The sequence below is a fragment of the Nicotiana sylvestris genome, chromosome 1 (genome assembly GCF_000393655.2).
Source record: "Nicotiana sylvestris chromosome 1, ASM39365v2, whole genome shotgun sequence".
Lineage (NCBI taxonomy): Eukaryota > Viridiplantae > Streptophyta > Magnoliopsida > Solanales > Solanaceae > Nicotiana > Nicotiana sylvestris.
In genome coordinates this window covers 120,050,426-120,122,514 of record NC_091057.1, presented here as the reverse complement: position 1 = coordinate 120,122,514, position 72,089 = coordinate 120,050,426, and the positions used below count along the sequence as shown (strand labels likewise).

Sequence of the window (72,089 nt, the reverse complement as noted above, 5' to 3'; positions counted from 1 at the left end):
AAATTCTGGACAGTATCACTGTTCCGAGTTATGACTCAGTTTCGAATATCTAAACGGACAAACTAGACTTTATGGTCTTCACAAAAGTTGTAGATCTATGTTTTACCATTTCAGAACATCTTGAATCACCTCCATATCAATTTTGAACAAAAGGTTATGCTAAAATTACTAACAGCAGTACATGGAGTATTTCTAAAACTGGAAATCTGGACAGCACCTGCCCTGTACTTTCTGATCCTTTTTCAGGTAAATACCAACAAAAATAGATTTTGGTTCCTCCATAAGAGTTATAGATTTATGAAATACCTTTCAAGAAAGTCCTGGATCACTTAAATCAGAGCTCTGTACAAAAAGATATGTAGAAAATTCTAGTAGGTGTCTAGTATAAAAACGAGTTTAGAAACTTACCAAGAGGAGCAACTTGATCTTCACCAAAAACGAAATTTGCTTGTTGATTTAGTAGAAATCCATGGTTTTTTTTTCATGAAACTTCAGATTTTCTAGTTTCTACGGAGGAGAGAGAGATAGAGAGATAGAGATAGAGAGAAAGAGAGATAGATAGAAAGAGAGAGATGAATAGCTATTCTTCTTTGTCTTGAAGAATAGAAAAAAATGGGGAGTTTATGGATAGATATAAAATAAAATGGTTACCCAACTACTAAATATTCTTAGATAAATACAAAAGGTTGGAAATCCAAAACCTTAATTATATATTATATTTAATAACAACTAATAAAAATAATATTAAGTGTTACATATAGCAACATCATGGAACTTCATTGCCAATATTAACACAACCTAAAGTAAGAAATTTTCATATATTGACCATTTCACATTTAGGAAGTGCAAAGTAAAATATTTCCTCGTTATAAAAATGCTCAATCAAGAATGCAAATATTATAAAAAATTTGGGGTGTTACAACTCTCTCTCCCTAAAAAAAATTTTGTCTCGAAATTTACCTTGTACTAGTCCCGAAACAAATGTAGATATTGAACTCGCATATCCTCTTCTCGCTCCCAGGTAGCTTCTTCGCCTGAATGATTTCTCCAAAGAACCTTCACTAATGGTATTCTCTTATTAGTAAGCTCTTTTATCTAATGCGCTAAGATTTGGATTGGTTCTTCTTCATATGTCAAATCAGGATTAACCTCAATAGACTCAATAGGAAGAATATGAGATAGAACTGAGCGGTATTTTCGAAGCATAGAAACATGAAAGACATTGTGGATCTTACCTAATTCAGGTGGCAAAGCTAGCTTATATGCAACTGGACCAATTCTCTCAAGTATTTCATAAGGTCCAATGAATCGAGGACTAAATTTACCTTTTTGGCCAAATCTCATAAGTCTTCTTCCATGGAGAAACCTTTAAAAATACCTTATCGCCCACCTGATGCTCAATTTCACGCCTTTTAAGATCCGCATCGGACTTTTGTCTGTCTGAAGAAATTTTCAAACGATCCTTGATGATTTTTACCTTATCTTCAGTTTGTTGCACAATCTCAGGATCCACAAATTTTCTTTCACCAACCTCATTCCAACAAAGAGGCGTTCTACATTTTCTCCCATATAAAGCTTCATAAGGAGGCATGCCTATACTTGATTGGTAGCTATTATTGTAAGCAAATTCTATTAGGGCTAAGTGTTTGTCCCAATTACCCTTAAACTCAATAATGCAGGCTCGAAGCATATCCTCCAAGATTTGTATTACCCTTTCAGACTGGCCGTCCGTTTGTGGATGGAACGCGGTACTAAAATTCAACCTGGAACCCAAAGCTTCTTGCAAGCTAGACCAAAATCTGGATGTAAACCTCGGATCTCTATCAGACACAATAGAAACAGGGATTCCATGCAGCTTCACAATCTCATTAATGTACAATTCTGCTAAACGTTCAAGTAAGTAGTCCATTCTGATTGCCAAGAAATGAGCACTCTTAGTTAGTCTATCTACAATGACCCAAATTGCATTATGATTTCTTTGAGTGCGTGGAAGTCCAGAAACAAAGTCCATCGTTATCCTTTCCCATTTCCATTCAGGTATTGACAAAGGTTGCAGGAGACCAGCTGGGACTTGATGTTCAGCCTTTATTTGTTGATATACCAAGCATTTAGAAATGAACTCTGCAATGTCTTTCTTCATACCACTCCACCAATAGTGCTCCTTAATGGTCCAATACATTTTAGTACCTCCAGGATGCATTGCATAAGGTGAACTATGTGCTTCAATCAAGATCTGCTTTCTCAATTCATCATCATTAGGAACACACAACCTATTTTTATAAAATAAGGTACCATCTTTCCTTAATGAAAAATCTGATTCTCTTCCATTTTGGACTTTTTCAACCCGTTTCACAAGCTTCTTATCTAACTTCTGTGCTTCTTGGACTTGCTCAAGTAAGACTGGCTTGACTTGCAAATTAGCAATGATAGAACCATTAGAATTAAATGAAAGGCAAACATTCATGGCTCTTAATTCAAGAAGCAAAGACAAAGGACTTAGAGTTAAACTTGCAAGGGAATTGCGACTCAATGCATCTGCAACCACATTGGCTTTACCAGGATGATAATCAATTGTGCAATCATAATCTTTGATGAGTTCAAGCCATCTACGTTGTCGCAAGTTTAACTCTTTTTGTGTACCCAAGTACTTCAAACTCTTGTGATCAGTAAATATGTGACACTTCTCTCCGTATAAGTAATGCCTCCAAATTTTTAAGGCAAAAACAATGGCAGCAAGTTCAAGATCGTGAGTGGGATAATTCAACTCATGCAATTTCAACTTTCGAGAGGCGTAAGCAATTACTTTCCCTTCTTGCATCAAAACACAACCCAAGCCACGATGAGATGCATCACTGTATCCCACATAATCTTTTCCTTCAGCTGGCAAAGAAAGTATTTGAGCTTGTGTCAACAAGGATTTAAGCTTTTCAAAGCTCTCTTGACACTTGTCATCCCATACAAATTTGGCGTTTTCCCCCAAAAGTTTGGTCAAGGGAGAAGCTATAATAGAGAAGCCCTTCACAAACCTTTTGTAGTATCCTGCTAAAACCCAAGAAACTTCTTATCTCAGTTGGAGTTTTAGTTAGTTTCCAATCAACAATAGCTTGAATCTTACTAGGATCAACCTTCACACCTTCAGATGAAATGTGCCCTAAAAAAGCCACTTCATTCAGCCAAAATTCACATTTGGAAAGCTTCGTGTAGAGTTGTCTCTCTTTCACAATTTGCATGACAATTCGGATATGCTTATCATGATCTTCTCTATTTTTGGAATAGACTAAAATGTCATCAATAAACACCACCACAAATTGATCGAGATAAGGCTTGAATACACGGTTCATTAGATCCATAAATGCAGCAGGAGCATTTGTCAAACCAAATGGCATTACCAAAAATTCATAATGGCCATACCTGGTCCTAAAAGCAGTTTTAGGAACATCTTTCTCCCTCACACGCAACTGATAATATCCAGACCTCAAGTCAATTTTTGAGAATAACATGGCACCCTTCAGTTGGTCAAACAAGTCATCGATTCTAGGCAGTGGGTATTTGTTCTTGATTATTACCTTGTTCAGCTGTCGGTAATCAATACAAAGACTAAGAGTGCCATCTTTCTTTTTCACAAATAAAACAGGAGCTCCCCAAGGTGAAATACTGGGATGGATAAAACCTTTCTCAAGAAGTTCTTGCAATTGAGCCTTTAACTCTTTTAATTTAGTCGGAGCCATTCTATAGGGAGCGATAGAAATAGGAGTAGTTCAAGAGACAAGATCTATAGGAAATTCAATCTCCCTTTCTGGAGGCAACCCAGGAAGATCATCAGGAAATACATCAGGAAAGTCGCACACAGTTGGTATGTCCTTAAGACTTGGACTCCCCAATCGTGTATCAACTATATGAGCAAGATAGACATCACAACCTTGACAAATCATCTTCCTTGCCAAGACCGCAGAAATAATATTAGATGTCAATGATCTTTCTCCTTGAACTACCATGTGTGAATAAGCAGGAGTTCTAAATGTCACTTGCTTTAACCTACAATCAACCAATGCATGGTGCCAATCCATGCCAACAATAACACATAGTCTCGGAAGGGCATTTCAAGCAAGTCGACAGGGAAGACCAGATTTTGAATCATGAATGGACAATCTCGGTAAATCCTGTTAACAACAGCCTGATGACCTAATGGACTCGTGACCAGCACATCAAAGTCAAGTCTCACAGATTTAACAGTATCGGGAAATGCAAGTGATGAGCAAACATAAGAATGCGAAGATCCAGGTTCAAATAATGTAATAACAGATATGCCAAATAAGTGAAATTTACCAGCAACCACGTCCGGACCATCCTGGTCATTCTTCTGTCTCATAGCATAAACTCGTGCAGCAGCTCTCGACCCACCGGCCTGATTAGCTACACTCGAACCCGCTACTTGCATATTTTGAGGTCTAGCACTACTATTAGCTTGAGAAGAGTAGTGACAGGCTTTTGAACGGATCCTTCTGTATGCGTATAAGAAAGAGGATTAGGATTACGACAATCCTTCACTTTATGATCCATACTTCCACAATTAAAACAAGCACCAGAAGCTCGTTTACATGCACCAAAATGATTCTTCCCGCACTGTGCACAAGTAGGTGTATGAGTTTTGCCTTGGCCATAACTTGGAGTACTGGCATTAGAAAAATTTGACTTATTCTGCTTATGATGTAATGATTTATGTGTACTCTCGGTCTTGGAATAGTCAAACTTTCCCTTTTTGGATGGACCGCCATAATCTGAATTACCTTTCCTAAACCTGTTTTCTCTCCTACTAGCTTCTTCCTTGTCAATTCTTTCCCAAGTAAGTGCCGCTGAAATCAGCTTGGAAAAATCCTCAAGTTGTAAGATTGCCACTGATTTTCGAATGTAACCATTCAAACCTTCTTCAAATCTTCTGCACTTGTCTCTTTCACCATCAATAATACCTTTAGCATAGCGAGAAAGCCTGAGAAAGTTTTGTTGATACTCTGCAATAATCATACTCCCTTGTCTTGAATTCAGAAACTCTTTCTTTTTAGCATCACAATAGACAGGGGGAACATATTTTGCCCGAAATGATTTCATAAAGTCATCCCAAGTCAGCACCGGAGGTTTTGCTTTTGCATTTGGCACACTTACCCACCAATCATAGGCATCTTTTTGTAAAGGGAGATAGCATACTTAAATTTGGCAGCATTAGTATACTCCAGTTGTTCAAAGACCCTCTCAATGCGCTCGAGCCATTGTTCAGCTATCGTGGGATCTGTAGTGCCTTCAAATTCAACTCTGCCCATTTTTCTCATCTTCTCAAAATTCATTTCACTAGGTTCTGATATTGTCCCAGCTAAGTGACGAAAGAATTCAGCCATCTGCTGGAATGGAGGAGTCATAAATGGAGTATTATGACTCATTGCTCTTGGATTACTGCCCATTTCATTTCCACTAACACGAGGAGGACTTAGGTCAGGCAAGGGTTCCTCATTTCCTCCTTGAAGGTGAGGCATGGCATTATACTAGGCTTGACTTTCATCAACGGATTCAATAGCTCTATTCGAAGAAGAGGCCATACTAAAATTCCTATAAAAGATAAGATCACACTGCATTAGGGACATGTACATGATGCATATGCACACATAATACAATAAATTAAATTAAACAAGTATGCAAAAATTTAAAAACTCCAAGTCATTTTCAAGAAAGGAAATAACAACAATTACTAGGTACTATCACAACAAAACATATCCTAGAATTACAAACCGTGGCTCTGATACCAAAACTTGTAGCAACCCCTTTGGGAGGGTACTACTTAGGAAACAAATCTAATTTTCTACTTACAAAATATTAAAAGAGATATTAATTAAAAAAAAATATTCAGAATAATTTTAGTAGCAGAAGTAGGCCCATGCGAAAAGGTTCAAAGTGCAATATATATATTTTTTTTAAAATACACCATAATTTTATTTTAAATGAAATACAATGTCAAAATATTAACAGATTAAAGCAACTTCCTAACTGATTTATACAATCATTCAAAATCACTGCAAGTTTATATTGTACATAAATTTCAAACTATCGAGTATAAAAAAAGAAACTAGTTTTCTCCTTTTCTACATATTTACAAGACAAAGTGTAAATTCAGCATATTACAAGACTTGAGTTATTAAAACACCCTAATACAATAAAATAGGTTACAAATTCAAGTTACAAGATTTTGGTCTTTAAAATCCAACAAGCCTCCAAATAACATAAGTGTGACATATATATATATATATATATATATATATATATATATATATATATATATATATATATCCTGTATATCATGTACATGTCCCAAAACTATGCAAACCAAGGTGCATATGCAAATGTGATCTCCATAAATTCTCCCAAAAAGACTACTTCACCCTGACCATCTTCAGATTTCATCCCGAACATTTCCTACGATAGAAAACAACTATCGCTAAGCATGAAGCTTAGTGGCGTATAAACTTTAGGCTTGAAGTCATTAAATTCTCCAATTCCCCTTTTCAGTCATAGTTAGCTCAATTTAACATAATTTAAAACAAGTGAACAAATATATCAAACATATCCATATCAAACTTTGAAGTGTTTCCAAATATCAATAACAATGTTCAAGAGTCTAGAAAGTGTATACTATCAATTTAAGAGAGTATACCAAATATCCATTTTTCACCCAATATGTACGTCATGCCATCTCACTAAGCATAATCAAATATCAAGATGGACCGAAGCCCCAAATCAAGTAGGGTCAAAACCCAATAGACCAGAGAATCACGAACCATATTAAAAATGGCTTCCTAGTTCGTACTTAACACGAACAAGTTCCATAATTCAAGACGAACTACAAATCCAAAGTCAAGATGGCAAAAGATCCAAATCAAGAGGCATGCCAAGATGAGTGACAAAGTCACTGCCACAAGAAGGACAAAGTTCCAACAAGAATGCAAAATGATCAAACAATCCGTACGAATGGGCGATTTAGCAAATATTTTATAATACTTGATATAATACGAATATAACAATATAAATTGAAGCCAAGAAAAATAAAATATCAAGTTATTTCAACATATTACATCAAGCAAAAAGAGTACAAGTTTATACACAAACCTTGGTGTTTTACCACGAAACAGTTCAATCACAACCTGGGAACGTTCGAATCGTCTACGCCGTAAACAAACCAAATCTGTCCACTTCCTCAAACACTTCCCCTTTGATTTTTTTTCAAGAGTTTATATACATGAAATACATAATCAAGTATCTAAATAAGTTCAGTGATTTATCAAGTCAAACTAAATATGATATTGGTGAAAATTACCCAATAACATTTGAAACAGAAATTTTGGACAGTATCACTCTTCCAAGTTATGACTCGGTTTTGAAGATATACACGGACAAACTTGACTTTATGGTCTTCACAAAAGTTGTAGATATATGTATTACCATTTCAGAAAATCTTGAATCACCTCCATATCAATTTTGAACAAAAAGTTATGCTAAAATTACAAACAGCAGTACATGGAGTATTTCTAAAACTGGAAATCTGGACAGCACCTGCCCTGTACTTTCTGATCCTTTTTCAGGTAAATACCAACAAAACTAAATTTTATTTCCTTCATAAGAGTTATAGATTTACGAAATACCTTTTCAGAAAGTCCTAGATCACTTAAATTGGAGCTCTGTACAAAAAGATATGTAGAAAATGCTAGTAGGTATCTAGTATAAAAACGAGTTTAGAAACTTACCAAGAGGAGCAACTTGATCTTCACCAAAAACGAAATTTGCTTGTTGATTTAGTAGAAATCCATGATTTTTTTTCGTGAAACTTCAGATTTTCTAGTTTCTACGGAGGAGAGAGAGAGATAGAGTGAGAGAGAGAGAGAGAGATAGAGAGAGAGATAGAGAGAAAGAGAGATAGATAGAAAGAGAGAGATGAATAGCTATTCTTCTTTGTCTTGAAGAGTAGAAAAAATGGGGAGTTTATGAATAGATATGCAATAAAATGGTTACCCAACTACTAAATATTCTTAGATAAATACAAAAGGTTGGAAACCCAAAAACCTAATTATATATTATATTTAATAACAACTAGTCAAAATAATATTAAGTGTTACATATAGCAACATCATGGAACTTCATTGCCAATATTAACACAACCTAAAGTAAGAAATTTTTATATATTGACCATTTCATATTTAGGAAGTGCAAAGTAAAATATTTCCTCGTTATAAAAATGCTCAATCAAGAATGCAATTATTATAAAAAATTTGGGGCGTTACACGCCACGAATAGGAAACCCTGATAAAAAGATGAGTTAAATAAATTCTAATTAAAGAATGAATAAAAAAAGAAGGGAAAGAATAAAAATTATACTGTGAGTCTTAACCTTCCAACCAAACCTATTTGAGAGGTACATCCGAAATCTAACTTCTATCAGAGCAATGGTCAACAATTTTTCTACCCAACCACGGCAATTGGGAATCTCTTCAACAATTTCCATGGTTGCTGAAAAAGGAAAAGTGAAACAATCAAGGGAAGTACAAACTCTTAAAAAAAGAGAAGAGAGAAAGTTGTAAACAAAACTTACGTGCGAAATTCCACTTTTCAGGAAAGGGCATATTTTCTTCACCACCTATCCCTATCGTAGGAGCAACAACAAATCGGGCGTACCAGCCACGATCTTTATCATCTTCAGAACTAACTAAAACTCTCTTACTTCTTGCCACCAAAGTAAAAATCTCATGACGGAATAACCTAGGGGAGTAGAGATGGATTAACTGAAAAAGGTGAAAGGCAATTGAGCCAAATTAGCAAAATATCTTAAATATGCAACAACCCTACATAAAATAGGGCCAATTTGTCCTAAACACACATTGAAGAAGTGGCAGAATTCAATAATAACTGGATCAATAGGGGGTCTAAAGTCCAATGTAAAGGGGTACGTATACACAAAAGAAAAGCCAGCTTTGAATGAAGTGATCCTTTTATTTGCATTAGAGATTAGAATTGGGAAATCGAACTTCCAATGACAATATCTACGAACAACAGAGATCAAACCTTCAATAATCTATGAAGGATAAACATCGGCACGATCATGAGAGGATATAGAAGAAACCTGGTTTCTAATCGATTCTCTATTAGTATAAAAAGAAAGTTCAGAAGGGATAATTTCATCTACTGTAGGTTTACGGACTTGCTCATTGGAATCTCTACTTCTAGCACAAGACCTATGTGGAAGAGAAACCCTAGTTCTAGAATATGAAGGAGGAGTGGAACTAGGTTGAGAAGAAGAAGAACCTCGAATGGAAACTGACCCTAAACTACACATCCTGCCCCCTCTCCTGCTTCTAGTAGGAACAAGGGGAAGTTCATTTACAATAAGAACTTTTTGAGGGTCAGGGTTTGAAGAAGACATAGCTATATGAAGAAGAAGAGAAGATTGAATAGTCAATGATGGAAAAAAATTCTATGAAAGAAAAGACAAAGAATATATTTATACTCAGAAGCAATTGTCAAACAAAAAGGTAATGATGGAAACGTCATAATGAAAATTGTCACTTCGTAATTGATGTAGCTGTAAAAACCCCTAAAAGACGCTGGAGGACTGCAAAACCAATCAAAAGCCACCATGTGTTACATGCATTAAATGGAAGTGACATGCGAAGCGTCAGTTCTGGAAAAAGGTATAATGATATGTGAGAATTGCGGCAAAAATTCTCGCTTTAATGAGATCTACTTGCCAAATATTCAATTGCTGAATAAATGGCAAGTGGGGAGACTATCTGTATTGGGAAAATCGAGTTAGTATTTGGAATTACTTATGTGGTTGACATGTCAAGACACATGGATTAATAAGAGAGTGACAACTGGCAAAGGGTATACAAAGAGACACGAGCCTTAATAGGTACGGGCAAAGGTTCACGAAAACAAGAAGGAACGGTTACTCGGATCTCTTGATAATTTGAAGAGACATCAGTGGAATGAACCAAGATAGCAAAAAGTACAGATACATATTATATGCAATTAATGAGCATAAATGATGGAGAACGTTATAGAATCTTCACGAAATAGTTACGATTGCCAACTATAATGTTTCATTAATGTCATTAATTGCTCATAATTGCTCTATTATGAGAGGAAAGAAACGTAGTGCTTAGAAATAGCTATAAAAGGAGAGAAGTAATATTTTGTATGGACACACTGATTATTATTGGAATATACTTATTTATATTGCTTTATTTTGCTTACTCGGCTACTTCTCAGTTCAATTTTCCTTTTTTCATTACATAATTATTTTGTTATTTGGTTATGAGTAACCCGAGTTCTTCTAAAATTAAGCTTTGACCGAAATTCTTATTTTCTGGTTAAACACAAACCGATTACTAAGTTTTTCTTAATAAGATCATAGGTTCAATATAAATCTACGATCAGACGGAATAATTAAGATAGTTTTTTATTTTTAAATAAAATTAAAAAAATACATAACTGAACCGAATAAATTTATATGTATATATTATATGTATTAAACTTAAAAATAACAAAGCTTTAATGTAATATTAATATATTGCAATCATCTTTTCTAAAATTTTAAACTTGGAAATTTATTAATATATTGACCATTAAACTCTTTCTTATTTGAACTAGATAAGAACATCAAATTTAGAATTTAAAATCGAATAAGATTTTTATTTTATCTATAATAATTTTTCCCAAATATTTAGAATTTAAAATAAGCTAAGACTTTATCGTCAATATATAATGGAATGTAATTAAAATTCCATTTTAGAAAAACAAGTTCTTTTAATTAAATAAACTCAAAATAAATAGATATATATCAACAACAACAACTACCCAGTAAAATTCCACAAAAGTGGGGTCTAGGAAAGGTAATGTATACGCAAACCTTACCTCTATCCCGATAGGGCAAAGAGATTGTTTCTGATAGACCCTCAGCTCAGGAAGACGGAAATAAACATATGAAAAGACAATTTATAAGTAACTTCAGCAGAAACCGTAGAAATAGTAACTGAAGCATAAAAACCAAAAGATAAATGACATGCAACAATAGTAACCAGTATCTAAGGCCCGGGGCTAAGATAAACAACAAGGATAGTATGGACTCAACATAAACCGCAAGCCATCTAAGATCAACCCTATGCAACCCCGCCTCACTTTGGGTATGAAGTAGGGAAAACTCTACTACTCTCTAGCCTACAACCCTAATGCTTGAACTCCAGACCTTTCTATCAAGGGTTATATCCTCGGAAATCTGCAGTCGTGTCATATCCTGCCTGATCACCTCTTCTCAATACTTCTTAGACTGCCCTCTACCTCTTCTTGTACCCACCAAGCCAACCACTCACACCTCCTCACCGGAGCATCAAGGCTTCTCCTCCGCACGTGCCCAAACCATCTGAGCCTCGCTTTTCGAATATTGTCATCCACAGGGGCCACACCCACGTTCTCCCGAATATATTCATTCCTAATCTTGTCTATCCTAGTGTGCCCGCACATCCACCTCAACATCCTCATCTCTGCTACCTTCATCCTCTAGATATGGGAGTTCTTAACCGGCCAACACTTTTCCCCATACAACATGGCCGGTCTAACCACAACTCTATAAAACTTACCTTTGAGTATCGGTGGCACTTTCTTGTCACACAAGACTCCAGATGCAAGCCTTCTTTTCATACAGCCCACCCCTATATGGTGAATGACGTCCTCGTCAATCTCTCCGTCCCCCTGAATCACCGGCCCAAGGTACTTAAAGCTACCTCTCTTGGGGATGACCTGTGATCCGAGCCATACGTCTCTGCCTACTTCCCTAGACTCAGCGCTAATCGTGCACTCCAGGTACTCTGTCTTAGACCTACTTAATTTGAAACACTTATACTCTAGGGTATGTCTCCAAACCTCCAACCTCGTTAACCCCGTCCCTCATCTCTTCAGTTAGAACTATGTCATCAGCAAATAACATACATCATGGCACATTCCTTTGAATATGGTGTGTCAATGCATCCATCACTAAGGCAAATAAGAAAAGGCTAAGCGCAGAGCCTTGGTGTAATCCCATAACAAGTGGAAAATGCTCTGAGTCATCTCCCACAGTCCTAACCTTAGTCTTAGCTCCATCATACATGTCCTTGATCTCTCTGATGTAAGCTACCGGCACGCTCTTTTCCTCAAGACATCTTCAGAGCACCTCCCTAGGGACCTTGTCATACGGTTTCTCCAAGTCAATAAACACCATGTGCAGATCCTTCTTTTTATCCCTGTACTGTTCCACCAACCTCCTAATAAGGTGGATAGCTTCCGTAGTGGAGCGACCCAGCATGAACTCAAACTGATTGTCGGATATAGACGTCTTCTTCCTCACCTCACCTCAACCACCCCTTCCCAAACTTTCATGGTTTGACTTAGTAACTTGATACCCCTATAATTGTTACAACACTGGATATCACCTTTGTTCTTGTACAACGGTACCACTGTACTCCACCTTTACTCATCTGGCATCCTCTTCTCCTAAAAATCACATTGAACAACCCAGTCAGCCACTCCAATCCTTCTATACCCACACACTTCCAAAACTCAACCGGAATTTTGTTTGGCCCGCTCGCTCTGCCCTACTCATCTTATGCAAAACCCTCATGACCTCCTTCACCTTAATGCATCTGCAATACCTAAAATCCCGAATACTCTCTGAATGCCCCAAATCCCCTAGCACTATATCCCGATCCCCCTATTTGTTTAGAAGACCATGGAAGTACGTCTGCAATCTCTCCTTAATCTGGGACTCTCCCATCAATACTCTACCATCCTCGTCTTTGATGCAACTTACTTGGTACAGATCCCGTTCCTTCCTCTCCCTTGCTTTAGCCAGCCAAAACAACTTCTTGTCCTTGCCTTTTTCCCTCAATTCCTTGTACAGATGACCAAATGCTGCATTCTTAGCCTCCGTGACCGCCAGCTTTGCCTCCTTCCTCGCCACCTTGTACCTCTCTCTATTCGCTCTACTCTCCTCCTTGCTTGTGCTCCCTGCCAACTTCACATACGCTACCTTCTGTCTCGCCTCCTTTTTCTCGCGAAATTGGGTTTATGACATTTGGAGGGACAACTCGTTCCTTTTGGGAACTGGGTTTTTGTATTTGAAGAGTCGCCACCTAATAAGTTAAGGTGCATTAGGACACCAATAGAGATTCAATTCTAAGTTTGTTTGGGTAACCAGAGATTGGGTAAGTGCTTGAAATTATCCTAAGGGGAAGGTGTTAGGCACCCCTCAGGATCTACTAATGTGGTTCCTGGCCAGACAGTTGTTGTGAATTTGGGATGCAATTGACATATCAGCAGATAAGGATCAAATAAGAGGGGATTTCAATACACAATAGTTTGAAAGTAAACAAAGTTTGAAAGAGCAATTAAAAAGAGCTGATTTTAAATAAGAAGTTACAATGCTAAAAAAGAGAAAGGGGAAGTAAAAAAAGGGGGTCCTAGGTTTATAAAAAATATGTATCACATCAATGCAATACCCGGTAATCACTACTCAAAAGAGAGGTTACACGTGGTATTAGTGCACCGGTCATCATATCCATATCTACCCTTTCCCACCCCATTTAAGGTACTAAAGCGCGGATTGGTTTCGAACACCATTACATGCTATTACCCGTCCTGTTGCTATCAGTCCCGGAGGCACTTAGGACTACTAATCCTAAAGGGGAGGGGTATTAGGTTGACGTGAAGTTTCAAAGGTAAAAATCTAAGGCGGCATACAAAACATATAAAAGACTGCACATTACAGGGGAAACACATAAACACATAAGGCTCAAGTATACCTCCTCAAACAAAAGTACATAACTAGCATGACTTGCACATACTTTTTAGGTCTGATTAAAGCATATAAAGACGAAGGAAGTTAATTATTGAGGCAGATTAGTTTATTACATAACTCAGATAAGAAGTCCAAATCAGGCCTGCCTGCTGGTTGTAGCAATTAATAAAATGGATCCAGTTTACAATTATTACTCTAAGGCTTGCCTAAGTGTTTAGACGGGGTCCTATAGGCATGATATCTACTTAATTCAGAAGGTGGTGAGACAGTGATAACTCAAAACGTACTGCTTGAAATCCTATAGCCATGCTTGCTAAACCTTGTTGAAAATAAGGGAATTATTAAACGGAGGTTCAGAATAGACGAATTTAAATTAGACCAGTTCCAGATTCTGCAGGTGATGTTATCTACTATTATTGATTTTAATCCCTATAGGCATGACATCTAACATTGAATGTGAATAGAAACGAACTAGAATTTTACTTAAAAACCCCTTTAGGCATGATTTCTATATGTTACTGATTTTAGCATGCTATTGGGTTATAATCAATTGGGCCCTAAAAAAACATGATATCTAAATGGTGACAAATGTGCAGAATTTCAGATAATCCCTATAGGCATGTTATCTTGATGTGAATTGAACAAGCGAGTCCTATAGACATGGTTTCTAAATGTAGTACGAATATGTAGAATTAGAGCAGTCCTATATGCATGTTTTCTAATACAAATTGAACAAGTACAGAATGTAGTCCTATAGGCATGTTTTCTACCCTTGAGCACGTATAATTTCCCAACCCTTTTTTCACTAGCCAGCCCCAAAAGTTCATTACAAATTATTACAAACCAGGAATAATAAATTACATCAGAAAAAGTACAAAGAAATGTTACAACTAGAGGAAGCCTGATTCTTGACTTTCTCTCTGAGTTATGAGAAAAACCAACTCAAAATACCATCGATCCAAAGCCTTTCTCAGACTTGAGTGTGTCAGAGTTCCCTAAGGGCCTTAATAGGACCTCGGGCAGTGCTCACACCCAAGTTTAATGACCAGAATAGGGACAAGTATAGTGTGAATCTACCAGCCCTCATGTGTCCAAGTTCAGAGGGAGCTCATGGGTCCCAAGGCAAGGCTAACATGAGGGGGCAGAACTTAAGTCTAAGAAGAGAGTGAAAAGTGCGGAAACTGAGTTTTAAGAGATGAGGGAATAAAGGAGAAGGAAAGGGTGATAGGAGATAGTCATTAACACTTCAAAGAGTTGATAACTTCACACAAAGGGGCAGGGGATTGGGAATCCATTGCAAAGAGCCTATATACTTAGGCATGGGTTAACTTTGGGCATGTACAACAATAGGGAGTGTTGTCATGCTTTTAAATCAACCAGAGCACACAACATATATGGGAAACATGGGGGGTTATGATCCTAGGAGGATCAAGTTTGGGTTATGCTCAACAATGTTCAATGCTGTCATGCCCCAAACTAACCACAAGTATTAATCACATTGGGGTAGGGATTTGGGATTCATAATACATTGATTCAGAACAGGAGAAAGGAAATTACAGCATGCTAAATAATGGTATTGAATTAAATACAAGCAGTAGGCAGACAATAATGCAAGAACATTAAGTAAGCATGTTGTTGTTCATACTGAAAACTTAATTAGAATATACCAGTCAAAGAAGCAAAGTGCAGTAAAGAAAAGTAGCAGAACTTTGAAATATAGCCTTGACTTTCAACCGGCTAAACAGACAGTAGCACAAGTAGTAGTAAAGCAAGAGAGAGTGTTTGAGTGTAAGTGTGAGTTCAGAACTAAAAGAGTTTGTGTTTTTAAAGAGTAGAAGTACCGGGTATTTATAGTTTTTGAAAACGAGTAAGAAAGAGGTAATAAGCTACAAACATGGAAACAATCATGATTTAGAATCAATTATACAAGTGATTGCCCTTAATTAAGGGGTCACTTGCTTAACGGCAGTGACAGGTTCAAAATAAGAAAAGCAATCAATTAAAAAGCAGGCTGACAGTTGCCATAAAAGAGGTAGTAAAATAACAAGTAAGCAATTCGAGTGTAGATACAGAGATACTCTAATTTTGGAAAGGATTCAGTAAGGCAAAACAGGAAAGAAATCAATTAACCTTAATAGGCGAGTGAAATCAGAATCTCACAAAGGAAAAGTTTAAATTTCGTCACGAGTTTGAAAATTAGTCAGAGAAGGAGACTCATCATATAAATAGGGTGCATAAACACTATACATGCGAGGATAGGCCTGTTGGCAAGAGGAAATAGCACACAATAGTAGCACAAAGATTCAGTAGATAGCAACATTCGAACCATGACAGTCCAGTAGGTCAAGTAGTAAAGAAAACATAGAATATCAAAAGCATGCGAAGGTCTCACAGTAGCAGGTGAGGAAAACCCCTTAAGAAAAATTAGGGTTTCGAGCATATTTGAGTTTTAGAGAAGACAGAAACCCAATTATCAGAAGAATCACACAAAGGGAACAAAAGATTTCGAAATAAAGAACTTTAAATCGAGTCAGACCCAAAACCCTGGGATTTTCAACAATAGAAGAGTTTTAAAAAGAGAATAAGCAAACAAGGCAAACAAATATTCGTTTAATAAATAGTTAAAAGAAATTAGGGGTTTTAACATGCAAACTCAGGTAGAAGAACGATATAAGCAAACATAGCCAAACATGTCAAAGAATCAGAGAAACATTTTAAAATAACTTAACAGAAACCCTAATAAAAAAGATAAGGGGTTTTGAAGGCAGAGTTTTAAAAGAAAATTTGAGAGAAATGCTTAGAAGTTCAAAGCAAACATAGATCTGAAGCAGATCTAAAAAAAATCGAAAGAACCTTAAAGGCTAGGGTTTCAGAAGAACCCCAAGTGGTGAGAAAGGCTTTGAAAACCAACGATCTAAGCAGGAGAGTCAAGAGTCTAACTCGAATAGCCATGGCTGGCCGGAGAAAAAGTCAGAGACGACCGGAGAACAGTCATGAACTACAAACAAACAAGGCGTGGACCAAGCTTTTCTAGATCTAGCCTTGAGGCCATAAGAATCGAATACTTAGAAGCCATGGGAGGTGGATGTAGGTCTCCGATGACTTTGGGAACCATAGATTTGGGGAGGTATTAGGGTTGTAGTTGATGGCGGCGGCTAGGGCTTGAGAGGATTGCAGAGAGAGTTGAGAGGGAAGGGGATTCAGAGGCGGCGGAATTTGGAAATGAGCCTAGGGTTAGGGGTCGTTTGAATTAAAAAAGGCAAGGATGGTTGTTGGCCGTTGATCTGAATGATCAACGGCCTGGATCAAAATGGGCGGGTGGGCGGGTTATGAAGATGGGTTTGGGTCAAATTAAATTGGAATTGGGTCGGGGGTTCAAATGGTTTCAATTGAGTTCAATTGGGGTCAGAATTGGGCTATAATCGAAATGAAATTGGGCTAACATTTAAATAGCCAATTTTTCCTATTTAATTTAAAAAAATAATAAATTAATTTATAGAAATAAATTAAAGGTACCAAAATAATTTATAGCACATAATTAACTATTTAAAAATACTAGACCTAATTTTTATGAATATAAACATAATTAATCTTAAAAGAGGCTAATGTTGTAATTATATACAATTTAACTTTAAAAATACTAAATGACTTTGTAAAAATATGAAAAAAATTATATTACCTCTAATTTAGCATAAATATAAAAATCCAATAAATGAATCACCAAAAATGATAATTTTGGGAATAATTATTGGGATTTTCTAGATAAAATAGGGCAATAAATTGATTTAAAAATCTTTAAAAATTAAGAAAAAATAATAGAATATTTGGACATACTTATATGTGCATACATATGCTGTTTTGAAAGTATTTTGCATATTAAAAATGTACAAAGAAAAATTGGGTATCAACAGCTGCCCTTCTTTACCCGGGAAGGATGAAAGAGTTGCCGGGTAAAGATATGATAGCCAATTTTGACCGAGCGAGACGGTTCGAAGAAGTTTAGGTTGCGCCCTAGTTTCTGAGCTGCCTACATCTTCCTGATTTTACAGGAATCAGGCCGTATGTAGTTCCGAATCCATCGGCGGAGTATGCCGATGGAGACTTTTCAAGAACGGACGCAATATCTAGGGTCGGGTGTGTGGTAGGTTTGTGGAAATGTTTAAGTTTGATATGGATGCAGGAACTGGAGAGAGATCGCTCATGCCGAAATGGCCGTTACTTGTCGGTTTACCTGCGAATAAGCAATACAAGCATATATTGGGCAAAAATTTAAACATGATGCAGATTTCCGTCGGACCATGAGGATTGTCTTTGGACGGTTAGAATGACGTCCTTAGACCATGATGTCCTGGACCATGAAGCGTGTAATAAAGGATTCACGGTCCATGAAATGATGCTCTCGGGCTATGAGGATGATGACTCTGAACCATGATGCCTTTGAATAATGATATGCAAAAGATTAAAAGGGGTCCTCAGGCCATGACATGGCGTTCTCGGGCTATGAAAATGGTGCCTCCGAACAATGACGCCTTTGGATAATTTGGCGATCTTTCAGCCCATACAATGCAATATTTGGCGATCTTTCAGCCCATGAGATGCAGTAGGTGGCGATCTTTCAGCCCATGAGAATGTAGAGGTGGCAATCTTTCAGCCCATGAGAATGTAGAGGTGGCGATCTTTCAGCCATGCAAATGTAGATGTGGCGATCTTTCAGCCATACAAATGTAGAGGTGGCGATCTTCAATCCATGCAAATATGAAGGTGACGATCTTTCATCCATGTAAATGTAGAGGGGGCGATCTTTTAGCCTTGCAAATGTGAAAGTGGCGATCTTTCAGCCATGCAAATGTGAAGGTGGCGATCTTTCAGTCATGCAAACATGAAGGTGGCGATCTTTCAGCCATGCAAATGTAGAAGTGGCGATCTTTCAACCATGCAAAATGTAGAGGTGGCGATCTTTCAGCCATGCAAATATAAAGGTGGCGATCTTTCAGCCATGCAAATATAGAGGTGGCGATCTTTCAGCCATACAAATATTGAGGTGGCGATCTTTCAGCCATGCAAATATAGAGGTGGCGATCTTTCAGCCATGCAAATGTAGATGAGGCAGAGCTTAACCTCGAAAGGCAGAATGGTAGCCTTATGTAATGCAGATGGATACAATGTTTAGTCTCAGAAGGCAGAATGGTAGCCTTATGCAATACAGAAAATGCAGATGGAGACAGTATTTAGTCTCGGAAGGCAGAACGGTAGCCTTATGCAAGAAATAAAATGACAAATGGTAATAGAGCTTTCTTAGCTGATAACAGATTGCGATATTGTGACTGCTGGTGACATTGTGCCACACAGAATATCACCGGCGTGCGTGGATAGCAAATGTTGGTAGGTGCAATAGTTCTGAGAATTGTATTCCTGAAGTGTTTGTCTTGTGAGTGTATAGCATGTTTGATGCTTTCGTATCCAAGTGCCTGCATCAAAAGAAAATCGTGAATTTTAAGGGGGGAGGGGGGAATGTTAGTTCATATTCCTGCTGGCTCTGCTTGACTTGCTCGGCTTTGATCTGGTGATACTGTATGTATTATTGGGGTAGCGTTGCTAAACAAAGCAATTTCAGTAATATCATGAATTTGTAAAAGATACGACATAGGTATATAATTAAGATAGTTTTTAGACGAACCGAGGACTGTGACGTGGTTCAAGACATTGCAACCTTTCTTGCTATGGAATTTTGAGGGTCCTCCTTAAAATTCTGCCCCAGTTTAATGGGTTGATGTTTCTGATTGTTGCTTGCGATAATTGGTTGAAATTACTTTGGAATTTTGAGGGTCCTCCTCAAAATTCTGCCCCAGTTTCCAATTGTGAGGGGAAATGAAAATTTTATTGAATTGTGATCGAACCCATAGGGCTGCCTACGTATCCCCTCTTAAACGGGAATCAGGTCAGGCGTAGTTCAATTACATCATATAGGGAAACATATAGATTATACATAGTAACGCTTGATTGCATCTGAGTTGATTGGCTTCGGTCAGACTTCTCCGTCCATTTCTGCGAGTATGAGGGCTCCTCCTGTCAGAACCCGGCGAACCATGTGTGGACCCTTCCAGTTGGGAGAGAATTTTCTTTGGCTTCATCTTGATGTGGGAAAATTTTCTTTAACACCAGCTGCCCCGGTGTGAATTGTCTCGGCTTGACTCTTTGTTGAAGGCTCTGGACATTCTGTTTTAATAAAGTTGACCATGGAAGATGGCATTCATTCTCTTTCCATATATAAAAGCTAACTGCTCGTAACGACTCTTCACCCATTCTGCATCGTCGAGTTCAGCTTCCTGTATGATCTTTAAGGAAGGAATTTCTACTTCGGTGGGAATGATGGCTTTTGTACTGTAAACCAGCATATAGGGGGGTTGCCCTAGTTGATGTGCGGACTGTGGTGCGATATCCCAATAGAGCAAATGATAAATTCTCGTGCCACTACTTATGCTTCTCTATCATTTTCCTCAATATCTTCTTGATATTCTTGTTGGCGACTTCTACAGCTCCATTCATCTGAGGCCTGTAGGCCGTAGAATTCTTGTGTCTGATCTTGAAGGTTTCACACATGGCTTTCATCAAGTTGCTATTGAGATTGGAACCATTATCAGTAATGATTGACTCTGGAATACCGAATCTTCAAACAATGCGGTCGCGGACAAAGTCTGCCACGACTTTCTTGGTTACTTCTCTGTAAGATGCCGCTTCGACCCATTTGGTGAAATAGTCGATTGCTACTAGGATAAACCTGTGCCCATTGAAAGCGGCAGGCTCAATTGGTCTAATGACATCCATTCCCCAAGCGGCGAACGGCCACGGTGAGCTTATTGCATTAAGCTCATTTGGAGGTACCTTTATCATGTCTACATGTATCTGACAGCGGTGACATTTCCGAACATACTGGATGTTGTCCGTTTCCATAGTCATCCAAAAGTAACCAGCTCGGAGTATCTTCTTTGCTAAGACAAAGCCGTTTATATGTGGCCTGCAGGTCCCAACGTGGATTTCCTCTAGCAGCTTGGATACTTCTTTTGCGTCAACACACCTTAACAATCCCAAATTAGGAGTCCTCCTATATAGGATTCCTCCGCTGTGAAAGAAGTTGTTGGACAACCTCCGAAGTGTGCATTTTTTAGTAGGATTTGCAAGTTCTGGGTATTCGCCTTTTGCCAAATATTCTTTGATATCATAAAACCAAGGTTTTCCGTCTGCTTCTTCTTCAACATGGGCACAATAAACTGGTTGATCATGGATCTTTACTAGAATGGGATCAATGAAGTTTTTGTCTGGATGTTGTATCATGGATGATAGGGTGGCCAATATATCGGTGAACTCATTCTGGACTCTGGGAACATGTTGGAACTCCGTCCTTGTGAACCTCTTTCTCAACTCCTGTACAAGACGTAGATACGGGAGTATCTTAGAGTTCTTGGTTGCCCATTCTTCTCGGACCTGATGTATAAGTAGGTCTGGATTTCTGATCACTAGAAACTCTTGAATATTCATGTCGATGGCCATTTTAAGCCCTAGGATGCAGGCTTCATACTCGGCCATGTTGTTGGTGCATGGGAAACTGAGTTTGGCGGACACCGGATAATGCTGGCCGGTTTCCGATACGAAGACTTCTCCTATGCCAACTCTTTTGAAGTTTGCTGCTCCGTCGAAAAACATTCTCTAATCGTCATAGGATTCTGCAATATCTTCTCCTATGAATGATACCTCTTCGTCAGGAAAATACATTTTCAGGGATTCATATTCTCCGTCCACGGGGTTTCAGCAAGGTGATCTGCTAGTGCATGTCCCTTGATTGCCTTCTGAGTCACGTAGACAATGTCAAATTCACTCAACAGGATTTGCCACTTGGCCAGCTTGCCAGTGAGCATGGGCTTCTGGAAGATGTACTTCAAAGGATCCATCCTTGATATGAGATATGTAGTATAGGCACAGAAGTAATGCCTCAGCTTCTGAGCTACCCAAGTCAGAACACAACAGGTGCGCTCTAATAGAGAATACCGGACCTCATACGGGGTGAACTTCTTACTGAGATAATAGATGGTCTGCTCCTTCCTCCCTGTTTCATCATGCTGCCCAGAACGCAACCGAAAGCTTCATCCAATACTGCAAGGTAGAGTAATAAGGGTCTACCTGGCTCGGGTGTGACTAAGACTGGTGGTGTTGATAGGTATTCCTTGATTCTGTCGAAGGCTTTTTGGCAGTCATCATTCCATTTGGCTCCATCCAATTCTATCCCTCGGTGACTCACAATAAACCTAAGTAGTTTTCCAGTAGGAACCCCAAATGCACACTACGCGGGATTCAGTTTTAGGTTGTACCTTTGAAGTCTATTGAAGAACTTCCTCAAATCTTCCATGTGATCAGTGGCCTTCTTGGACTTGATGATAATATCATCTACGTACACCTCTATCTCCTTGTGTATCATATCGTGGAAAATGGTGGTCATGAACCTCATGTAGGTGGCCTCTGCGTTCTTTAACCCAAACGGCATTATCTTGTAACAATACATTCCCCACGGTGTAATGAAAGCTATTTTCTCAGCATCTTCTTCATCCATCCAGATCTGATGATAACCAGCGAAACAATCTACAAATGACTGCAACTCACGCTTGGCGCAATTATCGATCATGATGTGTATATTCGGCAAAGAAAGTCGTCTTTCGGACTGGCCCTGTTGAGATCCCGGTAGTTGACACAGACTTGGACCTTTCGTTCCTTCTTTGGTACTGGCACGATATTGGCTAACTATGTCGGGTATTCTACTATCCTGAGAATCTTAGCTTTGACCTGCTTGGTGACTTCTTCCTTGATTTTCAAACTCATATTAGGCGTGAATTTTCTGAGCTTTTGCTTTACCGGCGGACATGTTGGATCGGTTGGCAATTTGTGAGCCACAATAAACGTACTCAAACCAGTCATGTCATTATATGACCATGCGAATATATCCTCATATTCCCTTAGAAATTCTATGTATTGCTTCTTTTCTGATGGCGATAAGTGGACGCTGATTCGTGTTTCTTTGATGTTTTCTGCATCTCCCAGGTTAACAATCTCAGTCTTGTCTAGCTTGGACTTAGGTCTGTTTTCAAAATTCTCAACTTCTTTAATAATCTCTTATGGTATGTCATCTTTCTCTGAATCTATGTCTGTTTGTTGTGTTGCCTCGTTGCAAGTCACAAGCATTGGTTCATCAAGATAAGTAATAATAATGCTGTGTAAGTAAAGTAATAAGAGAAAAACAATGATGAGTGTTGATTCATAAGAAAAGTCAAAATACTTTGATAAATTGCATAATTGTTTTGAACATTAGAGATCTTATTACAGGAATTGAAACATGCGAGAAATAAAAATCTTTTAGTAAATAAGACAGTGCTTGTCTTAGTCTTGCTACCCCGAGGCTCGTCGGGCTCTGGTCGTCCTGATGGTCCAGTTATTGAGGCGTGCCCCTCTGCTTACAGCTTGTCTGGAAAGACCTTCCTCCATCTCCTCCTCGAGAGAAACACAACAGTCCACGTCATTATTTTTTAGGAACAAGTTCTTCATCACTGCCAGTGCTTCTTCTTCATCTGACCCATAAATAATATCGGCCGGTTGGAAGGTTTGCTCTAGATGTGGTATCGGTTACTCTAGTGGGTAGTAAGGATCACGCCATGGTGGTGACCAGTTGTTGAATTCTTCCCAGGTGTACACATATCCCCGACCGAAAGTGGTGCAATGTTTCTTGAGTTTTATAGGCTTAGTGATTCCTTGAAGGTTCTTGCCAAGCCCCTTGCCAGGTTTGTACCCACTACAATTTAGTATACTCTCGATCTTGTTATCCCATCATTTGTCTTTGTCAACAACATTTACCAGTTCAATGTGATGGTAAGTCTCTCCACCCAGCTTCCTTCTTCCTTCGATTGACGGAATAGTCTGGCGACTGTATATAGGGTTGCAACCGTCGCCGTGAATGATCACCTCCTGGTGATTCTATTCAAATTTTACCTCCTGATGCAGTGTTAACGCTACGGCCCCAACAACATGAATACAGGGCCATCCCAACAGTAAATTATAAGATGCTGGTACGTCAATCACTTGGAAATCGACATCAAACCAAGTTGTCCCCATTTGTAAATACAGACTAATTTCCCCAATAGTGGACCTCTGGGAACCGTCGAAAGCTTTCACATTGATAGCCCTATCCTTTATTTCATGCAGTCCTTTACCCAACTTCTTGAGTGTTACCAGTGGACAAATGTTGAGACTAGAAACCCCGTCGATCAAGATCTTGGTGATAAAGTAGTCCTCGCATTGTATAGTGATGTACAGTGCTTTGTTGTGACCCAACCCTTCAGGTGGCAGCTTATCCTTGTGAAAAGTAATTTTATGACTTTCCAATACCTGCCTTACCATGTTGGCCATTTCCCCGCCAGTGATATTGCTGGGCACGTATGCTTCACTCAGCATCCTCATCAGAGCATTCTTGTGTGCCTTAGAATTTTGTTGCAATGCAAGGATGGAGATTTGCACCGGTGTTTTGTTCAACTGGTTGATGACCGAGTATTCCTTGGCCTGTATCTTTCTCCAAAGATTGTCGGGACCAGTTCTCGTCATACCCTATGTGGCAACAGTTTACTCGAACATAACCTTGCGTTTCCTCCTTGCCTCGGCTGTATAGTCCCATGGTATAGCCTTTTTATAGAATGGTGTCATGATCAACATTACCACTGATATCGGCGTGGGTATCTTTACTCCGAACGGAGCATGTACTTTGGGTGGTAAAACTGCAACTTCGAATGGTGTAGGTGCATTTGCTAGAGACACGAATTTGACCTCAATTGCCGCTTGTGCCTTTGCAAATGACGTTGCTTCGAACTCAAGTGGCACAGACATATTTACCTCAGCGTCCCCAGAGGGCTGCATCTGGACTACGATCGGACTAAGAGTAACTATTGGCTTCTTTGGGTCATCACCCTCTACGATCAACCCGATTGATCCCTCGGGATCCCAATCATCCTCTATTTCAATCATGTGAATACCTCCACCCTTGTGGTCTGGCAGAGGATTATTGCGGACATTTGGAGCAGGTTCCTTTTCCATAATAATCTTATTATCAATTTAAGTCTGGATCTTGTCGTTTATAGAACGACATTCGTCAATGGTGTGTCCTTTTATGCCGGAGTGGTGTGCATAGGATTTGTTTGAGTTAACCCACTGAGAAGACTTCTCAATAGTTGCAGCAGGGATAAGGGTGACATAACCAGCAGCTTTGAGTCTCTCGTATAATTGGTCAATAGGTTCAGCAATGGCGGTATATTATTTTGGAGGTCTGCGGTCAAAATTTAGTCGAGGTCTAGTCGAAGTCAAAATTTAGGCTTGTTTACCAAGCATTGTAGGCTTGGTAAACATGTGCGGGTTGGGAATATCTGGGGGAAGTAGGCTGATATGTGGGAGGTGGAGGTGATTGATAAGTGGGTGGTGGATGTGATTGATAAGTGGGTGGTGGAGTTTGGTAAGAGGGTGAGGGTGCTTGGTAGTTTGGGGTAGGCTGATATGTGAGTGGAGGAATTGGGTAGGTTTGGTATTTGATGGGAGATTTGGTTCTTTGTGCAACCATTATGGCCCCTACGTTTTTTTTTTGGACACACCACCGTACTGTAAGGCCTTATTTGTAGCTTGCAAGGCCTCGAAGTTTGTAGCCATACCATTCTTGATGCCTTCTTCGACCCTTTCACCCAGTTTGATAATGTCAGAAAATTTATGGCTCTCGATCAATATTAGTCGTTCGTAATACTGCGGGTCTTGAGCCCGAACAAAGAATTTGTTCATTTGTTCCTCCTCTAAGGCAGGTCTGACCTTAGCAGCTTCGGACCTCTAGCGAGTAGCATACTCGCGAAATGTTTCTGTGGGCTTATTTTTTAGATTCTGAATGTAAAACACATCCGGTGTATTCTCTGTGTTGAACTTGAACCTGTCCATAAAGTCGGACGCCATACCTACCCAGTTCGACCATTTCTTCGAATCTTGGCTAATGTACCAAGACAAAGCATCTCCCTTCAAGTTTCTCATGAACAGCTTCATGCGGATTCTCTAGTCTTTCCCTACTCCAATCAGCTTGTCACGGTATATTTTCAAATGGACTTTGGATCCTCTGTACCGTCAAACATTTCGAACATGGAGGTTTGTACCCCTCGGGCAATTCGACATCGGGCTGTATGCAAAGATCTTCATATTTTAGCCCCTCAATTCCCTTGCTTCCTTCAACGCCTTGAATTCGGTTAGTCAATTTCTTAAGTTTCTCAGCCAGGTTCCTGATGAGAGAGTCTTTATCATCAGACTCGGGTATGTTTGAGATGGGTTGGGTGGAATGTGTCATAGTCTCCAAATAGATAGGGGTGTTATGGGGGGTGTGAAAGTGGTCATTTATGGAGTTTTGGGGTTCTGGGATGAGCAGCGGGGTGTTGTTTGAGGCATGGCAGTTGTTGCAGTGGTGGTAAGGAGCGGGATGGTTTTGTTGCTTTGGGATGTTCTGTGGAGGTGTAGGGTTCTGATCATTTGGGAAATTGATATCTGGAGTGGTGAGGAAAAATGACAAATTTGCTAGATTCCGGACCTGATCAAGTTCTTCTTGGAATTTCAGCAGTTTTTGTTCAAGTTAGGAGTACCATGACCATGAGTGACCTCTACCCGTTCAGTTGAGTTCTCCTTTCTAGCGTTGTTCAAATCTTCCATTTTCCCTTTGTTCTTGTTTTTGACTGGACTAAGAGGAGGAGTGGGTGGAGGGCTCCTGGATCTCGTGGAATAAGATGATGTTGCCAGAGTGCACGAACTAACCTTTGGGGAGGGGAATAATAAACAAAAAGTAAAACAAAAAGGTAACCCGTTAGTGAGGATCATAAAAAGTATTGCAATATTTAAACAGGTAGTGCAGGAATGTGAAGCGTGTCCTAATTTGGGAGCCTCGTTGTGCCCGAGGTAGGCCTAGCGACAAATTAATTTGGAGAACTTAAAATGCTATATGCCTCATTTTATTGATAGAAAATAAGACGAATCCCAAATCGACACTAAATAAACAGGAAATAAATGTCAATACTGGCCACTGGCCTTATTACATTTTATAAAGCGAAAAGAAAAACTCCTATCTACTTGGTCCCAGAAGGACCTTCCTTAGGTTGAATGCTCTCGCTGATCGAATTCTGTAGTTCGCGTAGGTTCACCAGTAAAAATGCCTTGGCCAGGTGTTCTCCTTCGTTTTCCTCAGTGTTCTGGCAGTTGGTGACTCTCTTCCTCACTTTTCCTTCTAATTCCAGCAGACTGTATTCCAGATATTCCAACTTTTTGCTAGCTCTGGCAGCCCACTCTTTCCACTCAATAATTTGGTCATCTGATGGAATACTCCTCCACCAGTCTAGCAAGAGTGGGGGCGTGCTAACCATACCAAAATTTGGGACCTCGTTCTTCATTTTCTGTAAGACAAAAACGGTTAGGCCCTTACCCCCGCCAGACTCGATTATTTAACATCAACAATTAGCATAAAACATTTAGTTCTCCAAATAAATGCACAGAACGTGATGGGGTCCGTTTAGGTTTTAGGAAAACCCAGTGGACTTTGGACAAGGCTATCTTAAAAGATCATTATGTGGACAACATAACTGACCCGGCTAGGTTTGACCATGATGCATGACAACTTGAACAGAGTAAGGTTTCTATGGCGTTTTAGACTGGTACCCTTGAGCAGACAACTCAAAGGGGAAAGGCACAGAACCGTCGACTACACCGTTGATCGACTGGTTTTACCGCAAATATGCCTTTTCCGGATTTAGGGGTGATAATATCGGAAGAGCGCAACCACTCATTATAAGCGTTGCTATGGGATTTGTTTGGCACGAGTAGAATATGATGTTGAGCATGATTATGCAATAATTAAAAACATGTCGTCACATATTTGCACGTTTAAGAAAGTAGTAAATACAATAGTTTTATTTAAAGCAGTAGTAAAGGAGAGAAACAAAAGAAAAGTCAGCTTTGCAGTTGAAAAGGGGAATTGAATGCTTAAAGGAATTAAACAAGTAATTGCACATAAATTCACAATAATAGTTTGAAATGGTAAAAGCCTAAAAATCTCCAGTAGAGTCGCCATGTTGTCGCGCCCCCTTTTTCTCGCGAAATCGGGTTTATGACATTTGGAGGGACAACTCGTTCCTTTTAGGAACTGGGTTTTTGCATTTGAAGAGTCGCCACCTAATGAGTTAAGGTGCATTAGGACACCAATAGAGATTCAATTATAAGTTTGCTTGGGTAACCATAGATTGGGTAAGGGCTTGAAATTATCCTAAGGGGAAGGTGTTAGGCACCTATCAGGATCCACTAGTATGGTTCCCAGCTAGACAGTTGTTATGAATTTGGGGTGCAATTGACATATAAGCAGATAAGGCTCAAATAAGAGGGGATTTCAATACACAATAGTTTGAAAGTAAACAAAGTTTGAAAGAGCAATTAAAAAGAGCTGATTTTAAATAAGAAGTTACAATGCTAAAAAGAGAAAGGGGAAGTAAAGAAAGGGGGTCCTAGGTTTATAAAAAATATGGATCACATCAATGCAATACCCGGTAATCACTTCTCAAAAGAGGGGTTACACGTGGCATCAGCGCACCGGTCATCATATCCATATCTACCCTTTTCCACCTCATTTAAGGTACTAAAGCGCGGATTGGTCTCGAACACTATTATATGCTATTACCCGTCCCGTTCCTATCAGTCCCCGAGGCACTTAGGACTACTAATCCTAAAGGGGAGGGGTATTAGGCTGACGTGAAGTTTCAAAAATAAAAATCTAAGGTGGCATACAAAACATATAAAAGACTGCACATTACAAGGGAAACACATAAACACATAATGCTCAAGTATACCTCCTCAAACAAAAGCACATAACTAGCATGACTTGCACATACTTTTTAGGTTTGATTAAAGCATATAAAGACGAAGGAAGTTAATTATTGAGACAGATTAGTATATTACATAACTCAGATAAGAAGTCCAAATCAGGCCTGCCTCCTGGTTGTAGCAATTAACAAAATGGATCCTGGTTGCAGTTATTACTTGGCTTGCCTAAGTGTTTAGACGGGGCCCTATAGGCATGACATCTACTTATTCAGAAGGTGGTGAGATAGTGATAACTCAAAACGTACTGCTTGAAATCCTATAGGCATACTGGCGAAACCTTGTTGAAAATAAGTGAATTATTAAACAGAGGTTCAGAATAGACAAATTTAAATTAGAACAGTTCCAGATTCTGCATGTGATAGTATCTACTATTATTGATTTTAATCCATATAGGCATGATATCTAAAATTGAATATGAATAGAAACGAACTAGAATTTTATTTAAAAACCCCTATAGGCATGATTTTTATATGTTACTGATTTTAGCATGCTACTGGGTTATAACCAATTGGGTCCTAAAAATACATGATATCTAAATGGTGACAAATGTGCAGAATTTCAGATAATCCATATAGGCATGTTATCTTGATGTGAATTGAACGAGCGAGTCCTATAGACATGGTTTCTAAATGTAGTGTGAATATGCATAATTAGAGCAGTCCTATAGGCATGTTTTCTAAATGCGAATTGAACAAGTGGAGAATGCAGTCCTATAGGCATGTTTTCTACCCTTGAGCATGCATAATTTCCCAACCCTTTTTTCACTAGCCAGTCCCAAAAGTTCATTACAAATTATTACTAAACAGGAATAATAAATTACATCAGAAAAAATACAAAGAAAAGTTACAACCAGAGGAAGCCTAATTCTTGACTTCCTCTTTGAGTTATGAGATAAACCAATTCAAAATACCATCGATCCAAAGCCTTTCTCAGGCTTGAGTGCGTCAGAGTTCCCTAAGGGCCTCAATAGGACCCCGGGCAGTTCTCACACCCAAGTTTCATAACCAGAATAGGGACAAGTGCAGTGTGAAAATGTCAGCCCTCATATGTCCAAGTTTAGAGGGAGCTCATGGGTCCCAAGGCAAGGCTCACATGAGGAGGGCAAAACTTAAGTCTAAGAAAGAGAGTGAAAAGTGCGAAAACTGAGTTTTAAGAGATGAGGGAATAAAAGAGAAGGAAAGGGTGATGGGAGACAGTCATTAACACTTCAAAGAGTTGATAACTTCACACAAAGGGGCAGGGGATTAGGAATCCATTGCAAGAAGCCTATATACTTAGGCATAGGTTAACTTTGGGCATGTACAGTAATAGGGAGTGCTGTCATGCTTGTAAATCAACTAGTGTACACAACATATAAGGGAAACATAGGGGTTATGATCCTAGGAGGATCAGGTTTGGGTCATGCTCAGCAATGTTCAATGTTGTCATGCCCCAAACTAACCACAAGTATTAATCACATTGGGGTAGGGATTTGGGATTCATAATACATTGATTCAGAACAGGAGAAAGGAAATTACAGCATGCTAAATAATGGTATTGAATTAAATACAAGCAGTAGGCAGACAATAATGCAAGAACATTAAGTAAGCATGTTGTTGCTGATGCTGAAAACTTAATTAGAACATACCAGTCAAAGAAGTAAAGTGCAGTAAAGAAAAGTAGCAGGACTTCGAAATATAGCCTTAATAGCCTTGGCTTTTAAAGAGAAGAAGTACCGGGTATTTATAGTTTTTGAAAACGGGTAAGAAAGAGGTAATAAGCTACAAACATGGAAACAATCATGATTCAGAATCAATTATACAAGTGATTGCCCTTAATTAAGGGGTCACTTGCTTAACGGCAGTGACAGGTTCGAAATAAGGAAAGTAAGCAATTCGAGTGTAGGTACAGAGATACTCTAATTTTGGAAAGATTCAATAAGGAAAAATAGAAAAGAAATCAATTAACCTTAATAGGCGAGTGAAATCAGAATCTCACAAAGGAAAAATTTAAACTTAGTCATGAATTTGAAAATTAGTCAGAGAAGGAGAGTCAACATATAAATAAGGTGCATAAACACTATACATGCGAGGCTAGGCCTGCTGGCAAGAGGAAATAACATACAACAGTAGTACAAAGATTCAGTAGATAGCAACATTCGAACCATGACAGTCCAGTAGATCAAGTAGTGAAGAAAACATAGAATATCAAAAGCATGCGAAGGTCTCATAGTAGCAGGTGAGGAAAACCCCTTTAGAAAAATTAGGGTATCGAGCATATTTAAGTTTTAGAGAAGATAGAAACCCAATAATCTGTAGAATCACACAAATGGAACGAAAGATTTCGAAATAAAGAACTTCAAATCGAGTCAGACCCAAAACTCCGGGATTTTCAACAATATAAGAGTTTTAAAAAGAGAATAAGCAAACAAATCGGACAAAACTCAGGCAAACAAACATTAGTTTAATAAATAGTTAAAATAAATTAGGGGTTTTAACATGCAAACTCAGGTAGAAGAACGATATATGTAAACATAGCCAAACATGTCAAAGAATCAGAGAAACATATTGAAATAACTTAACAGAAACCCTAATCGAAAAGATAAGGGGTTTTGAAGGCAGAGTTTTAAAAGAAAATTTGTGAGAAATGCTTAGAAGTTCAAAGCAAACATAGATCTGAAACAGATCTAAAAAGAAATCGAAAAAACCTTAAAGGCTAGGGTTTCAGAATAACCCCAAGTGGTGAGAAAGGCTTTGAAAACCAACGATCTAAGCAGAAGAGTCAAGAGTCTGACTCGAATAGCCATGGCTGGCCGGAGAAAAAGTTAGAGACGACCGAAGAACAGTCATGAACTGCAATCGAACAAGGCCTGGACCAAGCTTTTCGAGATCTAGCCTTGAGACCATAAGAATCGAACACGTAGAAGCTATGTGAGGTGAATATAGGTCTCCGATGACTTTGGGAACCATAGATTTGGGGAGGTATTAGGGTTGTAGTTGATGGCGGCGGCTAGGGTTTGAGAGGATTGCAGAGAGGGTTGAGAGGGAAGGGGATTCAGAGGCGGCGAAATTTGGAAATGAGGCTAGGGTTAGGGGTCGTTTGAATTAAAAAAAGGCAAGGATGGTTGTTGGCCGTTGATCTGAATGATCAATGGCCTAGATCAAAATGGGCAAGTGGGCGAGTTATGAAGATGAGTTTGGGTCGGATTAAATTGGAATTGGGTTGGTGGTTCAAATGGTTTCAATTGAGTTCAATTGGGGTCAGAATTGGGCTATAATCGAAATGAAATTGGGCTAACATTTAAATAGCCAATTTTTCCTATTTAATTTAAAAAAATAATAAATTAATTTATAGAAATAAATTAAAGGTACCAAAATAATTTATAGCACATAATTAACTATTTAAAAATACTAGACCTAATTTTTATGAATATAAACGTAATTAATCTTAAAAGAGGCTAATGTTGTAATTATATACAATTCAACTTTAAAAATACTAAATGACTTTGTAAAAATACGCAAAAATTATATTACCTCTATTTTAGCATAAATATGAAAATTCAATAAATGAATCACCAAAAATGATAATTTTGGGAATGAACGTGTGCCTCATTCAAGATCTTCATTAAAGCTTGACGGTGCTCGTTCGAATGGATCAATAATGACAATAGGAAAATTTGAGCGGGCGTATTTCTTAATTGTTCCACGATAGAGTAGTCATGCAGCTTCATCTTCCTCAAGAATTCTTCTGCTTCTTCTTTAGTTACGACTTTCTTCATTGGTGCTGGATTATTTTTAGCTCTTCTTAACTCCTCGGGAGTAAAACACCTTCCCGAGCGAGTCAAACCCTGTACTTCATATTTTTCTGGATAAAATATGGCAATAAATTGATTTAAAAATCTTTAAAAATTAAAAATAAATAATAAAACATTTGGACATACTTATATATGCATACATATGTTGTTTCGAAAGTATTTTGCATATTAAAAATGTATAGGGAAATGGGTATCAACACCTTCTTCGCCTCCACTTTACCTTGGACTACGTCATTCCACCACCGGTCGCCTTGATGCCTGCCAGAATAACCCTTCGATATACCTAGCACCTCTCTCGCTGCCTCCCTCACTTAGTTCGTCGTCGTTGACCATATAGCGCCCGCGTCCCCGCTACTCTTCCAAGCTCCCATAGCGGATAACCTCCCCTCCAACTCCTGGGCTTTATCCTTAGTTAAAGCTCCCCATCTAATCCTCAGATGGCCACGAGCATACCTCTTCTTCCTCTTTATCATAATACTGACGTCCTTCACTAAGAGACTATGCTGAGTCGCGAGGGTCTCTCCCGGGATAACCTTGCAATCCTTGCACAACCCTCTATCACACCTTCTGAGGAAAAGGTAATCAATCTGAGTCTTCACCGCCGAACTTTGGAAATTTACCAGATGCTCCTCCCTCTTCGAAAAAGCCGAGTTCGCAATCACTGGCTCGAAGGCCTTAGCGAAATCTAACAGCGAAGTACCTCCTCCGTTCCTATCCCCAAGGCCAAAGCCACCATGCGCCTCGCCATAGCTACCTGCATCCGACCCAATATGACCATTAAAATCCCCTCCAATAAATAGATATATACCAATTTAAATTAAAAAGATGCACTTAATTTTGGACCTGCTTGCTTTTGGATATTAGCCATATAAACTAACTTTGATAATCTGTGATACTAATCGTTTGGATCATTTTTTTGTTGAACTTTATTAACTTATTTTTCAAAAATGTTAAGATATAATATTTCAAAAATAAATTTAGTAGTTTTTTTGAAATTTGGATTTAAAGTTGTCTTATGCGTGCTACATTGTATATCGTGCTAATCCTTTGAAAGCTTATATCTGAATCTTTAGTTATAAAGCGTAAAATTTACAAAGTATACAATAAATACTCATAGGAACTTAAAAAAATTTCGCAATTTTTATTTTATAACTCAAACATAATTTCAATAAACTATTATTCTTTGAGATGGGTACACTCGTATCCTAAAACTAATTTATTGAAATTCGCAGCAAAGAAGGTAATAGCATAATTGGTAGAATTCTAGTTCAAGATGCCAATATAAGCATTACCACTCCTATAATTCCAAATAAAGAGGATTCTTCTAAAATTCCAAATTAGGAATGGACCTAATAAAATCATACTACAAACCACAAAGCCTATAAGTTTAGAATTGTGACAATTCCTTAAAAGAAAGGGGCCTATTTTGCCTCAAGGTTTTTCCATCTTGGTTAAGAGTCCAATTCCTTCTTTTATGAAACATTAATGCCTCTATAGGCTACGAAGTACGAAGATCGTACTAATTTTTGAACTTCCTTCCTTGTACAGCATTTATTACTATGTAGAATCGTCCATTTGCAAATTTCATGTAACTTACACTATATAATTTTATGTGAGCCCCCAACTTATTTTGCATATCTATACAATCAAAAAGAAAAATATTGCTAGATTTAGCTTTGGTTGATTTCAATCATGTTTGTACAATTTTAATTTGGTTTTCAAAAAACAAAGCACATGAAGTACATTTCTTCTCATAGTCGTACATTTCTATAACAATATTCATATATAACAACTATTCATTATAAAAGTTATTTTTTTTTCAGAACCGATCATACATGTTATGTTATAGCATATGTCCTCTATAACAACACTTCACTATACATCCAAAAAATATTTGAACACACGCGACTGTTATAGAGAGGTTTGACTTAATTAGCCCTCTTTTTCGGACCTTTTCATTGGATTGATATTTAAAGGGAAAAGAAACTTCTATTGGCACATAATAACACAATATTGTCACAATGTTTTACACTGACTGAGTTGAAGAAGCTCATGAATATTTTGATAATGAAGCATATGGGAGGTGAAATAAAGTAAAAATAGTACGAGCTAGCCAGTTTTCGAATTGGTCATTGAAAAGCCAGCGTTTGTAAAATTATTGAAAAATAGTCACTATTTTGCTGCAACATGGAAAGTTCCAGCATAATATACTGGAGATTGGTGCACCTGTGTATGAATTTCCAGCATATTATGCTAGAACTCCAACATACGAAAAGTTCCAGCATAATATACTGGAGATTAGAGCACATGTGTATGAACTTCCAGCATATTATGCTGGAACTCCAGTATATTATGTTGGAATATTTTTCGGATTTTGAACAATGTTTTCGTTCAGATTTATCTTGACATGAAAAGTGGCTAAATTTTGATTACTTTTGAAATGACTATTTTTCAATTACCACTTATAAATTTGACTATTTTTGAACTTCACCCTGAAATAAAAGGTAAAGTATTTTAATATTTGAAACAAGTAAGATCTTGAGTAGGGCTGGCAAACCAACCCGCCAAATATAATTCTCTGATGGGCTGACTTTGGGCATAGCCCATATTAACCCGTAACATTAATTGGCCCAAGTGCAACCCGTGAAGGAACCCAAAGCTAATCCGTGCTCAAGCTTTGATTGACAAAGAAGAAGAAGAACTCACATACAAAGTTCTCTTTGTTCCTTTTCCCATTTCGATAGTCTTTCTTTATTTCTTTTAATAATAATTCTTTTTCTATTTGACTGACTCAAAATTAATTACTGAATTGTACTCTAAAAAGAATTAAAAAATATTATTTTCATATTTTTCTCATCTAATAAAAAATATGTAAACAGATAGACCTAGAAGTATTAGCTATTTATTTCATTCTTTGGAAAAGTATTGGATTTTAGACAATCAAAGCAAAATATACAAAAAAAAAATTGATTGGTTCTGATCTATGTTGCTCGAACTCTCCGAAAATGTCTCTGGGTGCACGTCGGATCTTCTAAAAGTAGTGTAGTTTTGGAGGATCCGCATGGGTGTGATAGCATTTTGGAGAGTTTGCGCAACATAGATTCTGATTTGATTTTTTGGATATGGTAAAATTAAATAATTTAGATACTCAATATCAGTTTTACATTAGTTAATTTTATTAGAGAAATATGTGAGTACTAGTAAAACTTATAACTAACAAAATCTAAAACGTCAACAACTCAACATAACAAGTTATGTGATGTCAAATTCCACTATTATGTTGAAAATCTGCAATGTATTTTTTTGCTACTGCAATTTCATGAGAATAAGTTAATAACAAACTAGTTAAATTATAGTTTGAAAACTTGTAATAAGAAGATTGAATTTGTATTGTTGATTTACATTGGATAAAGGCAAAGTTGTAAAAATTGCACTGGCTTCTTATTTGATCGCCCTCATTTAACTTGTACCCACATTTTTAAATTATTTTTAATTTGTACCCATTTTTTAAACAACTTCAGGCCTTTTTTTCTTCTTTCTTCTTCTTCTTCTTTGGGTGACAATGATTTTATATGGTATTTGTAAACATATTTTAAGGTAGTTTATGATATTTTATTGTGGTGAGCTGTTGTGGTGCTTTATTTTTACTATTGCTTAGGGTTTCTTCTTCTTCTTTTTCTTAATTGCAAAATGGGTTCGTTAGGTTTATTGTTATTTTGACAAATTGATGATTGGAGTTTGTTCTTGATAATATTTGGAGGTTATGTTTCAAATTTGAGCTCATTTGGAGTAGATTTAGATATTAAATTGTATATTGTATTGTTAAGATTCAAAGAACAAATTTCTATTTCTGAGCAATTTGCAGTTCAAGCTTATTTGGCCTTAAGTGCATGAAAACGTTGGTTGCACTTCAGATCTTTTGGTTTTAAGTTTATCTGAAGTGCAATTTTTCACTTCAGACCTATTTGGCCTTAAGTGCGTGAAACCATTAGTTACACTTCAAACCTATTTGGCCTTAAGTGCATCTGAAATGCAATTTTTCACTTCAGAATTATTGTCCTTAAGTGTAGGAAAATGTTTGTTGCATTTCAGACCTTTTGGCCTTAAGTGCATTTGAAGTGCAATTTTTTTCACTTCAGACTAATTTTTTTAACTTGAGTCCCGATAAGTCTGAAGTTAACCTTAAATGGGTAAACTTGCAATTTTTTTTGCAAAGTAGGTATAGATTCAACTGACCCCAAAAGCGGGTATAGATGCAAAAGCCCCAGCAAAGTTGATGACTTGTAAAATTTTGGGTGAAGTTGGATGGATTGGGCTATAACCCCTTATTTAGCCCATCTTGACCCAACTCATCTTAACCCAACTGGGTTGGGTTGGATATTGAGTCATTTATTGGTTCAGCCCAGACAACTTATTTGCCAAATAGCACGGTATAGCCAGTTTTCGGACTGGTCATTCAAAAATAACCAGCGTTTACGAAGTCAATAAAAATAGTCACTATTTTGCTGCAATAAAGACCGGTCCAGCATAATATACTGGAGTTCGGTGCACCTGTGTATGAACTCCAGCATATTATGCTGGACCGGTATACTTTGCTGACTCCAGTATAATATAGTGGAGACTGGAGCACCGGTGCTCCAAACTCTAGTATATTATACTGGACACTTATACTTGTTGGAGCTCCAGTATATTATGCTGGAGTTCTAGTATACTTATGCTGGAACTCCATCATATTATGTTGGATTCCAACATACTTATCATGGAACTCCAGTATAATATACTGGCATATTTTCCGGGTTCTGAATAGTGTTTTCGCTCCAATTTATCTTTACATAAAAAGTGGCTAAATTTCGATTACTTTTGAACTGGACTATTTTTGAACGACTAGTTGTAAATTTGGCTATTTTTGAATTGCACCCCTAGACTCTTAGACGTAATGGTTGACAAGTCAATACAAAGATTCCGAGATGCAGAAGTATTAACTTAAAATTTCACTATGGTATGAGCACCGTGGTTGAATTATACTCCTGTGTGTAGATTCTTCCTGCTAATATTTGCTAGAGCGTGTCACCATATACACAAGCTGGTGTTATGTAAACATTGCAAATGTCTTTCTTTGTAAATAAAATATTTTAAATATTTTCTTACCCTTGACTTTCAACGGTCTTCTGCTTGCGCCGTTAAAGAAGCCTTCAAACCAATCAAGAGTGAGGCGGACTAGCGACCGGCTGGCGTCATCAAAGAAGTTGACGTCCGGGGCTTCCTCTTTCTCTTTAAAATAAAACCGGTGAAGTCCATCCTAAAGTTAAAAAAAAAAGATAACAAGTATCTCATACTCAAATATTGGGGTCCCTCAAATATTAGATGTTTTGGGCTTTAAAGGAGGCTCCTCTTTTGGGCAAAGATCACTTTTAGTTCGTGTTTAAAATTTCTATATCTTTTAGATCACTATATACATATACCAAAAAATATATATACTTTTTTGGTTATTGTTTTGAGAGTGGTTATATAGTGTCATTTCCCCTTTTTTTTTTCCTACCTTTATACTTTCTTGGGCCTCCTAGAAGTTGAAATTGGTAAAAATTGTGTGGGGTAGCCACTTTTTAAAGTGATATTTACTTTTTATCCAGTATTTTCAATGTTTAGCAATAGTAGCCACTAATCTATTAAAATTAATATGAAAAGATTGTATTACCCTAAGTCGACTTCTCCCAAGTCGAAGAGAGACTAGTTCAGATTCTTCTATAATAATATTTTCAGTTGTACAAGTTGGGCTAGAACTTTTATTGAACTCTGGTTGAGAAATATTAAAAAAGCGAGTTTGAAGGGAATTGTAATCCTTCTGTATTTGTTCAAGTAACGTTCTTAATCTTGAATTCTCTAGTCTGAGCTCATTGACTTCTGCTATGACCAACTTAAATTCATCATAAACTAGTCTCACAGACGGCGGCACAGGTCTTGAACTTAAAATTACAAGTTCAAAAGCTAAGGACACTTGGCCCTGAACTTAAATTAACAATCTCAAAATTAAGGACAATAGGTCCTGAACTTACAGTTACAAGTTCAAAAGTTAAGGACAATAGGTCCTGAAGTCCTTAACTTCAACTAACAAGCTCAAAAGTTAAGGACAATAGGTCTTGAACTTAGACTAAAAAACTCAAAAGTTAAGAACAATAGGTCCTAAACTTAGACTAACAAGTTCAAAAGTTAAGGACACTTGGTCTTGAACTTACAGTTACAAGTTCAAAAGTTATGGATACTTGGTCCTAAACTTAGACAAACAAGCTCAAAAGTTAAGGACAATAGGTCCGGAACTTTGACGTACAAGTTCAAAAGTTAAGGACAAGTAGTCCTTACCTTAGAGTTACAAGCACAGAAATTAAGGACAGGTGGTCCTGAACTTCGAGTTCCAAGTTCAAAAGTTAAGGACATGTAGTCCTGAAGTCCTGAACTTAGAGTTGCAAGTTCAAAAGTTAAGGACACTTGGTCCTGAACTTTATGAGCAGAAGGGTGTTTTCGTCCAGGCAGGTAAAGTTTATTAAAGCAGTGGCTAAAGATTAAAGACATTTTAAACAGTGGCTTAAAAGTAAATACATGTGTTATTAGTGGTTAACCGTGCACTTCCCCCTTGAAATTGAACTATGGGCTGATTGTGTGGCTTTTTGGTTTATTGAGTACTGGGCTTTTATTAGTGCCATTGCTCGGTACTTGTAACAAGGAGATAAGTAAAAATTGCACGGGGTCGCCCTATTTGGTCGTCCCCATTTAATCTATACCCATATTTTTAAAATTATTTAACCTATACCCTAATTTTTACAACTTCAGGCGCCTCCTTCTTCCTGCTACCTGTGCGCTCCTTTCTTCCTCCTTTCTTTTCTACTCTTTATTCTACTCTTTATTTTTTGTAATATGTAGTATATTTTACTGCTAATTTGCTCATAGTGACTGCCATTTTTACTGAAACGGCCTTTTAGAACTTTTCTTCATCTATTTATAATTCATTGTCTGTATTTATTTTATTTGCAATGAATTCAGATAGATCCAAGAATGAAATATCAAACACCAAGTTGATTGAGTCTTTATTGATACAATTCTTACACTAGGCTTTGAAAGTTGAACTATTATGCTGAAGTTCAGCAAATAGTGGACAAAACTTCAGCTAGTACGACTGTAGGACAAAAACTTCAGCTTATTTAGAGTTTGAAGTTTTACAAATGAACTAAATAACTTCAGCATCTTCTGCTGAAGTTTTTGAAAAATCTTTATGACAAAACTAATGAATCCAAGACAAAACTTCAGCTTATTTAGTGTTGAAGTTTTTATAAATGAACTAAATAACTTCAGCATCTTCTGCTGAAATTTTTGAAAAAGCTTTACGACAAAACTATTGAATCCAGGACAAAACTTCAGCTAAAACATGCTAAGTTCAGTAAATAAAGAACAAAACTTCAGCTAGTAGAATGCTTAAGTTCAACAATTACAAACAACTTCAGTCATCTACTAGAATGCTGAAGTTTGCGTGATTGTCTTTGCTAATTCAGGCCCGTATGCCTCAAGTTTACACCAAAAGTGGGTACACTTGCATTTTTTTTTTGTAAAGCGGGTATAAGTGAAAACGTGACCCAAAAAAGCAGGTATAGATGCAAATCCCCCAGGAGATAAAGACAAAAGAGTTCTTTACACAAATAGCCGGTCATATTCATTATTTACTTTTTCTAGTCATATATATAGATTATACATTGATTATCCATAATTATACACATATAATACATAAATTATACATCCACCGGCTATTTTTAATTTAAGTGGTTGAGTAAATGGCTATTTGGGTTAATATTTCAACAAAAGTTATGGGCTTACTGCTTCCTATTGCCGGTAGAAATTTTGGGCCAAAATCCAATACATCCACAATCTTAATTTGGGCCGACCACGAAAATAGAGTTATCCTTCGGCAGGGAGCATTTTACACTCTATATGTGCCTTTGTTGTGCGAATCAAATTATGGGGGAAGGTGCACGGTTAGCCACTAATAACACATGTATTTACTTTTAAGTCACTGTTTCATGTGTCTTTAGTCTTTAACCACTGTTTTAATAAATTTTAACTGCCCGGACAAAAATACCCTTCTGTTCATGTCCTTAACTTTTGAACTTAACTTCAGAATTTCAGGACTACATGTCCTTAACTTTTGAACTTGGAACTCTAAGTTGAGGACTTCAGGATAACATGTCCTTAACTTTTGAACTTAACTTCAGGACTTCGTCCTTAACTTCTGAACTTAACTTCAGGACTACATGTCCTTAACTTTTGAACTTGTAATTGTAAGTTCAGGACCAAGTGTCCTTAACTTTTGAGCTTATTATTCTACGTTCAGGACCTATTGTCCTTAACTTTTGGGCTTCTTAGCCTAAGTTCCTACCTATTGTCCTTAACTTGTTAGCTTGTTAGTCTAAGTTCAGGACTTTAGGACCGATTATCCTTAACTTTTGAACTTGTAACTATAAGTTCAGGACCTATTGACCTTAACTTTTGGGTTTCTTAGTCTAAGTTCATGACCTATTGTCCTTAACTTTTGAGATTGTTAGTCTAAGTTCAGGACCTATTATCCTTAACTTTTGAGATTGTTAGTCTAAGTTCAGGACTTCAGGACCTATTGTCCTTAACTTTTGAACTTGTAACTGTAAATTCAGGACCTATTGTCCTTAACTTTTGAGCATGTTAGTCTAAGTTCAGGACCAAGCGTCCTTAATTTTTGAACTTATAATTCTAAATTCAGAACCAAGTGTCCTTAGCTTTTGAACTTGGAACTCAAAGTTCAGGACCAAGTGTCCTTAACTTTTTAACTTGTAACTGTAAGTTCAGGATCCATAACATAGCAGAAAACCAAACGTTATTTGTATTTAATCACAAAATAATAATAATAATACTAATAATAATAATAATAATAATAATAATAATAATAATAATAATAATAATAATTGCAATTTACATATAAGATTGATGTCAAATTACACAACAGAAAGCTAATAACAAAAAGAAACAACTAAACAAATAAAAGACTACAGAACCTAACCAACCAAAAGAAAAAGAAAAATAAATAAAATTCAGAAAGTTTGTTTTCTAAAGTTTGTTGTTCTAGGATCGCAGAAAAGAACACTTCACGGTCATGTTTATCTAGTTTAGGAACAACAAGCCACTTTTGTTGCTTATACTTCAGAATCATGAATGCTTCAAAATAATCATTCAATTCTTCCTTCAAATAGAAAAAGCTATCAATCCATAAAAGCCCACCAGGCCTCAAAACTCTATCAAAATCATACAACACAAAATCCAGCAACACAAAATCAATCCAGCCATCAAGAAACCTCGTTGTATGAATCAAATCTAATGTGTTATCGAAAAATGGTAGCCTCTGATTTATAGTTAAGTAAAGAGGAATTAGCCTTCGAAGAGCAATCATCTCGTTAAATGGTGCCCCAAGAAACACTAAAGAAGAAAATCTTTTTGGTACAGTTCTTCTCCCTAACTTGAAAGAGATAGAAGAAAGGGCAACACAATCTTTTCATATTAATTTTAGAAGACTAGTGGCTACTATTGCTAAACATTAAAAATGCTGGATAAAAAGTAAATACCAGTTTAAAAAGTGACTATCCTACACAATTTTTACTCAAGTTATTCGTCGCGTCAGATTGGGATCTTTACCTAAATAGTGTTTGATATTCTGGATGCTTGGAAAAAAAAATATTGTAAGTGAAGTTTTAACTAAATATTATACTTAACTGTTTGTAAGATGAGTTTAAAAGTTTTTGCCAATTTTCTTTTGTATTTTAAAGAATAATTTAATTTCTATCCACCGAATGTAGAAATTGCTTGACACACTTTGGGATAGGAGAAGTTTTGCTTAAATAATATTGTTTCCAATGGAATCTCGGTTCACCTATTTCTAAATGTATTCAAAACAAATAAAACTAGAGATAACGGAAAATAATTTCTTAAACTATTGGTTGATAGTAAAAATTAATGACACTTTAATGTTGGAGTACAATTTTTAAAACTAGAGAATAAGAAAAACACCAATTCCTTTCATTTGGAAAAAAAAAAGCATGAAGTTTTGATATACGAGAATCAGAACATTTCGTAAGAATAGTTGTTTAATGGGTGATTGTATCTGTGACCACAACTCTGCCAGGAGTAAAATGAGAATGGATTTTCTAAAGTTCAAAAAGCAAAAAAAGGAAGTGACAGCCCAAGACAATGAAATTAAAATTTGAAAAAGGTTGCTTCAGCTTTTACAAAAGTGATTTAAGCATATTAAGACCTAATAATTCCATAAAATGAGAATCTTTTTTAGATCCCCAGAAAATTTTCAATGGCCAATCTGGTACACAAAAAAGTATGAAAAAGGCACTAAAGGAGAATAGGGGCCAAGAACCAGCTAATTTTACCACTCTCTTGTAGTGACAGTGAGTACCTTTGCCTTTTGCTCTGCCCAATTCCTTCACTTTTTCTTTTCTGTTCCTTAGTTTATTTTTTTTATTAACCCCACCACTGAAAAAAACCCCAATAATCTTATTTTCTCTAGTTGGAATTGTACTAGTAGTATCTTTCTTCTTATTTATTTACCACGACTTTCAATATTTAGGTTTGCTAATAAGCAATTTTGTAAACTTAACATGAATGAGAAGACAATGTAATATACCTTATGTTTCATCACCTATTAGGTTTATTCCCTTACATCTCTCAAGCTAACAATCAACTCTCCCTGTACCAACTTTGTTTGTCCTGATATTTTTTGACTGCTATAGTGAACTGTTGTTATACAAAATATATATTATGACAAGTTGGTTCCAAAAAAAACTTGATCATTATAATGAAGTATTGTTATAGAGTATGACTGTTATAAAGATTGACACTAATAAGTTTTCTCCACTAATCATAAAGTATTTCTACAATTAGTTTCTAAAAATTCGGGTAAAGTAAGTGATTACACTTAAAATGTGTAGTTAACCTAGACAGGTGGTGGATAATCGCGATCTATTGGGACCAGTTAAATTACAATGTACTTAACAATTTTTATAATATTGTCAATGTATAAAACTCAAATTCATGAAATTCGGTCGTTTTAAGAAACAAACATTATGATTACACAAGTCAATAGTAATTGCAGATATATTTACGTGTTTTGTATTACTGAATTTAGAATGACAATAAATAATGCAAACTCGAATAAACAAAGAAAAATTATTTGCTGCCTAAGGTGTAAGCTATAAATATTCCCTTGTTTTCTATATATATTAAACCTCCAAAGTCACAACAGAAAGAATATGCTCATTTCATAATAACCAAAATATGGTTTCCAACAACCAAAGTTTCTGATTTTCATTATATCTTCTTGTCAAACAAGAGGAAGCAGCAGAAGGTCTAGATGAGAAAAAAGGGTATTTGGGAGAGGAAAAAAATGAAGGTATTTGAGTATGAAAAGCTTGAAAAAGCCACAGAAAACTTCTCAAAATCAAGACTCATTGGTAAAGGAAGCCATGGATGTGTATACAAAGGAATTCTAGAAGATGGTAAAATCATAGCCATAAAGAAGCAATCATTAGGACTTCAAAAAATTCAAGACTACTCCAAACTAGAAAATGAAGTAAGTATTTTATCATCTCTGTCCGAAAACTCTTTCATCGTTAATTTTCTTGGAACGAGTAATAATAACTCGGCCAAGAATGAAACTTTTCTTATCATGGAATACTTGCCAAATGGCACTCTACATGAAATGCTACATGCAAAAATCGTCCCTCCTCCTTGGCCTAAACGTGCCCAAGTGGCAATTCAAGTAGCTAAAGCAATCGAATTTCTTCACCAAACTAAGCCTTCAATTGTTCATAGAGATATTAAATCTACTAATGTTTTGTTTGATTCAAATTGGAATGCTAAGTTAGCTGATCTTGGACTTGCCCTAAGGATGAAAAATGATTGTGAAGATGATGATCCCTGCTCGCCGAGTCATCGTTCCAACTCGGTAACTCGACCTGCTGGCACGATCGGATACTTAGATCCCAGTTACACCAAACCAAGCAAATTAAGCACAAAAAATGATATATTTAGTTTTGGTGTATTACTCCTGGAGATTATGTCTTCAAGAAAAGTGATCGATGTCTCAAAATCACCAGTTTCTATTGTTGATTGGGCAACAACATTGATTAAAGAGGGACGTGATTTGGAAATTTGTGACAAAAGAATGCATGTGCCATGGTATATGGAAGGCACGATAAAGAACATGTTACGCATTGCTACACGTTGTGTTTCTACAAAGAAAATAACTCGACCTTCAATCCAAGAAATTGTGATGGAAATGGAGAATGTGATAGTAGAGCCAACTAAATATCCTTTGTGGAATATATTACGTAGCCTTACACTTTTGAAAAGGAAACGAAAAAGATGCAGAAAAGATTGCAGTATTATTACTACCACAGTTACCAAGACTTGTGCACAACATGAAGGGAAGGTACAAAAGGATATGTCAAGACGGACGTTGTTGATTAGGGAGATATTGGCAGATAAAGTCATGCAGTAGATGCATGGGTGGATCCAGAATATTTATTATAAATTTACTAATTTTACTCTGTTTCGTGTTAAAATTAGTTGTTTCATTTCAACTTATTAGCAAATAATGCAAGTGATGAGAATAATTGGATGTTTGTTATTTTTGTTACGATCATATTGATTTTATCGAAGCAGAACAAGTCTAAAACTCCGATCGGGAAATCATCCAAACCCGTACTGAGTCAATGAAAAGGGATGACTCTGTTGAGTGGAGAAACTCGGAGTGGGTCAATGATGAGACAAACCAATCACGTAGTACTATAGAAAAGGAAATGTAGAAGTTGGATCAGCGCATGCATTATTTCCAAACACAAGATTCCCAAAAGTAGGTAGAATTCGTGGGATATTGTAATCTACTACAGTAGTATTATTTTGTGTGTTTTTCTAAAAATGCCGTGTCATTCCTTTGTGATGTTACACTTGTATCTATGGCTTTTTATTGGGAAATTCTTGTGTCAAGTACGTAAGACTTCTCCAACATTTGCGTTGGAGATAATGTTTGACCGGAATGTTTGTTGTCTGACTATGCAACTCGCGTTATCAAACATACTCCGTCCGCTCCACTTTTATTAATTTTTTTCGGTTATTTTTGATGGTCCATGATATTTACTCCCTCTCTTTCGGTATGTGTGAACTTATTTCTTTTTGGTCCGTTCCAAAAAGAATGATCCCTTTTTAAATTTGGTAATAATTTAGCTTAAATTTACAATTCTACCCTTAATAAGAAGCTTTTATAATCACCCAAATACTTTGGCCCCTTTTTAATTTATTTAGGACCACAAATTCCAAAAGTCTTCATTTTTTTCTTAAAACTCGTGCCCAGTCAAACAGGTTCACATAAATTAGAACGGATGGAGCAATTTTTTTAAAATATCAAGAAGAAATTAACTTTCTTATATCAAAGTTGCTCTTGGAATAAAGAGTCTCGTAATATCATTCTTAGCGTGAACAAATTACAGAGATAATAAAGGCTAATACGGTCAATTTCATTGTTAATTACTCCATCTGGTCCACTTTAATTGACTTTTTGGTTGTTTTCTTACATATTAAGGAATCTATCTTTTAGCACTAATTAACAATGAAATTGACCATATTAACCTTAATTTATTCATTAGAAATATAACAAATACTCCTAGGCTCTTTAATTATGAACCACGAAAAAGGCCAAAAAATTAGTTAAAGTGGACTGGATATAATAATATTAAAAGATGAATTCTTTAATTTGTGAAAATATCCAAAAGATAAATTAAATTGAACCGGAAGGAGTATATATTTCACAATTCTTAGTAGGAGCGCTTCCTCATTAAATAAATTTTATGAAGATAAATCTAAATTAGTCTGACCAATTCCGAATACTAAATGATTAAAATAAAAAAGAAAATTTGTGTTTGCTGTACTTCCTTAGTTTTACCTACTCCCTACTTCTATTAAGAGATTAATTAACTTGACGTCCTAGCTTTTCGTGATTTTAGAAATGAGTCATTAATATTCGACGTGATTTGTTTGTCTCAAGATGCTCTCACATAACAATTACTCCCTCCGGTTCACTTTAAATATTTTTTGGCTCTTTTCATACATATTAAGGAATTCACGTTTTAGCATTACTCCCTCCAGTCCAAAATAAGTGATTTTTTTGGCCTTTTTTTGTAGTCCAAAATAAGTGATTTTCCAGATTTCAAAAATGAATTAATTATTTTTTTCCTACATTACCCTTGGAGTAAATAGTGTTGGAGTGTGTGTTAGGAGAATTTATGTGAAGAGATAATAAAGGTTAATATGGTTAATTTCATTGCTAATTAATGTTAAAAAGTGAATTTCTTAATCTGTGTGAAAACATGTAAAAAATCACTTATTTTGGACCGGAGGGAGTAATTAACAATGCAATTGACAATATTAACCTTAATTTGCTCATTAAAAATATAATAAACTACTCTTACCCTCTTTACTCCAAGGGCAACTTTGGAAAAAAGAAGTTAATTCCTTCTTAATATTTGAAAGAATCAAATCCCATGGACCACAAAAAAAAATTAAAAAAGTCACTTAAAGTGAACAACAGGGAATAACATCATGGTGTGCACTTCTAATCAAAAGGTTTTAGTTTTTGATTATAATGTACTAAAAATTTTTGATTAGACAAATTTTCGTCGTAGTTAAATATGATACATCACGATCATGTAATGTCTTATTTTTCTTGAACATTAATTGTGCTCGTGAGTCGTGTCAATGTCGAGTTTTATCGTATTGTGGAGTCTCCATTCATGCAAGAAGAGGAAGGAATTCAATTTGGGACTTAACGATAAAAAGGAGGGAAATTTATATCCTTCAAGAATTTGTAGTAATGAAACATAAATTCATAAAGAACATTTTTGAGTTTTCTCTTTTAATTATTTTCTTGAAAACAACAACAACAACGACCTAGTATAATCTCACAAGTGGGGTCTGGGGAGGGTAATATGTACGCAGACCTTACCCTACCCCGAAGGGTAGAGAGACTATTTCCAGGAGACCCTCGGCTCAAAAAAGCAACATGAGCCGATATATTAGTACCATAAAAATGCATAATAAAATAACAGCAATATAAGAGATATGAAATACAGAATACGAAATACGAAATAGATGGCTGGTATAGTAAAACTAGCAGGTAAAGCCCTGCATCAATAGACGACCAATGACATTCTTAGTCTAACTCCTAACTGGCTAGTCTCACTCTATTGTGCTGTAGAAATATTCACAACTTTCCCCTAACCTACAACCTTAATGCTCGACCTCCATAATTCCCTGTCAAGGGCCATGTCCTCAGTAATCCTAAGTCGCGCCATGTCCTGTCTGATCACCTCTCCCCAATACTTCTTAGGTCGCCCTCTACCTCTCCGCGTGCCCACTACAGCCAGTCGCTCACACCTCCTCACCGGTGCATCAGTGCTCCTCCTCTGAATGTGCCCGAACCATCTGAGTCTTACTTCCCGCATCTTGTCCTCCATGGGGGCCACACCCACCTTCTCTCGAATATCTTCATTCCTAATCTTATCCATCCTTGTATGCCCGCACATCCACCTCAACATCCTCATCTCTGCTACTTTCATCTTCTGGATGTGTGAGTTCTTTACCGGCCAACATTCAGTTCCATATAACATGGCAGGCCTAACCACTGCTCTATAAAACTTACCTTTTAGTAACGGTGGCACTTTCTTGTCACACAAGACTCCCGACGCTAACCTCCACTTCATCCACCCCACCCCTATACGGTGTGTGACATCCTCGTCAATCTCCCCGATCCCCTGAATAACCGATCCAAGGTACTTGAAACTACCCCTCTTGGGAATGACTTGAGAGTCAAGCCTCACTTCAACTCCCGCTTCCGTCGGCTCAACTCCAAATTTGCACTCGAGGTATTCCGTCTTCGTCCTGCTCAACTTGAAACCTTTAGACTCAAGAGCATGTCTCCAAATCTCTAGCCTCTCGTTGACGCCGCCTCGTGTCTCGTCAATTAGAATAATGTCATCAGCAAATAGCATGCACCATGGCACCTCCCCTTGAATATGATGAGTCAGTGCATCCATCACCAGGGCAAATAGGAATGGGCTGAGCGCAGACCCTTGGTGCAACCCCGTAATAACTGGAAAGTGTTCAGAGTCGCCTCCTACTGTCCTAACCCGAGTCTTAGCTCCAGCATACATGTCTTTAATCACCCTAATATAGTCAACCGGGACCCCTTTATCCTCTAAGCAGCTCCATAAGACCTCCCTAGGAACCCTATCGTACGCTTTCTCCAGATCAATAAACACCATGTGGAGATCCTTCTTCCTATCCCTGTACTGTTCCACCATCCTCCTAATAAGGTGGATAGCTTCTGTGGTAGATCGCCCCGGCATGAACCCGAACTGGTTGTCTGAAATAGACACCGTCCTTCGCACTCTCATTTCTACCACTCTCTCCCAAACTTTCAAGGTATGACTTAGTAATTTGATGTTCCTATAGTTGTTACAGCTCTGGACATCACCTTTGTTCTTATACAACAAGACCATTGTACTCCACCTCCACTCTAATTATTTTCTTGAAAACTGTTTGTAAATTGTTAGTTAGGACTTGAGAGAGAATGTCCAAATTCTTATATTCCATTTCACAAAAGTCTCTCTAAAAATAAAACCACTTTATTCTTTAGCATTTATTAAATTATCCATTCGAAAGATTCGTGTGATCTTCCTAATTATAAACAAAATGATCTGTAAGCGGAAAGGAGATAAAGGAATATCAACTAGACGAATAAAATATTAAAAGTTTTTCTACATTAAAACAAATACGCCATCCTTATCTCACTTTAATAAAATAAACTACTATAACTTACAATCTTTTATTAAAGAAAATTGTCAAATGTCACCTTATTCTAGGCCTCAACTTCTGGGTGGAGATCCCCTCCATTGATAATTTGTCCATTACACTTACTGATTTGTGCCATGTGTCTACCCAATCAATTCAAGGTTAAGATTAAATAGATTACTAAACAACTAAAAATAGTAATACAATTTCATATAAATAAAATAATAAAAAGTTTACTGTAGTTTCACCTTACTTCAACTTTTCTCTCACTCAATACAACATGCAGGCCCCACCATGATGTCATAACTAGTAGAATGATGTTCCCGAATCCATTTTAACTTCTACAAGTGATTTCTTAACTTTTGGAATTGGCCTTTTCTATTTATTTTTTTTCTTCTTAAATGAGACTTGACAAATAACACAATAAAAAATTATCTCTTTCATTCATGTTGACACAAAAGCATTTGAATAATAGATTTAACTGAAGTTGTTAAAATGCAATAAACAACCTCTAATAATCATCCAATTACTTCTGAAGTCCAAAGAAGCTATGGAAGTACTTAAATAACATGTCCAGTATCTTAAATAAAATAATAAAAATCAACTAGAAATAAAATTAACATAGATCACAGTAAATAATTATCTCGAAACTCTTGTGCCCCTTGACTCTCGAAAAAGCTCGCCTGCCAACTAATGATAAATTATATACGTCAATAAAATAATATGTGTTAAAAATAAATATAAAAGCTTCTTTTAATATAAACTTGATCATGAGGAAGAGAACAAGAATTTTGTGTATGTGCAAGAGCATCAAAATAAGAAGGTTCCTACACATATAATATAAACCAAGTCAATTATATATATATTTGATAAAACAATTACCAAAAAGAGTGTGTTAATATTACCGTTAGCATTTGAGTAAAGCTATAAGATGCCTTCGAAAGTGAAAACTCGGAATGCTGGGATAAGTTGGCACAAGCCATACTTTGAGAGGCACTTAAATTAGAATTGTAAAAAAAATTCTCATCTTTTGTTGAATCCTACGAATAAATATAAGAAATATTATAATTGTAGTAACATTATAATAGTTGGTCAATATGAAATATTCGAATTATGAACTGAAATAAAATATGATATACCTGGTTGATACAATTTCGCTTATCAATTTTAGTTCTATCATTAACTGTAGATCCATCTTGATTAATAGAATCTGACTTCTTTCCTCGAGCTTTCTTACTCTTTGAGTTCGCTTCAAGAGAAGTTTTAATCCTCTTTTTCAGACGTTTTGTGTTATCTTTCTTTTTAAAACTTTTGGCTCGTGAGAGGAGATCTCTCTCATTATTTTCTTCTGGTAAATCTCTCGTTGAACCAGTAGTATGGAGAGATGGAGCTGTCATGTGACGACCCGAAGGGTCATCACCGTAGTTCTTCCTTGTTCCGTGCTTTCGAGGCCTTGAAAACCTCGCTTTTAGTTGCCTCGATTGGCGTGCGCAGTTCGGGCGCGTAGCCGGAAAGTTTTTATATTAGAATATGTGAATTATGTGAAACATTTGATGAATTTTGGTATTAATATGCATAATGTTGACTTTGGTCAACATTTTGGGTAAACGGACCCGGACCTGTGATTCGACGGTCCCGGAGGGTCCGTAGAAAAATATGGGACTTGGGCGTGTGCCCGGAATCAAATTCTGAGGTCCCAAGCCCGAGAAATGAATTTTTGAAAGAAATTGTTTTTCTGAAATTTGATATGAAAATTTGAAATGAAAAAGGGGTTAGAAAATATAGGTATCGGGCTCGTATTTTGGTTCCGACGCCCGGTACAAGTCTTAAATATGTGTTAAGCACTATCTGTAAAGTTTGGCTAAAAACGGACGTCATATGACGTGTTTCGGACTAAAAATGGAGAATTTGAGTTATGAAAGTTGAAGAAAGAAAATCATGTGTTTGAGGCTTGATCCTATGTATATGATGTTATTTTGGCGATTTGATCGCACGAGTAAGTCCATAAGATGTTTTTAAGGTTATGTGCATGTTTGGTTTGGAGCCCCGAGGGCTCGGGTGAGTTTTGAATGGGGCCCGGGAGGTCTTGGACTTAAGAAAATGCAGGTTAGGGTGTTGCAGACACCAGCGCGGCCGCGGTCATTTCCGCGCGGTCCGCGCTGGAGCCGCGCGGCCGCGATGCATTTTTGTGCGGTCCATGTGGCTGAGTCTGAGGGCTAGGGTTTCAGGTCAACCAGCGCGGCCGCGCACCAAAACAGTGCGGTCCGCGCTGGAAAGGTTCAGAGAAGCCCCACTTTTCTCCCACTCGGCGCAGCCGCAACACATTTTTGTGCGGTCCGCGCCAGGTCCTCAGAAAGGCATACAAGTTCGGAAAATCTCAGTCATTTTTCACTTTTCAAAAATCCAAAACCTAAGAGGCGATTTTCCAAACAACTTTTCTTCTCCAAAACGATTGGTAAGTGATTTCTAACTTAATTTCTTTATTCCTTAACATCTTTTAACATAATTTCAACTTCAAATCAAAGATTTTCATGGGAAAAATTGGGTGTTTTGGGTAGAACCTAGGTTTTCTACAAATTGAGAAGTTGGACCTCAATTTGGGGTCCGATTTAAAAACAAATCATCTATTGGGATTCATGGGGGAATGGGTAACCGGGTTTTGGTCCGAACCTCGAGTTTCGACCACGTGGGTTCAGGGGTATTTTTGACCTTTTTGGGAAAAACCTTGAAAAATCTATTTTCATGCATTGGGGATGATTCATTTAGTAATTATTAATGTGATTAAGTAACTTATGACTAGATTCGAGCGGATTGGTGGTGGAATCAAGAGGTAAAGCTATACTAGAAGCGTGAGTTGAGTTTGGAGCATTCGAGGTAAGTGTTTGTTCTAACTTTGGCTTGAGGGAATAGGATTAGGATGATATTTGCTACTTGCTAATGTGGAGTACGGTGTATAGGCATGGTGACGGTTATCTATGCACCGGAGTCTAGCATGACCGTGAGTCTTGATTGCTTTTAATTCGAATAATGTGACACAAGCTCCTTGTTTATTTGATAAGTTTCATATAATATGAACGGTTGAGGAAGAATGATTTAAAAGGAGAATGTGTTGTGAATACTCCATTGTCGGGATGTGTAGACTGATATATATATTCTCCCTTGTCGGGATATTTTGGGCTATTAGCTGTACCCTTGCCGGGTTAAAGGTATTGAGTTGTTATTCTCCCCTGAAGGGGTCTACTATATGAAGTCAGATATTACGATCTATATTATGGGATCGTGTGGCACGCCGTCCACTTATATATGATATTATGGGATCGTGTGGCACGCCGTCCACTTATATATGATATTATGGGATCGTGTGGCACGCCGTCCACTTATATATGATATTATGGGATCGTGTGGCACGCCGTCCACTTATATATGATATTATGGGATCGTGTGGCACGCCGTCCACTTATATATGATATTATGGGATCGTGTGGCACGCCGTCCACTTATATATGATATTATGGGATCGTGTGGCACGCCGTCCACTTATATATGATATTATGGGATTGTTTTCTTGCACTTGTTGTATATATATCTGTACAGGTTAATTGTGGTAGGTACTGTCTAGCCTCGTCATTACTTCGACGGGGTTAGGCCAGGCACTTACCAACACATGGGGTCGGTTGTGCTGATGCTACACTCTATGCATTTTTGGTGCACAGATGAGGGAGCAGCTTACGGACCGCAGCAGTAGGACTTCTGGGAGCTATCTTCAGTCCAGGGACTCTCGAGGTAGCCTAGCTGGCGTTCGCAGGCCGAAGTCCCTTTCCATGTTTTTTGTTTGTTTATCTTGTATCAGACAAACATGATGTATTTTCCCTTCAGACATTGATTGTAGTATTCTGTAGTAGTCCGTGAGCTAGTGACACCAGACTCTGGGTAGCATTTTGGTTCAAACTTCCGCACTTTTGGTTTTCAGTTGCTTTAGATTTAAAGTCTTCCGCTTAGATTTTGTCTCATTTATTATATTGTTTGAAAGAAAGCAGGAAAGGTGTTTTAAATATTTGGCTTGCCTAGCTCCGATAGTAGGCGCCATCACGACACCCGATGGTGGGAAATCCGGGTCGTGACATGTCACCTCCATAATTTGTTTCAATTTTGCGCTTAACTCATTTACACATGTTGCCGCTAGCTTATAGCCTTCATCGGTTTCAGAAGCTTTAGCTGCCATTCTAACAAATATAGGACAAAGGATTCTATAGCGATTCACAATGATTAGCTTTGAATCCTTGATCTCTATATCTTGCCCATCAATTTCTTTAATATTTACGACTTTTGCAGTTTTTGTCCATCTTTTCAAAATATACTCATCTGGAATTTTATCCACTCCTCTTATCACATCAAGAATTCTTATTGTATGACAACAAAGTATACCCATAGACTCAAACTTCATGCAAGTACAAGATATATGATCTGCCTCTGTCACCTTAACAATATGCTCTCGAGTGTGCTCATACTTGCTAACCTTATACATGATGGGAAAATTATTTCCCTCACATCCATTCACTTTGATTATTAAAGACTTCATATATTCATCTTGAAACTTCGAAAAAATATTTGGTGTATATCTAGCATGAAACAAAATTGGCACCTTTGCTTTTAATACTGGCAACCATTGTGATGCATCACATGTATCTTGCAGCTCATTATATCTTTTGTCCTCAATTGCTCTATCATAATGCTTAAAAAACTGTACCAAATTATAATCAGACTGCAAATAATCCTTTAATTCACTATTCAAACTCTCACTTAATTGTGTGTTATTCATGCCACCCGAAAAGGTTTGCTTTCTATATGCTGCAAATAATTTTTCTCTCAAAGCATATATTCCTTCCAACCATTCATTTTCATGAAAATTATATTCATCAAACATAGTAGTCCAAACATTTATAAATTCTCGTTCATTCTCATACTCGTAAATGCATTTTCTAAAATCACCACGGAAAAAAGCGTACCTTTTATAAACTTGATTGAGGTGTTTTACAACATTTTGTTCCATGTGTCAAACACACAACCTATGATGAACTTCAAGCATGACGAATGAGATGGCCTTACTCATAGCAGCATCTTGATCTGTAAAAATAATTTTTGGTGTTTTTCTAGACATTGCTCTAAGAAATGTTTCGAACAATCACTAAAAAGATTCTGAAGTCTCATCATACATCAGTGCACCTCCAAAAACAATCATTTTTCTATGGCTATTAAATCCAACGAAACTAGCCAAAGGTCTATGCTCTTTATTTGTCTGGTACGTAGTATCAAATGAAAGCACATCTCCAAAAATCTCTTAATCTATTATAATCTTAGAATCTGCCCAAAATATGTTCGTGATCATATCATTAACATCCAACTGTACCGCAAAAAATAAAGATGGATCTTCAACTCTTTTTTTCTCAAAATATTCTAATAGTACTCCTGGAAGAAAATACCAAAAATAAGTATGTATATGCTATTTTTAATATGAGAAAATCACATTCCAAAGACTAAATAAAAAATTATTAGGCAATTTGAACAAGTAATTTACCTGCTTCTCCTTGTCCCATAACTTGTTGCCTTTTGGTTCGAAGGTAGTTCTTATGATCTAACTTAGTACAACCCAAATTTGCTCTGCCACCAGCTTGAAGACTCATAAAATCAAAAGTTCCTTTAGAAAATAATCCAGCATCCTCCGCCAAATCGATTTCAAGAGTTTGTACGTCGTTCAAATTTCTGTGAGATGGCAACATGTGAGTCATTGTCGGTGAAACGAGAGGATGGTTGTGTTCTAACTCAACCTTAGTAATATGGCACTTTCCAACAAATTGGCGAGTAACAACAATATGAGCTTGGCATCCTGTTCTAGTCTGTTTTCGTGGATTTTTAGCTTGATATTTTCGTTTATCATCTCCGCGGAAACCCTCCTTGAAACATGTAAGCTTTTGTGATGTTACATAACCTAATTTCTTATTTATGTTCGCATACTCTTTGCGAACACTAAAACCTATCCTTTTCTTGCATACTCATTGTAAAAATTAAATACACTCTCATCGTCGTCAAACTCAAGACCAAGCGCAGACTCACGATCTATTGACCCTTGAAAATTATTTTGTAAAACTTCTTCGGCAGTAGCTTCACACTTGCTTTCTCCAAAATTGTCTATTATACTTCAAAAGAAAAAGAATATAAAACATAGAAACATCGTTAAGTTTTGAATAGTTTAACTAGAAATATATAAACTTGTTATAAATTTATTAAAAAAAATTATTTAAACTTGTTGCATTTGAATTCTAATATGTAACGGAAAAAAATATTATACTAGAACAGATGTAATGCATCTTCCAAAGAATATAAAATAAGTACAGTACCTTAATTAATCAAATTTAATAAGACTAAATAAGTCTAGTAAAAAAAAGAGTAGAACCTTGTCTTTCAAAAATTCTTCAACTGTTACGAAGTTGATCTTAATAACAATGGCGCTTTTGATTTCTTAGGAAAAAAATAGAAGGCAATATTCTTATAAATCTACAATATATAATTAGTTAGAAAGATAAATGTAGATCTTTGATTTCTTATTCATAATCTTTTATAAAAGTAATGAGATGATGGACTGATTTTTGGCGGTTAAATAATTAGTAAGATGAATTCCCGCCACTTTAATTTTTTTTACTTTTCTTACACTTATTTTATGGAGATCATTTTACTAGTTATGACATCATGGTGGGGCCTGCATGTTGTGTTGAGTGAGAGAAAAGTGCAAGTAAGTTTAGTGACCTATTTAATCTCGGCCTTAAATTGATTGGGTAGACACATGGCATAAATCAGTAAGTGTATTGAGCAATAATGGATAAATTATCAATGGAGGGGATCTCCACCCCTCAACTTCTATATCGCAAACCATGTTTATAATGAACGTGGGAGTAGGGAAAAGGAGGTATTCGTGTTTGGTTTAAGGATATGAAAGGAAGTGAGGTTGAATTGAATTAGATTTTCTCTGTGCTATAGTCATAAAAAAAAAACCATTATGCTGGATTTTTTAAAGGTTATGGTGAAATTAGGGAGAGATAGGTACTTTATTTGTTTTTCTTGAACATGTATTCTTGCTGTTTGTAACAAGTAAATAATCAACAATTAAAAATTAACAAGACGCATTTATGACGGTTATGATCCATGATGGCCTTTTTGTTGATTTTAACAATTTAATCTTTCTATGAATGGAAAATGGGTGAGTGATTGGACAAATATTGGGGATAGGGTTGCATCGAATTAATTAGTGATAGGGCAAAAATTGGGGATAAGGACAAAGGAAAGTGCAACGGCTACATCTGGAATGGTGAGAGCTTTTCTTTTTTGGGGTAATAAACAACTATATTCCATTATTACATAAGGGGAGCTATTCATGGTGAGAGCTTTCTATTGTAATATTGGTGCTTCATTCCATTGAAGTGCAGCCCAACTTTGAATAAAATTATCACCAATTAAAAGGTTCGATTGATTCATTGATGATTCTAATTTTCTCTACTTTTCTACAAAAGTTATTACTGCTGAAGTCAATCTGCTTGGAGTTTAAAAAAAAAAAAAACTTTCTGAATTTATGGTTCTAAATAAGTCAGAAAGAAATCCAGGTATTTGTATAGTTATAAAAAACTCTCATCAAGAATAGAATTAAAAGTTTAAACAAAATTATTTCTAAATTTAAAAGATGATCCTTTTTTTGAAACAGGCCAAAAACGAAATAGCCGGAAAAAAAGCTAGAAGCTCAGAAAACAACTTAATCGACCTGCAGAGTTAAACAAAAAGCATGATATCAAGAAATGGAGAGCTTAAAGTAATTCTCCTCCTTCATGGAGGAAAAAAATTGTTCAAAGAAACCACAAACCACTGCTAAGGCACTACTACCGAAATATACAGCCGTTGTTGAGACTGCATGCAAATATTTAACATGGCCTAAATCAGTATAGGCCAAGCCTTTTTTTTAAGAAATGCATATTTTTTAAGCTGACGAGGGCAACAAGATTATAAACTAGACGGCAGTTTCAAACTATTAGATCTTCCCAGAAGGTAAAACAAAACTTGAAGTAACACAATAATAAGGGAACATAGTTTGAAATCTCAAAAATTCAACTCTAAATAAATGCCAAAAAGATAGTCTCATGGAATCTCTAGCTTCATAGTTCCCCCCTAAAGCTCCGTCTCAGACTTATCTAGCCTCATAGTCCCCTAAAGCTCCATCTCAACCTTATATTTAATGAGACTTCACGTACTCCTGGACGATATGGAGACCCTCAGTCTCTTCCCCATAATCCTGCAGAATCAATTAGAAAATTCATTACAGTGGAGTATAAATTCCAGATTGGAAAACTTATCAACTGTACTATTCATTTAAAGCCAGAGGATACGTAGGACGTACCTTCACGACAACACAGCCACAACCAACAACTTTCCTTGCTTTCCCTTCAGAATCAATTTTGCATAACTGTAATTGAAGAAAGATCATAGTCGATGAGTGATTATATTTCGATTTACATGATACACTTCTACAAAAATGAGAACTACAGACCACTTCAGAGAGGAGTCAACAAGTTAAATCAGAAGACTCATATACCCCTCAACTCCAATACAAGTGCAAAAAACACAATAACATAGGTCCAACATAAAGTTAAGGCTTCAGTCATGGGATTCTGAGTATTATTTATCACAAGTCCCTAAAACCCTTCACCTATTAAAAGATGGAGTATCTAGTAAAGACGCACATTCCAATTTCATTTTCACATCAGAAACAGCTACTCAAGTATGTATAGTAACAACTGAGATACTGTGATTGGGGCCATAGATAAGCAATGATCAATTACTTACACCAGCCCATTCGCCAAGAGTTTTTGCATTGGGAACTGTAATCAAACTGACATTGTGATCAGCACAAAGAGCTTTGACCAGCTTGACATAGTCTGGCTGGTCGCAGTCCTCTGCTAGCACACAAAGCTGCGCAGCATGCTTCTCAATCACCTTAGCACCTTCATGGAGTCCTCGAGCAAGTCCTCCATGAGCTTTAGACTTCCTGAGCACCAGCTGCAGAGCGGTCATGATGTCCATGGGCTCCCCAAGTGCTGGAGCAGGAGTCTCGGCCGCAACAACAGGAACAGCAGCATCCTCTCTACAGATATACAACTGTCAGGTAAGAGTATACCTTATACTAAAGATAAAGATAGGCACACATCAAGGACCAGATTGGTGAAGCAAGAAATCACCATGCAGTGTCACATTATAATGGTATTAAAGCCAATGCCACAAGAACATCAAACTCGACTAATTCAGAACGTTGACATCATAACATTTTTCTTTCTCATCAAACCTCGGAATACCAAAGCTAAGCCAATCCATTTTTTCATGATACTTTGTCTACACACAGTAGCATGTCCATTATTCCATGAAAATAAAGTGGTCAACCAATTGGATAAAACATTTGCTATATGACAGTTCTGCATCAGTACCATGACAATTTAGGGTTTTGTAATTCTAACAACAAACAACATATATATAAAAAGGCTATAGATATGCAATAGGCAGCTGAAACATAGAATTAAGAAACTCTCATACGCTAATTGTATTTGGTTCTGCTTTAAATGACCTACAAAAAGAATCAATTTTTGGATGGTTCTACTGGTTGGGTTCCCTTGAAATAATGACATATTAGTTTAATTCCAGGGAATGTATTTGTTTCATGATTCTACAGACAGGAAACACTTCTGCCTAGCTCTTTCTAATAGAGGTACAGAAAATTTTGAACATTGAACTTGCAAAGTCTAATCTTAACGTGGATCAAGCAATTCAGCAAAACCATACAAAATTTATCACGTGTCTAGATTACTAAAAATAAAAAAGACAGCAACTTGAACACTATAATGAATTAAAAAACTGAATTTAATGAGAAAGCTTACAAATCACCAAGCTTACCCTGACATATTTCTTTCTTGGTAAATGTTAAACCCAAAAAAACACAGCAACCTGTTATAAGTTGAACACGAAACTCAGTCAGGTAAATAGAATCAATAACAGACTCCATAAACCCTCATACTAAATATATCGTGTCAACTCATCCAAAATCGAACCACCCCCAAATAAAATAAAATTGATTTCACAATAAAGTAAAAAGGATCCTTTAACATTTCCCAGAGACAAAAGAAAAAACCAAAATAACAGTAAGATTTGAACAAGGGTTTCTGACCTTAAAATTTAGAGACGACGCAATCTGCTTTGAGTTGCAGTAATGGCAAAGGGGGCGGTAGTGGAGGAGAGTGGCATAAAAGGTTTATATATATAAGGCAGATCAAAGCTTCAACCCTAAAGTTGCATTCTTAATTACTAAATTGCCCCTTTGCTGATTCTCTTCTGGTAAATCAATGTTATCTCCTATGGGCTATAAGTTCGGCCCAAAATATACAACTACTAATCCAATGAATCAAGTACTAATGTATAGGGATGTTCAAAGAAAATGATTTTAGTTTGATTTACTGTTAAACAAAAATAACTGGAAAAAGGGGGAATTTTTTATTTACGTTTTATAATTATGCGTGTGTGTGAATTTCTGTAAATATTTTAATACATCTCATAAATTTCATTTGGATTTAGTTTTGAAGTTTTTACTTTGAGCTTGAGCATTAGATTCACCTGATCCAACAAATCCACTGTCTTTGGGCTTTTCATAATTGTCAATATCGTTTAGCGGCAAATAAGATATTTAGGCTTAATACATAATTTATCTCCCGAGTTTCTAGTTTTTTTCCTGTATATCCAAATATATATAACACATTAATAATTTATCATTTGTATATTACAGTGTATAACATAATAATAATGTGTATATCAAAAATATATCAAATTTTTATTTTCCTTCTTTGTATAACACATTTCAGTTTGAAAACTCAAGTTTCAAGACGACTTCACATTTATATTCCCCATTGTATCCCGTGTATATCTCCATGTTCATCAATGATATCTCATGTATATCATGTGTACATCCATAAAAATCTGTGCTAAATATACAATATACAATGTAATATACACATACTATATATGTGTATATCCATAAAAATTTATGTTATATACACAATATATAATGTGATATACAATATACGATGTGATATACATATGCGTCCATAAAAAATGCATGTTATATACACTATATATAAAAAAGATATACACAGACGTCCATAAAAACTTGTGTGATATACACTGATGTACATGATATACAATGTGATATACACATATCGCATTTGGATTTTTAGGTCTGATTTTTTACCTGAAACCAGTCTAAACCACTTTTAGTCTTGCTCAAATTTTGTATATAGCCTTGTCTACGTGTTTTCAACCAATTTCAATCACATTCACTCGTTCAATCCAATAAAAAATAAAAAGAAAAGAGAAGAAAAACAAAGTTAAACTCTATTTTTTCCTTTTTTTCTCTTAGTTTTTGCTTCAGATTTTCTCTGATGTGAGATCAATCTTACCATTTCATCCAACTAGTTTTTCTTCTTCATAATTTGCAATAATTTCCGCTAATCCATAAGAGAGAAAGAGGAGAGATATAAGAAGATATATAAGGAGAGAAAGTGAGAGGGAAAAGAAAAAAGATAACTAGGTTATAGAGAGAGAAAGAGAGAGGGAGTTATAGAGAGAATAAATAGGAAGTAGGTTTTTTAAAATTTGGCTATTCAAAACCAATTTTTTTTTGGGATTGTCTTTGCCAAAATAATTTATGGCTAATAATTTGCCAATTACTTTTGTATACAGTTACCCAGTGTCAATTCCCGAGTTTCTAGCCAAATCCCTTTACACGATTCAGTTTTATGGAAAATGTTTTACATACTGGATGTTTTTTCAAGTGTATATAATATGTATCATTTTTGTTGCGTGACACACACGTGTTCTTCACACAAAATAAGGGCATTTTAAACCCCTATTTTGCCCTTCCCCTAGGGGTGGGCATAAAATCCGAAAAAACGAATTCCAAACCGAACCGAATTAATTCGGTATTTTGGTTTTCAGTATTTCGGTATTTCGGTCTAATTCGGTATTATATTTTCGGTATTTCGGTATTACGGTATTATGGTAGGGTCCTCGGTATTAGTATCTTGAAATTTCGGTATTTTGGTATACCGAAATACCGAATTACTAAATTTTTAAAGCCTTTTTTTTTAAAGTTGGACTCTGCCAAACTTTTAATATATTTCAGCCCATTCCAGGTCTCCAGCGCCCCAACCTAACTGCCCAACCCCAAGCCCACTCTCTATTCTAATTCATTTAGGGAATTAACATTATACTGCATTAGGCAGTCAGCAGACTCAGCACGATTCTCATGAACAGTCGAACAGAAGAACTCACTCCTCACTCCTCAGAAATTCATTCCGATTGAGGTTTTAGCATTAGCATTCCGATAGTTTCATAAATTCCAGTACAAAACGAAGATCGGCTCTAAGCCTGCCATAACAGTGTTGCATTGTTCTGTTATGTGTTTTTGTTAATTCTGCATTTTTGAATTTCGTTGTCACTCAGCACAGCAGCATTTCGTTGTCTTTGTTTCCTGTCCCACCAGACCAGCACGTTATTTTTAGTGCCATCGTTTTCAGTTGTTGTTGAATCAATTGGGTGTGAGGATGACACTACAGTTATGTTTGTGGAATTAGCTCGTTTTCATTTCTAGATTAGCAGTATGTGTAGGGGTGGGCATAAAATAACGAGTGACAGTTAGACAACATTGTTCTTTATCATCGAATTTTAAACCGAAACTGTACCGAAACCGTATCGAACCAAAATAATAAATACCGAAGCGTACCGAAATATTTTGGTATGGTATTTGGTATACACAATTGATAAACCGAATACCGAACCGAAATTCTTAAATACCGAACCGAAATACCGAATGCCCACCCCTACCTTCCCCTCCCCGCATCAGAAGAAAACTCATTTGGAGAATTATGACGTGGCCTTAATTACCCTTTTTGAAATGATTGTTAACGGTAAATCACAAATTATATATAGTGAATTAGGTTGGGAGAGAAGTGATTAGACAAGACATGACATATCTTCAGCTAGGATGACAAGTGATGCGGGGCGAGTTTTCTCTTAACACGCAAAATTTCAACCCGCCCCGTCCTTCTTAAATGTATTTTTTCTTTATTTTGTTAGTTTTATTTTTTAAAATCTTTTTGGCTGGAATTGCTTTATACTTTATGATATATACTCATACTTTTTATTAATTTTAAAGATTGTAGGAGGCTTCAACTAAGGAAAGAAGAAGAAAATATTCTTACGAGAATTAAATCTTGCACATATATAATAAAAGTTACTTAACAAAAGTCGTTGATATTATAGTAACTCTTTGCTTTTTAACTTTTTATATTTGATAAAGGTATATATGTTTTTTACCCTATTCAAACTTACATTAGAAATACTTAAAACTTCTACCAAAATCAATTAATAGATATTTTCCTTTTTATTAATCAGTAGTCATGACTCATATGTATTTGAGAGGTAGCACTTCGATCAATAAAATAAATTTAGAGTTATGTATTAGATATTATATTTTCAGAACTTCTCCTTAAAGAATGAGAATCTGACGTGCAAGCATCAATATCAATATGAAAATTTATTTTGCTTCAATATATTATGTGAAACCAATTTCATCTTTTAGAAAGGCAGAAAATTGATTTTCCTTCTTTGATGAAGTTTTTAAATTTGCACCCGCATATATTTAATTTTTTTTAATTTCGACCCATCCCGCCCCGCCTCGCTCTACACCCGCATATGTTTAAATCCGCACCGCTTCACATGTGTCTAAACCCGCACCCGCATCGCCCCATTGCCATTTTTATCTTTAGCTCATCAGGGACATGATCCTAGATAAGAGAGCATGGATGCCGGATTAGGGTAGAAGGTTAGTAGGTAATCGAATAAATAGGGTAAAAGATTAACAGGTTGTCAAATGATTCCTCTCCTTTATGTAAGGGAACATGGTTCTAGTTTAGAGCACCTTAATTGTTCCCTCTTCTCTTTACTAGTATTATTGTTCTTATGCTATTTTTATCTTACTTGTGTTTCTTTTACTTTAGTTAGCTTTGTTGTTTTTTGTTGCCATTGCTTTTCTGTTCTACGGTATTTTCATCATAACTTTTATATCTTGTATTATTCAATCTTATTTTGAAAAATATTTTTCTTGAATCAAAGGTCTATTGAAAATGATCGCTCTACCCCATGAAGGTAGGGGTAAGGTCTGCATACCATCACTTTCTCTAGACCTAGGGGTGGCTCTAAGACTAGACCAATAATGTCGTTTCTTAGGCCTCCAAAATTTGAAGGCCCAAAATATATATCTATACTATATCAGAAGTTGGGCAGTATGCATTATGGTTAAACCAAGTGGCAAGCTAAAATGAAGCCACATGATAATTTTAGGACAACATTGATAATTAGGAATTATAAATGAAAATATAATTAATGAAAGTAGCAGTTAAATGAGAATTATTTTTTTAATTATGATAGTCAATATATTTTACGTCTATTGACTAATCAGAATCTATATTATGTCATTAAATGCTCCTTTTATTTGAAAAATAAATAACATAGAGTAGTATAATTTGGTTAATCTTTTTTGTATAATTAATGGAAATATAATTAATGAAAATAGTATTTAAATGAGACTTATTTTTTTAATTATGATAGGCAATATATTTGATGTATGTTGATTAATATTATATTATATTATATTATATTATTAAAAAATAACATAATAGTATAATTGAGTTAACCTTTTTTGTATAATTCAATTATGGTAGATTTTTTTTTTTGTTTTTTAGACAAAGAATCAATTGAAATATACGTTTTGTTTACATATTCCTTTTAAGTTGAAATAATAATTTTTTAATTTAGTACAAGTTTTGTATTCAGGGGCGGATTTACATGGTGACACCGCTTCGTCTAATTTTTTTACTATTTATATATATAAACAATAAGTAAAACAGAAATACAAGAAAAAACTATTAAAAGTGACACCACTTGTAACAAAATAGCTTTGTAGTCTAGTGGTTGGCAACTTCAAGTTTGCTGTGAGAGGTCTTGGGTTTGAATTCCCTTGGCTCCACAAAATATTTTTTGATTGTTACTGGCCTCTTACTAGAAATTGCGACACCACTTATGAAAAATCATGTGTACGCCACTGTTTGTATCTAACCTTATTAGTGTATGATATACATTATTGTAGGTATCGTTAGTTAAGCTTTTGTGTGTAATTCAGTTATAGTAGATATCTTTTTTTTGACAAAGAATCAATTAAATTTTTGTTTTTTATCTTACACATTCCTTTTAAGTAGAAATAACTATTTTTTATTTGAAAAATAAATAATAAAGAGTAGTACAAGCTTTACTGGATCTAACCTTAGTTATGTACCGTACAGATAACTGTATGTATCTTTTTTGACAAGGAATCAATCAGAATACACGTTTTGACACTTACACATGCCTTTAAAAAATTTGGTTTTCAGAAATCTAAGGTTTCGACTCCTTTTATACTATTTTCTTAGAAATCTTTATTTCAACAACTTTCTTAGGTTTGGCTTCTCTGCATTACTTAGGGTTTAGCTTCCGTACAAACAAATTATGATTTATTCAATTTAACCTACTGCAATGTATGGCTCCAAACTTTAACTATATCAACGAAATATCAACTACCAAAATGAGTTGGAATTTGAAGGTTCGTGTTGTTAGACTATGGCATATTCCAAACCGCGAGAAACCAAAAAATCCTTTCTCAGTTGAATTAATTATTCAAGATGAAAATGTGCATACTCTTTACCTGCTATTATTTTTTCGGTCTTTTGAATTGTGATGTATATTCTTCAAATTATGAGCCTAATTAATCCGAAATTAATTTTGGCTTTTTATAATGATTTTAATTTTTAGTTGACATGAAATTTTCATGATAAATCTGTTTTTCATTATGATTATATGACATGCATATTTGATTGTATTTAGAAAAGTGCTTCAACAGAGAATACATATTATTTCACCTTCTAATTTTTTGATACGTAGCAGGTGTAGTTGGCTTGCTTAAATTTTTGGTGCATATCTTTTGTTTTCTCATCTCTTATACGGAATGAACTAAAAAACTAGAATTACTGGCATAGTCTACTCATGCATGTTGATGCATTACTATGTTGTGGTCTTGTCACGATCCGAATTTTCTATCTTCGAGAATCGTAATAGAGCATACTCGTGAAAGCTAGGCAAGCCAACCGATACATACTAACACATTGATTATTAACCCAAACAGATATACTCGGTAACTAAAACTAAGCAGATATAAAGTGCGAAAAAGTTATAACAAATTCAAATAATCCAATACATGTCTACTCACGAATCTGGTGTCATAATTTCACGAACATCTACGAATTTCTACAAACACTGGTCTAGAAAGAAAAGTACAACTGCTCTCGAAATGAAAAGAGACAGCATAAAGCTAAAACAGGGAAGGGGACTTCAGGCTCTGCGGACGCCAACAGATCTACCTTGGTCTCCCTGGATTGAAGGCAACTACCTCAGCTACTCACCGGGTCCGGCACCGAAATCTGCATAAAAGAGTGTAGCGTGCAGTATCAGTACAACCAACCGCATGTACTGGTAAGTGCTGAGCCTAACCTCGGCTAAGTAGTGACGAGGCTAGGACACGACAACCATATAAACCTGTGCAGTTAAATCATATGCAAACAGAACCATAATAACAAGAATCAACAGAATAAGATGGGAAGGAGACATGCTGCGGGGAATATCAAGTTCTAACAATAAACTTATAGAGAAGCATAAAGGACACCATAGTTAAATCAGCAGGAAAAAGGAAAACAGTAACACGTGCACGACATACCCTTCGTACTTTTACTCTCGTTCTCACCATATGAAGTAACAAAAATGGCACGGTATCACCCTTCGTGCATTACCTCTCATAATCATGGCATGACATCACCCTTGGTGTATTAACTCTCAAATCATAGCATAGCATCACCCTTCGTGCATTAACACTCACAATATCGGCATGACATCACCCTTCGTGCATTAACACTCACTCACAATATCATGCACGACATCACCTTTCGTGCTTTACATTCTTCCTCACCCAAACAATAGAAACAATACGTCCCAGCAAGGGAATCAACAATATAAACAATAACATCTCGGCAAGGAAATCAACTATAACAAATATCGTTTCAACAGTTACTTTACAAAATGAATCTCAACTTGAGCCAATACTCCACAATGGTCAATTACCAAAAAATTATCATAAGCCTTGTTCAACATTAATAATTATCAATTTAAGCATGGACAGTGCATAATAGAGTCACAACAACATGGTATAAGACTCACGGGCATGCTTGACACCAACGTATAGATACTCGTCACCACACCTATACGTCGTACTCAATACTAACACATAATAAATAAGACCACAACTCATATTCCCTCAAGCTATGGTTAGGCCAAACACTTATCTCAATTCCACGGACAATCAAGCCTCAATTACCGTTTTACCTCTCGTTTCCACTTCCAATCCGCTTGAATCTAGGCATAATTTACTTAATAAAATCAATAAATGCTAAGTAAACCAATTCTAATGCATGAAAATAGATTTCGCAATGTTTTCTCCAAAAAGTCAAAAATCGACTCCGGGCCCGCTTGGTCAAAACTTGAAGTTCGAACTAAAACCCGATCACCCATTCACCCACGAACTCAAATATGCAATTAGTTTTGAAATCTGACCACAAATTGAGGCCAACTCCCCAAAATTTAAAAATCCTAATTTCTACCCAAAAAACCCAATTTCCCATGAAAAACCTTAGATTTTGAAGTAAAATTATGTAAAAAGATGAATTAGATTGAAGAAGATGAGTTAGGAACCACTGACTTATGATTTGGAGAAGTTTGAGCCTTTGAAAAAACGCCTAAGGATGTTTAGGGTTTGAGAAAGTTGTAAAATGATGAAAAATCCCATATGAAATCCCACTTAATAGGTGCAGTTATCGCAATTGCGATCAGGGGTTCGCATTGCGAACCCTTTGAAAATCTGCTACCTTCGCATTTGCGACAGAGGGCCCTTCGCAATTCCCGGCCAAAGTTCGCATTTGCGATGAGGGCCTACCCAGTCCTGGTTTGCAATTGTGACATACCTGTCGCATTTCCCAAGCCTGTTCACTTCGCAATTGCGAAGCCTGTTCTCGCAATTGCGAGATCAGAGGCCTGTGCAAAAATACGAGATGCACAGCTGAGTTTCCTAAGTCCAAATCACCCCGTGGCCAATCCAAAACTCATACGATCCCTCGGGGCTCCAAACCAAACGTGCAGGCAAGTCTAAAAACATCATACGTACTTGCTCGTGCGATCAAATCATCAAAATAACATCAACAACTATGAATTTAACCTCAATTTCATGAAATTTGTAAGATAGTTCAAATTTTCCATTTTCCCAACCTAAAGTCCGATTTATATCAAATCAACTTCGATTCTTACCAAATTTCACAGGGTTCGACTTAAATATTATTTTAAACTTGTACCGGGCTCCGAAACCAAAATACGGGCCCGATACCATCAAGAACACACACCATTTCATTTCCAAAAGTCTTTATATTTTTCAGTAAATAATTTTGTTTAAAAATTCTTTTCTCGGGCTAAGGACCTTGAAATTCGATTCCGGACATACGCTCAAGTTCCTTATTTTACTGCGGACCCTACGGGACCGTCAAATCACAGATCTGGGTCCGTTTACCAAAAATATTGACCGAAGTCAACTTTGATCAATTTTAAAGGCTAAATTCAATATTTCTCTTGAATTTCACATAAAAGCTTTCCGAAAACGAGCTTGAACTGCGCACACAAATTGAGGTAAGACAAAAGGAGGTTTTTAAGGCCTCGGAATACGGATTTGACTTCTAAAACAAGAGATGACCTTTTGGGTCATCACATTCTCCACCTCTAAAACAATTGTTCGTCTTTGAACGGACATAGAAAAGTACCTGAGTTAGAGAAAAGATGGGGATATCAGCTTCACATATCGGACTCGGACTCCCAGGTCGCTGCCTCAACAGGCTGACCTCTCCACTGCACATGAATTGAAGGAAAATTCTTCGATCTCAACTGACGAACCTGCCTGTCTAGAATAGCTACCGACTCCTCCTCATAGGTCAAGTCCTTATCCAACTGGACAGTGCTGAAGTCTAACACGTGAGATGGATCGCCGTGATACTTCCGAAGCATGGACACATGAAACACTGGGTGCATAGCTGATAAACTCGGCAGCAACGCAAGTCTATAATCCACCTCTCCCACTCGATCAAGAATCTCAAAAGGAATGATGAATCTAGGGCTTAGCTTGCCCTTCTTCCCAAATCTCATCACGCCCTTCATGGGCGACACCCGAAGTAATACTCGCTCCCCGACCATGAATGCCACATCGCGAACCTTACGGTCGGCATAACTCGTTTGCCTAGACTGAGCTGTACGAAGCCTATCCTGAATGATCTTAACCTTGTCCAAGGCATCTTTTACCAAATCCGTACACAACAACCGAGCCTCTCCCAACTCAAACCACCCAACTGGCGATCGACACCGTCTACCATATAATGCCTCATAGGGAGCCATATGGATGCTCGACTGACAGCTATTGTTGTAGGCAAACTCCGCTAATGGCAAAAATTGATCCCACGAACATCCAAAGTCAATAACACATGCTCGGAGCATATTCTCGAAAATCTGAATAGTATGCTTGGACTGTCCATCCATCTGAGGATGAAATGATGTACTCAACTCGACCCGAGTACCCAACTCACGCTGAACTGCCCTCCAGAAATGCGAGGCAAGCTGCGTAACTCGGTCAGAAATAATAGACACGGTCACACCATGAAGACGAAAAATATCCCGGATGTAGATCTCGACTAACCTCTCTGAAGAGTAGGAGACTGCCATAGGAATGAAATGCGCTATCAACAATAACCCATACTGCATCGAACTTCCTCTGAGTCCGTGGGAGTCTAACAACGAAGTCCATAGTGATATGCTCCCACTTCCACTCAGGAATCTCAATCTTCTGAAGTAAACCACCAGGTTTCTGGGGGATTTGCATCTATACCCGCTTTTTGGGTTACATTTTAACTTGTGCCTGCTTTGCAAAAAAAATTGCAAACATACCCACTTTTTTGCATAACTTCAGCATACGGGGCTGAAGTAGCAAAGGCAATCACGCAAAACTTCAACATTCTAGTAGACACGCCTGAAGTAGCAAAGGCAATACGCTGAAGTTTTTTGTCCTGGATAAGATGCTAAAGTTATTTAGTTCATTTGTAAAAACTTTAGCACTAAAATAGATTAAGTTTTTTTGTCCTGGATTCATTAGTTTTGTCATAAAACTTTTTCAAAAACTTCAGCAGAAGATGCTGAAGTTATAAATTTAGTTCATTTGTAAAAACTTCAGCACTAAATAAACTGAGGTTTTTTTTTATCCTGGATAAACTTTTTCAAAAATTTCAGCAGAAGATGCTGAAGTTATTTAGTTCATTTGTAAAAACTTTAGCACTATATAAGCTAAAGTTTTTTTTTCCTGGATTTATTAGTTTTGTCATAAAGCTTTTTCAAAAACTTCAGCAGAAGATGTTAAAGTTATTTAGTTCATTTGTAAAAACTTCACCACTATATAAGCTGAAGTTTTTGAAAAAGATTTCTAACATAATAGATAAATAATCACCTTATTCTTTCATAGTGTATTACTACTATAAAATAATCAGATAGCCAACAGTATCTAAATCATAAATTTTGGAAACAATAAACGTGAAAAGAACAGAATTACGTGAAAATATTCATAAATTATTGACTACTAACTTACGTAATTATTTATAATTTATTTTTAAATAATTTGATAACTATACTTATGGCAATCATCCGATGAACTGAAGTTTTATAGCAACAAAAGAAAGAAGAAGAAGAAGAAGAAGAAGAAGAAGAAGAAGAAGAAGATAATGAAGGAGGAAGAGAAAGGGGGCTGAAGTTGTTTAACAAGTGGATACAAGTTAAAACTTTAAAAAAAAATGGGTATAGGTAAGGGCGCCCCGTGCAATTTTTACCAGGTCTCTGATGCTCGTACTTTACCTGCTGACAATTCAAACACCGAGCTACATAGACAACAATATCCTTCTTCATCCTCCTCCACTAATAATGTTGCCGCAAGTCCTGATATATCTTAGCGGCGCCCGAATGAATAGAATACCGGGAACTGTGGGCCTCCTCTAGAATCAAATCTCGAAGTCCATTCACATTGGGCACACAAACTTGACCCTGCATCCTAAAAACTACATCATCTCCCACTGTAACCTGCTTGGCACCATTGTGCCGCACTGTGTCCCTAAGGACAAGCAAATGAGGATCATCATACTGCTGATCTCTGATAAGCTCAAATAATGAAGACCGAGCGACTGTTCAAGCTAAAACTCGGCTAGGCTCAGAAACATCCAACCTCACAAGCTGATTGGCTAAAGCCTGAACATCCAAAGCAAGTGGTCGCTCACCGACCGGAATATACGCAAGGCTGCCCATACTGACTGACTTCCTACTCAAAGCATCAACCACTACATTGGCCTTCCCCAGATGATACAAAATGGTGATATTATAGTCTTTCAATAGCTCCAACCACCTTTTCTGCCTCAAATTTAGCTCCTTCTGCCTGAACAGATACTGCAGACTCTTGTGATATTTGAACACCTCACATGACACGCCATATAAATAATGCCTCCAAATTTTTAGCGTGTGAACAATGGCTGCTAGCTCCAAATCATGAACTGGATAATTCTTCTTTTGACTGTCGCAAAGTGTATGCAATGACCTTGCCATTCTGCATCAACACCGCACCAAGTCCAATACGAAATGCGTCACAATATACTGTAGATAGCCCTGAACTTGTGGGTAAAACCAATAATGACGCCTTAGTCAAAGCTGTCTTGAGCTTCTGAAAGCTCGCCTCACACTCATCTACTCACCTGAACTAGGCATCCTTCTGGATCAACCTGGTCATCAAGGCTTTTATAGATTAAAACCCCTCCAGAAACCGACGGTAATAACCCGCCAAACCCAAGAAACTCCGAATCTCTATGGCTGATGTGGGTCTAGGCCAGTCCTTGACTACCTCTATCTTCTTCGGATCCACCTGAATATCCTCTGCTGATACAACGTGACCAAACAAGGCAACTAAACTCAACCAAAACTCACACTTCGAAAACATAGCATATAACTGACTATCTCTCAAAGTTTGAAGAACAACTCGAAGAAACTGCCCATGCTCCTCTCGGCTGCGGGAGTAGATCAAAATATCCTCAATGAAGACAATCACAAAGGAATCCAGATAAGGCTTGAAAACCCGGTTCATCAAATCCATAAAAGCTGTTGGGGCATTCGTCAACCCAAATGACATCACTAGGAACTCATAATGCCCATACC

The 72,089-nt window shown here is 36.7% G+C and overlaps 5 protein-coding genes and 1 long non-coding RNA gene across 7 annotated transcripts in view; 1 reads left to right on the top strand and 5 right to left on the bottom strand.

Annotated features, from left to right (window-relative positions):
* LOC104242473 (uncharacterized) overlaps positions 1-577 on the bottom strand; it is a 1,811-nt gene extending 1,234 nt beyond the window's left edge. Inside the window, exon 1 of the long non-coding RNA XR_715007.2 lies at positions 409-577. This is a non-coding gene — a long non-coding RNA (uncharacterized lncRNA). The remainder of the gene's footprint in view (positions 1-408) is intronic.
* A 3,181-nt stretch (positions 578-3,758) lies between these two features.
* On the bottom strand, positions 3,759-4,369 carry LOC138874061 (uncharacterized). The gene is made up of 2 exons (XM_070152567.1): positions 4,080-4,369; positions 3,759-4,035 (listed from the first exon to the last, which is right to left on the bottom strand). The coding sequence occupies exons 1-2, from the start codon at positions 4,367-4,369 to the stop codon at positions 3,759-3,761; spliced, it is 567 nt and encodes a 188-aa protein (XP_070008668.1).
* A 39,713-nt stretch (positions 4,370-44,082) lies between these two features.
* LOC104234329 (serine/threonine-protein kinase-like protein At5g23170) lies at positions 44,083-45,198 on the top strand. The gene has a single exon (XM_009787885.2). The coding sequence runs from the start codon at positions 44,083-44,085 to the stop codon at positions 45,196-45,198; it is 1,116 nt and encodes a 371-aa protein (XP_009786187.2).
* Positions 45,199-49,400: 4,202 nt separating this feature from the next.
* On the bottom strand, positions 49,401-54,594 carry LOC138874053 (protein FAR1-RELATED SEQUENCE 5-like). Its single transcript, XM_070152560.1, has 2 exons — positions 53,674-54,594; positions 49,401-49,430 (listed from the first exon to the last, which is right to left on the bottom strand). Exons 1-2 carry the CDS (start codon positions 54,592-54,594, stop codon positions 49,401-49,403), a joined length of 951 nt encoding a protein of 316 aa, XP_070008661.1.
* Positions 54,595-54,729: 135 nt separating this feature from the next.
* On the bottom strand, positions 54,730-55,330 carry LOC138874047 (protein FAR1-RELATED SEQUENCE 5-like). Its single transcript, XM_070152553.1, has 3 exons — positions 55,120-55,330; positions 54,952-55,010; positions 54,730-54,840 (listed from the first exon to the last, which is right to left on the bottom strand). The coding sequence occupies exons 1-3, from the start codon at positions 55,328-55,330 to the stop codon at positions 54,730-54,732; spliced, it is 381 nt and encodes a 126-aa protein (XP_070008654.1).
* Positions 55,331-57,587: 2,257 nt separating this feature from the next.
* Positions 57,588-59,877, bottom strand: LOC104222119 (small ribosomal subunit protein eS12-like). Of its 2 annotated transcripts, XM_009773307.2 has the most exons (5): positions 59,797-59,877; positions 59,526-59,576; positions 58,428-58,725; positions 57,982-58,047; positions 57,588-57,876 (listed from the first exon to the last, which is right to left on the bottom strand). In XM_009773307.2, the coding sequence occupies exons 2-5, from the start codon at positions 59,531-59,533 to the stop codon at positions 57,817-57,819; spliced, it is 432 nt and encodes a 143-aa protein (XP_009771609.1). In that variant the 5' UTR covers positions 59,534-59,576; positions 59,797-59,877; the 3' UTR covers positions 57,588-57,816. The 2 variants fall into 2 exon arrangements, with proteins under 2 accessions (XP_009771609.1, XP_009771611.1); XM_009773309.2 differs by lacking the exon at positions 59,526-59,576 and having other exon boundaries at positions 59,797-59,854.
* Positions 59,878-72,089: the final 12,212 nt, after the last annotated feature.

Bases quoted from the DNA above. Each gene is read 5' to 3' on its own strand.
- LOC138874061 (XM_070152567.1), bottom strand. From the start codon at position 4,369: ATGAGACAGAAGAATGACCAGGATGGTCCGGACGTGGTTGCTGGTAAA. The intron at 4,036-4,079 runs GTTATTGTTGGC...GGTTGATTGTAG, and splicing joins ATGCCCTTCCGAGACTATGT to GTTAAAGCAAGTGACATTTA.
- LOC104234329 (XM_009787885.2), top strand. From the start codon at position 44,083: ATGAAGGTATTTGAGTATGAAAAGCTTGAAAAAGCCACAGAAAACTTC.
- LOC138874053 (XM_070152560.1), bottom strand. From the start codon at position 54,594: ATGGAACAAAATGTTGTAAAACACCTCAATCAAGTTTATAAAAGGTAC. The intron at 49,431-53,673 runs GTGACATGTCAC...GTTTATAATTAG, and splicing joins AATTGAAACAAATTATGGAG to GAAGATCACACGAATCTTTC.
- LOC138874047 (XM_070152553.1), bottom strand. From the start codon at position 55,330: ATGACTCACATGTTGCCATCTCACAGAAATTTGAACGACGTACAAACT. The intron at 55,011-55,119 runs GTAAATTACTTG...ATTTTCTTCCAG, and splicing joins TATGGGACAAGGAGAAGCAG to GAGTACTATTAGAATATTTT. The intron at 54,841-54,951 runs GTACAGTTGGAT...ACTACGTACCAG, and splicing joins ATCCATCTTTATTTTTTGCG to ACAAATAAAGAGCATAGACC.
- LOC104222119 (XM_009773307.2), bottom strand. The intron at 58,048-58,427 runs GTAAGTAATTGA...CTTCAATTACAG, and splicing joins CTCTTGGCGAATGGGCTGGT to TTATGCAAAATTGATTCTGA. The intron at 57,877-57,981 runs GTACGTCCTACG...TTGATTCTGCAG, and splicing joins GTGGCTGTGTTGTCGTGAAG to GATTATGGGGAAGAGACTGA.